At 46.1% G+C, this 66135-nt stretch overlaps 1 protein-coding gene across 1 annotated transcript; it reads left to right on the forward strand.

The window, feature by feature from the left end:
- Nucleotides 1-38559: 38559 nt before the first annotated feature.
- On the forward strand, nucleotides 38560-58178 carry CAV3 (caveolin 3). The gene is made up of 2 exons (XM_088454629.1): nucleotides 38560-38724; nucleotides 57405-58178. Exons 1-2 carry the CDS (start codon nucleotides 38614-38616, stop codon nucleotides 57744-57746), a joined length of 453 nt encoding a protein of 150 aa, XP_088310755.1. The 5' UTR covers nucleotides 38560-38613; the 3' UTR covers nucleotides 57747-58178.
- Nucleotides 58179-66135: the final 7957 nt, after the last annotated feature.

The raw sequence follows: 66135 nt of genomic DNA on the forward strand, positions 1-66135 counted from the left end.
CAGAAGGACATTTTCCCATCGGTCCCTGCAGTTTTTGAATATCCTCCCCAGTCTCCTTCCCGGCACTGGGGCCAGTGGTAAGTATACAGTACGTACAGCTGCAGCCTTCCATTAAAAAGTGTCTGAACAGATTAAAAAACGAAGAGGGACACATGTGTTAGTCTATTTATGTGGTTTATTCTATTTATGTGGTTTAATATAAATAAATATATAAACGTGTTTATAGATATATTTATATACATATTTAGGATGTTTGTGTGTATGTATAAATATATATATATATATATATATATACACACACACGTGTGTACATATATATATTTCTATACACGTGTACAATCCTCCTGTATATACAGCGCTCGTGTCTTCTCACGGCATCAGCAAAGTGTGTGAGGTTGTGACCCAGCATAAAAGCTATGAGACTGCACATGGCTGACTACATGGAGTATGCACAGAATAAAATACAGGAAGGTCTTGTTTTCGGATTTTCAAAAAGAACGCCACCGGGAACTTCGCAGGGACAGCGTGTTAACGTAACCGCTGCCCCTACGAAGTTTAATGCTGAATAGTCGGGGAAAAAAATTCTGAAAAAAAAATAGTCGATGTTCGAAAAATGTTGGGACATAATGGAAACTATTGCTGACTAGAGCCCTAAGTACAACACGTATTTCCGCTCCTTTGTGCGGATAAAAGGGGGACATTCTTAGGATCCTAGCTTTGGCTGTAAGGCACTGACGCTGGGTGGGATAACACAGGAAAGGAGCTTTCCCATCCCCCCCTCCATTTATACGTTGATGTTAGTTGCCTTCGGTACATCCTTACAAGCTGCAATATTAAAGATTAACCAGCAAGAGGTGACACCGCATATAAGGGGGTCTATTCATCATCTCTTCATTTCTACAAAAGCAAGTAATAATGAACATTTTCACCTGCAATTGTAGAAATTAAGTGTTCGGGCCATTCATCAATTAGGTAAAGCAGGAGATGTCACAGATATACACCCCATACACTAGTATCACAGATATTTCCTACTTACCTTCCTCTCCCGGAATGGCCCGCTGTCCCCATACACTAGTATCACAGATATCTCCTGCTTACCTTCCTCTCCCGGAATGTCCCGCTGTCCCCATACACTAGTATCACAGATATCTCCTGCTTACCTTCCTCTCCCGGAATGGCCCGCTGTCCCCATACACTAGTATCACAGATATCTCCTGCTTACCTTTCTCTCCCGGTATGGTCCACTGTCCCAATACACTACTATGGGGACAGAATTCATCAAGCTCCGAAAGTACAATATTTTTCGGAACTTGTCGGCGGGAGCATTCGCCATCTTCAGATGGCACTTGCGCCCGCTCGTTCCCTATGAGAAGGAGTCCCGGGGTGCAAAGAGGGATCCTATTCAGTGGCAAACGCAGGATTTCTAGAGGGGGGGGTTTCCAAATGCTTGATCTTAAAGTGAGTGTGGCCAGTCCATGAAGAGAGCAGAGTTAGCACTTAACCAGCTATAATATGCGTCATACATAGTGTATTGTGTGTCATAATTCCAGCATATACAGGACCAGTGATCACAGTAACCCATTATATGTGTCATACATAGTGTATTGTGTGTCATAATTCCAGCATATACAGGACCAGCGATCACAGTAACCCATTATATGTGTCTTACATAGTGTATTGTGTGTAATAATTCCAGCATATACAGGACCAGCGATCACAGTAACCCATTATATGTGTCATACATAGTGTATTGTGTGTAATAATTCCAGCATATACAGGACCAGTGATCACAGTAACCCATTATATGTGTCATACATAGTGTATTGTGTGTAATAATTCCAGCATATACAGGACCAGTGATCACAGTAACCCATTATATGTGTCATACATAGTGTATTGTGTGTCATAATTCCAGCATATACAGGACCAGTGATCACAGTAACCCATTATATGTGTCATACATAGTGTATTGTGTGTCATAATTCCAGCATATACAGGACCAGTGATCACAGTAAACCCATTATATGTGTCATACATAGTGTATTGTGTGTCATAATTCCAGCATATACAGGACCAGTGATCACAGTAACCCATTATATGTGTCATACATAGTGTATTGTGTGTCATAATTCCAGCATATACAGGACCAGTGATCACAGTAACCCATTATATGTGTCATACATAGTGTATTGTGTGTCATAATTCCAGCATATACAGGACCAGTGATCACAGTAACCCATTATATGTGTCATACATAGTGTATTGTGTGTCATAATTCCAGCATATACAGGACCAGCGATCACAGTAACCCATTATATGTGTCATACATAGTGTATTGTGTGTCATAATTCCAGCATATACAGGACCAGCGATCACAGTAACCCATTATATGTGTCATACATAGTGTATTGTGTGTCATAATTCCAGCATATACAGGACCAGCGATCACAGTAACCCATTATATGTGTCATACATAGTGTATTGTGTGTCATAATTCCAGCATATACAGGACCAGTGATCACAGTAACCCATTATATGTGTCATACATAGTGTATTGTGTGTCATAATTCCAGCATATACAGGACCAGCGATCACAGTAACCCATTAGATGTGTCATACATAGTGTATTGTGTGTCATATTCCAGCATATACAGGACCAGCGATCACAGTAACCCATTATATGTGTCATACATAGTGTATTGTGTGTCATAATTCCAGCATATACAGGACCAGCGATCACAGTAACCCATTATATGTGTCATACATAGTGTATTGTGTGTCATATTCCAGCATATACAGGACCAGCGATCACAGTAACCCCATTAGATGTGGTAGTAGGGCCATCCTGCCTGAGCTGATTTCTAGCACCATTTCAGAGCATTGGAGCATGTCCGGGAGTCTGGAGGAACAGCAGAAGAACCTATCGCTGCCCTGGACATATATATGTAGATATTGGACTCTATAGCAGCACATCCCTAACAGTGCATGTTTTCCAGATCTCCTAGTTGGTGCACAGGTTATTTATTACTGGCTGATACATGTTAAAAGATCCACAGGTGGTGCTAATTATTTAATTACTGAAGAGAACATGCAGCACTAGTAAAATTCTATTATATTACAATTTCTATTGTGGTCATGGTGTGGGCTGGGGAGGCAGGTTTCTAGGCAGCTGGAAACCCCCCTGCATTTGCCTATGCTATTAGATCCCTTTGCCCCTGTCCAGCTCCTTCCGCTGGACGTCGAGGCTCTTGTGCCTGTAAGCCACACAGGCACTTGTCTCACGGCTCTGAAAGGAGCAATGAAGCAGTTTGCAGTGACAGCTGATTTTCGGATCAGCTGTCTCTGCACCGGAGCAATGATGAATTGCTCCTGCGCTCGCGGCGAGTTAGCATGTTAATTATCAGGGTCCGATAATTAACATAATGAATCGCCCCCAGGGTGGGAGGTGTTGGTTTGCGCATTACTGTTTTATTCTATATGCAATGTGTCCCTGACCAAGAGAACTTTGGCTAATAACTGCCTTGTTTATCATTTATAAAAATAGGAAACCTCACCCTGTACCTTCCTGCTTGCCCCTTGGATTTCACAAGAAGACTGTCCAGTAAACAAGAACACTTATACAATCAGACACTAGGGGGCAGCAATGAGCTGTTTGAGAACTGTCATAATTTCCAGCTTTATCTTTTGTATCTTTGTTTTGTAATCAGCCGCATTAAAATGTTTCTATATTTCTGGCCATGTTTTTAGTTTCCTTATCTGCATCAACTACAAATGATACAGCTATAAACAGCAGTTGTAAGTTGTTCTAAATGCGCATTTGCGGTTTGGAGCCCTGCTCTCAGCTTCATCAGCTAGACCAGAGCCATCACAGTGATGCTGAACATATGTGTCTGACAAAACATGTCCCTGCTTAGGGATTTCAGGGGGCTTTATACACGCCTGGTACACATTGGACGATACAGGGATGGAAGATCTACAGTGTATAGATAGACAGTAAAAAGGTCAACACCAGATGGTCGACAGGGTCAAAAAGTTGACTGTTAAATGATCGTCATGGACTAAGGACAACGGATAAAATGTCGACACGTGGTTTTCCGTCATTTGTCATGATTTTTAGGGTTGGAATAAGGGGTTAGGCTGTGGAATGTAGAGTTAAAAAAAAGGGTGTCAACCATTTGTGTGTCGACCTTTTGACCATGTCGACCTTAGTTCATGTCGCCAATTTAACAGTCGACCTTTTGACCCTGTCTACCTATAGCCCCGTGGTTCCCAAACTGTGTGCCGGGGCACCCTGGGGTGCCTTGGGACACTTGCAGGGGTGCCTCAGGTTGTTGGTCCAGCACCAGATCAAATTATTTATGGTCAATGTAATGTAAATATGTGAATAAACAGAAGTGCAAACCTGTCCAGCACCACATAACTGCACTTAAGGATGAGAGGTCAGCACAATTTACACTTCGAACTTTACTAAGAAAAAAATCTGAATTTCTTAATAACAAACTTAAACTTACGTGTGTGCTGTGAAAACAGTGCTAATACTCTAGGGCAGGGGTGGGGAACCTTTTTTCTGCCGAGGGCCATTTTGATAAATATAACATTATTTGCGGGCGCGGTGCAGGCCACACCCCTCCGTGTGATGTCACACGGGGCGGGGCCACAGTCACCGGTGATTACAGCACTGTCCTGAGCATCCTGAGGATGCCCTGGGGAGCTGAAAGGGCAGCGGTGTGACCATATGAAGCATCCTGGCGGCACTGCTGCATAGATTCTGTCTGCAGGGTGTCATTCTAGGCACCCTGCTAGTCAGATGAGGCTAGCAGAAAAAAGCTCCAAGGGCCAGACCAAATTATTCCACGGGCCTTATAAGGCCCCTGGGCCTGAGGTTCGCCATCCTTGCTCTAGGGTGCCGTGATTTAAAATAGTTTGGGAACCTCTGCTATAGCCTACTGACCATCTGGTGGTGACCTATTTACTGTCTATCTAAATACTGCAGTTCTTTCAATCCACACCCTCATTTGTCACGGAGATAGTGCCCTATTGCAGTACCATATCAGGACAGTAGATGGCGACTCTTCCATTGTCTCTTCATTGGACACTGCCAGTGGGCTGCAGGAATAACAGATAAAGGCCCTCATTCAGAGCCACTCGTAAGCAGCAGCTCGTTCGCTCCGAGCAATGTTTGCCCAACTGCGCATGCGTACGGATCGTTATACGCATGCGCGAACCAGTCAGTGCGGCCGAAATTCATGTGCTCGCAAAATAGCGAATGCCTGATAATTTGAGTGACAGGATGAGGCGTATGTGGGTGGTAACAGGGGAAGGTGCTTGAAAACGGGGAGTGGAAATCAGAACGCAGGCGTGCTTAAAGGTCAAAACAGGCGTTTTATGGGTGTGCATAATTAAAACAGCAGCGTCATTGACCACGTCACTGGGTTTTTTTTAGCCAGAACTGCTCGCAAAATTGTGGTAGCAAAAACCAACCACAAGAATAGCGAGCAGTTCATACCCTGTTCGATGTACACGATTAATCTAATAAATAGCGGACATGACGTCGGATGCGAGCGGCCAGGGGGCGTAGTTTCCCAAAAAACGACCGCAAGTTTTGTTCGCTCGTTCAGACATAGAGGCGTGAACAGACCGCAAACAGCGAAGGGTTCATTTGAATAGCCAGCCCTTTTTTCTGAACGAACGACCGCAAATAGCGTCCGGCTCTGAATCAGGCCCAAAGTCTATTGTTTTCACAACATTGTAATTTTACTATTGCAGTGCCTAAACCTAACCACCCCCTCCCTGCACCCTAAACCGAACACCCCCTCCCCGATACCTAAACCTAACCTCACCCCCTAGTGCCTAAATCTAACCGCCCCTCCCCTATTCCTAACAGTCCCTATCAGGTGGTGCCTAACCCTCTCCCTAATGCCTAACCCCGCTACCTAACCCTAACCTCCCCCTAACACCCTGATACTTACCTTCAGGATGCCAGCGGTCGGGATACTGGTGCCGGGATCTCGACCGATCAGGATTTTGGCGCCGGTATTCAGACCGTTGGCATCCCGCATGCCGGGTTGTCGACTACATCCCGTGGTACATACATAGCTAGCAGCATTTTTCATGATCAAACATTGTATCAAAGTAGTTTGTACAAAGATCTGATTACCTTACAAGGACAGCAAAGCATAATATATTGGCAGCATTGCTGAGTGTGATCAAAACACATTTTCTGCCTATTTGCAGCTGGACAAATCTAGATGACTAACACAATAAATCAGACACTGCCGGGCTGCAGCGACAGTTTTTGCTGTCGTTGCTCCAGCAGACTCATCAGCTCCAACGTGCACCGCAATCACCGCGGTGTAAAGCCGCGTACCCACTACACGAGAAAAATTAGCGATTGAACGATTACAACAACGTTATCGTTCAATCGTTCATTAATCGTGCAGGAATTATGGCATTTGTCATCGCCTGAATACGCAGGCCAACCTGCCGATATCGATAGGTTGTGCATGTTCGGGGATGAGGGAGGGTGCCGAAACTGACATATCAGTCAGTGTGGGCGATGGCCAAGACCATCGGGGCTTGAGACGAGACCCTTGTGGTAGGGTCTCGTGGCCGCAAGCCCCAGAGAGCTTCCGGCTCTAATAGAGCAAGAAGCTCACTACTGAGGCCGCCCCCAAACGGCAGGTGTTCCTTCGGGAACGCCTCCGTTTGGCCAGCCACCCCCCCAGCCCGCCTCCAAACGGGGCAAGCTGTCAATCATAATCGACAGCCGCCCTATTTTGGTGCGAGACCCGTAGCGACACCAGTGATGTCAGTGGGGCCGCTCACAAACGGCAGGCGTTCGCTTGGAAACGCCCCCGTTTGTTAAGCCAACCCCTCTCAGCCACACCTACAAAACGGGCGAGCTATCGATCAACATCGACAGCCGCCCCTTTTGTAGTGAGCCACGGAGTGAGAGAATTTCTCTCTCGCTCCGGGGCTTGCGCAAGCGCAGTGCGGCCGCTGCGAGTGCACAGAGCACACCATCGACCCGCTTGCGAGCGCTCAAGCGCTTGCGAGCGGATCTGAATCAGGCCCTAAATTCTGGAAAGTGATAAATTGGAGAGTGATAAACTACCAGCCACTCAGCTCCTAACTGTCATGTTACAGGCTGTGTTTGAAAAATGACAGTTAGGAGCTGATTGATTGGTAGTTTGTAAAATACTAGTTTATTATATACAGTATGTAGATATATAAATCCCAGTCTGCTAATATTTGGAGAAGGGAAGTATGAATAAGCTCTCAGCTCAGACTTTGGGAGAATGCAGAGATCTAGGCAGGAATACGGGGAGAACCCCTCATCTGCTAGTTATAATTTCAATATACTGTATAAAATGCATTTTTGCAGCATTTCCCATTGAGTTAGTGGGTAACACAAGGCAGGAATTAGTGCAGTCTATCGTGTTATTCTTGTAGTTTATATTTGTCCAACGGATTTCCACGCCTCAGCCGCTGCTATTTATTCTCGGCCAGCCATATGTTATCTGTCATGTAACCCACAAGGGCTGATTTGTTATAAAATAAAATATGTTATCTGCATCTGCTCTTATAGGATTCCATCAGCCGCATTATATGTGAGAGGGATTAAAACTTACATTACGTTCCTGCTCTCATTTCTTATCAATAAAATAAACACTGTAATATTATGAATGAGGAGAAACGCTGGAATAAATACAAGCCGGGTATTTCCGCAAATCTGCACAGCTGGAGAGGACCATCTATCACTAAATATTTGTGGCTTATTCCCCGAAAATACCTGTTCTCGGGGGGTAACCGCAAATATTTAGGCCCATATTCAATTTGGAGCAAAAAGTCCGGATCCGCGATACTTTTTCACCTATGACGTCATTTTCACCTGTTTTGGTTTTACCCTGTATTCAATTAAATGCAATGTACCAGGCAAAAAGTTTCGCCTATGAATAGCAGGCGGAAAAAAGTGCAGAGTTGGGGTTTTGGGGTGCAACGTTGCGGAAACCCCCGTGCAGCCTTCAGACAGTCCCCCAAAAGTAAACTGTGTCAAAAAAAATTTTAAACAAAAAACACTTAAGGACACCCCAAAAAATTACTTTGAAAAAGGGGGCGGTAAAAAAAAGTTGGGGTACAAAGTTAAAAACTACTGAACTTGACTCTGGAGGGGTCCCCAAGTACGCCCCAGGTGTTTTTTTTTCATTGCAGGTGCTTGCGGCAGGTGGATTTTTCACAATTTTTTTTTCAACTCCACTTTAGCAACTTTAAAATATGCTGTCCCCCATTTTCAAGTACCCCAAATTTGCTGGGATAAGTTATTTTCTGCAAAAAATACTCCTGAATACTATTCTGCACCATGTATAGAAAAACGCTATTTAGCAGCTATTGAGCCTGTTTAAGAACACCAAATACCTTCAGCAAGCCAAATCGGGGGGTACCATAGTGAACCCCCATGTCAGAGCATCTTTTGGGGGGTCTCAGGCTGATTTCCCCATTTTTGACAGTACTTTTCGCCTGTTTAAGTTTCGCTGGGTCCCGTTTTTGCATACTTTCAAATTGAATATGTGTATAAGCGGGCACGCGTGCTATACTTTTCCGCCTGCAAAATAGGCGAAGTAGGCGGAAAGTCCGGGCCGCGAAAAAGTATCGCGGCTCGGCTCAAATTGAATACGGCTCTTAATATTACCCACATGTATGACAGAGGGATCTCCGATACCTGCTGTGATCCATCCATTCCCGCAGGCAGCCACTTCCCCCCATAGGTTTCTAAGGGGGATGCAATGCATTACAGAGATTGGCCCCCGCAGCTAGCACCATCTGAAATTAGCGTTAGCCTGTTGTAGCCTATGGGCTATACTTCACATAATTAGCCGGCAGAGGGTCCCCCGGGAATGGTGGCCACGCATGTGTAGTAGTCAGGACTTCGCATGCGCAGTAGCCCGACAGCGCTCTGGTTACATCGCAGGAATGGGTTCCTTTTCGGAGCCCCTGTCTCTGCGGGTGCCAGATAATACATTCCAGCTCTATGATTGTGTCTTGCAAAGCGATCATGGGCGGTAATATCATGCCTAGACCGCATTGCAAATGCCAACATTGATAAATGGGCCCGTAAGAACGCAAGGGGGCTGATTCATAGGTTCACAGAGTGTCGATGCTGCACGCGGGCAGCTGATGTGTTCAGTCTGATCCTTCAATAATCGCCCCTTTGGTCGTGCAGAATAACTGCCTGAACTAAGACAACGGAGTCATGTTTTGTGCATATGGGATCGCAGATGCAGGCAGCTTCATGCCCTGAAAATGGTCGCAACATACCTGTGTTTTTGGTGGCACACCCCGTTAAATCTCCCAAACAGCCCTTTACTTTCAATCACTTTGGGAGTAAAAATTCATTACATTTAGGCGCAAAGTAAACAAAAAGGAATAAAAAAATATAAAATTTGCACCTTGGTGTCACGATCACCCGGTCCTCAAATACCTTCATCTGAATCTGCCGCTCATGGTTAATGGCCACGTCAGTGCTTACGGTGAATAACACGATTCAACTGCCACCATCAAGGGATCATTAGAAGTAGCCCATAGATTCTACTTTTAAACAATGATTCATTTTCAAACAATAATGTCACACGTGTATGTAGCATAGACCTTATAGGCATATAGGTACCTGGAAAGAACTTCAGAAAGCACGCTAAGATTAAGAGTTTTAATCTGAGTACAAAATTATTCCAATACATGAAATACAACAAATGGTTACATAATAAAATAAACACAGATTAATACGCAAAATAATTTCAAGAAAAGAAAAGGAATAAAAACAGAACAACTCGCTTATAAGAAATATGACAGGACTGCCGTGTGAAGACCACTTTAGAAGGAATGGACCAATCTAGTCTGCAGAGACTTCTCCAAAAGATTGAAACAACCATGTCTGGCTGAGATCCCTCTTTATGCTATGGAGGGATTTTCATAGCCCCTACCTCAGTACCAAACGTTAATGAATTCTATGACTCACACACCTTAGGTCGGGAAGGCACAGGGCAGTTTTTCACATATTTTTATTCTATAGCTGTCTGTCCAAGAGGAATCGGTATGTAATATCGCTGGCCGCATGGCCGGCAGTTCGAATTCCGGCAGCGCCTGGCCGACAGAGGAAGAGATCCCAGCAGTGGCAGCCCGACAGCGCTGGAAATCTCTATTGTCCCCAGGTAAGTACTAACTAACCTACCCCCCTAACCCTAACCCTCCCTAAGGGGTGCCTAACCCTAACCTCACCCACAAGTGCCTAACCCTAATCCCCCCTCTAAGTGCCTAAACCTAACCCCCCCTTCCCCGCTGCCTAAACCTAAGTCCCCCGGAGGGGTGCCTAACCCTAACCTCCCCGCGGGGGTGCCTAACCCTAGCCTAACCCTCCCGGGGGGGTGCCTATCCCTAAGTCCCCCCCGGGAGCCCTAAACCTAACCCTCCCCCCCTGCGGCTGTCCGTTCGCGGCGCCCGGGTTCCCTTAGATCGGGATGCCGGTCTCCCGGCGTAGGGGTAATAACAGGCGTTATAGATTTTAGACGCCTGTCATTTAACCCTAGCCGGGATTGAGGAGTCGGGAAGCTGGTGGTCGGTATTGCGGCCACCGGCATCCTAAACGTGTACCGTCCAAGAGATAGGATGAAGTTTCATTGCAACACGTTTTGCTCCAGGAGCACATTGCTAATTTCTTCCTTTGCTCCTATCCCTGCATAAGCCCCAGTATACCCTACATCAGTTTTACACTGTCACTTAAAGGCACCTATTGCATTTAAAAATAAATGAAGACTTATTTACTAAGCAGCTATTTCTGTGCCCATATACTGCCCTCACACTTCAGGTAGTGGCATTTCTGGAGAAAGCCTGCTCTGGGGTCTGAGGGCTTTGCCTAATTTATCCCCGCTGGGTAATGCCATCTTGAGATAGTGTTAGCTACACCGGGCAATGGGGGACACCTAAGTCCAGAGAAGTTTTCTGCATTCCGCCAGGTTAGATGTATATGCACATTTTACCGAAGCCCGTGACCAGCAGCGTTAGGAGCTGGAGCGAGGGAAAAGACTTCAGCATACGAGCAAGGCTTTTTCCAGAGCTCCAAGAATAAAAATCCTGGATTAGTACATACCGGCATTACTGCATTATGTATAACTGCAATATGCGGTCATAAATACTGTTCCCCACTGCACCATTTATAAATAGACCCCTCAGTGTTTACTCAATACAATTGCATCAAAACAAACGTATTTCAAGGGAGTCCCAATAGCCTCTAACTGTTTCCGTGGATGGATTCTGAAAGGAGATTCCTAGCTACAGAATGTGATTTAGTTGCCTCTTATAGCTGATAACATGACGTCACCCATTTTTTCTGGCCAAAAAATGTCCCTCTCCTGCAAATTCTTCCCTAGCCTAACTCATTTATTTAGAATGTAAACTCACGAGCAGGGCCCTCTTCCCCATGCGCCTTTACTTCCCTCACTATCACCTTCGGCACCTAACCCTTGACCTCTGCCATCGTACTACTTATCTGAGTGTTATGACTGCTAGTGCAGCAATGTTTATATACCATGCAGTGGCGTAACTACTGCCCCCACAGTGGCTTGGACGCGCCGGGTAGCTTGGGGGCGCCGGGGGCAGTGGTTACGCCAGTGCAACTGTGAGCGCTGGCCTCTGAAGTGATTGGAGGCTAAGGAAGCCTCCGATCACTTCAGAGGCCAGCATTCCCAGTAATGCATTGCGCAGGTGATGTCATGATGTCACCCGCGCAGTGAGGATCCTGAGCGGCCGCGTCTGCTGGATCAATTGAGTCGGTGAGAGACAGCCCGGATGACAGCTGCAGCCTGCACGGAGTCAGGTAAGTAGGGGGGGGAACAACTACAGGGTGCACTAATTGAAGGGGCACAACTACAGAGGGCAGTGGGCACTACTTGAAGGGACACAACTACCGAGGCACTACTTGAAGGGGCACAACTACAAGGGGCAATACTTTAAGGGACACAGCTACAGGAGGCAATACTTGAGGGGCACAACTACAGGGACCCTACTTGAAGGTTCACAATTACAGGGGCCACTACTTGAAGGGGCACAATTACAGGGGCCACTACTTGAAGGGGCACAATTACAGGGGCAATACTTTAAGGGGCACAACTACAGGGGCCACTACTTGAAGGGGCACAATTACAGATGCCACTACTTGAAGGGCACAATTACAGGGGGCACTACTTGAAGGGGCACAACTACAGGGGCAATACTTTAAGGGGCACAACTACAGGGGCACAGCTACCGAGGGCACTGCCTATGGGCACAACTACATGGGGCCCTGGATAATGGGTACTACTACAGGGGGTATTGCATAAGGGGCACTATTACAGGGGGCATTGCATACGAGGCACGACTACAGGGGGCACAACTACAGGGGTACTACTTGAAGGCGCACAACTACATGGGCAATACTTTAAGGGGTACAGTTACAGAGGCACTGCATATGGGCACAGCTACAGGGGGCACTACTTTAAGGGGCACAACTACAGGGGGCCCTGGATGATGGGTACTATTACAGGGGGCATTGCATATGGGGCACAACTACAGGGGGCACTGATAAGGGGCACTAATCTGATAGGTTATAAACTATGTTCCCAATAATCTGGTTCTACATGGGCATAAAAACTGCAACCTGTCTTGAGCTGAGGTGACAGACTGGCAGGAGCGGAGAGGAGGGTTGATGAAGTAGATCTGTCAGGGTGGGATGTAATGGGCATTATTGTGTGGCATAAAGTGTAATGGGCATTACCGTGTGCACAATGTGCTATTAGTGGCATTTCTGTGTGGCATTATGTGTTATAAGGGGAATAATGTATAAGGGGCATTACTATGTGGCATAATGTGTTATGTGGCATAATGTGAAATAGAGGAATTACGGCATGGCATAATTTGTTATAAGGGCATTACTGTGTGGCATGTGTAAGGTGCATTGCTGTGTGGCATAATGTGTTCTAAGGGGTATTACGGTGTGGTATAATGTATTATAAGTGGCATTACTTGGTGTGTCATAACTGTATCATGAACATGACACCGCACACCTTAAACATCGTCTTTGGGTGTGTTTGGGCGGGGGTGGGGCGCCTGAAAACTTTTTTGGCATGGGGGAGCAAATTTTATAGTTACGCCACTGGTACCATATACTTGTCCTGCATTGTCTTGTACTGTAAGTCACTGTTCTCTTGTTACGGTCAATTGTTTATGGGCTTGATTCAGTACGGCTCGCAACTGCGATTACATACTCAGTATAACTGCGATGATATGCTAATCCATTGCGATCGCTATGCCGTCGCAGCACAACATACCTTACACACATCTTAGCAAGACTGCAAAACCATCGGTAACATCGAGTAATTTATGCACGCCCGTGTAATGGCGTTCAAAAGCACTGGCACGCCTGCGTTTTGCCGACCACCCCCCCGTCACCACCTCCAAACGGTACTTCCTGTCAATCACTCTGCGATGGGTCTGTGTAGTCACTGCGATCGCAGTCCCGATTGCAGTGACTGGTTTGCGCACGTGCACTGCGATGCATGCGCAGAACGCAACAATCGGCCGCCTGCGTGCGTAATCACACTTGCGATCCTTGCTGAATCAGGCCCTATGTACTTTGTAAGGCGCTGTGGAACCTCTGTGGCGCCATATAAATAAAGGATGATAACACAGGTCTGCGATGAAAAAGCTTTTTTAATGAATTTGTGATACTTATAGGTTTTTGGCTTCTGAACACGAAAGTGACTCCCAATTTTGCATATCACAGCACGTTTTTCTGCAAAACGTGTATTTATGAATAAGTAATTTTTTTCATATTCTTTAAAGTAATAAATGTATTCTGTCTACATTTATTATAAAACATTGTCTTAAATGAATTCAGTCGGTAGTATAGAATGTTGTAATTCAGTTCTCGTCATAACCCCGCCCAGTGCCAGATTAAGGTCCACATGGACCTGGATCTGAAATTTACAAAGGGCCTAAACCCCATACTGTCTAAAGCAGGGGTCAGGGAACTTTTTTACCTTTTACCCCAAAATATATTTAGATACGCCGACGTTACCCCCTTGATTTGAAAGGAAGTAAATCATATAGTAGTGCCCATATATAATGCCCCTGTAGTAGTGCCCCCATATAATGCCCCTGTAGTAGTGCCCCCATATAATGCCCCTGTAGTACTGCCCCCATATAATGCCCCTGTAGTGCCGCCGCTTGTACAAAAAAAACACTTACCTTAATCCCCGATCCTGCAACCGCCGCCGTCCTGTCCGCCCGGCTGCTCCTCCGAACTATGGGAGAGACGTCATGACATCTCTCCCATAGTGCGCATGGAGAGAGCCGGAAGCTGGAGTTCAGAAGAGAACTCCAGCCTCCGGCTAACGCGGCGCTGCAGGGAAGGAGCCGGGCGCCCGCTGGTAATAACATCTCAGCGCGCGTCCGGCTTAGAGCCTCCCTGCGGCACAGCCGGGCATGCATATGAATCATTCTATATTATAGAATGATTCATATGCATGCCCGGCTGTCCGTCCATTACCCCCAGGAATTTCATTTTTACCCCATGTGGGGTAATTTACCCCTGTTCCCTGACCACTGGTCTAAAGGAACATTGCACACACACACACACACACACAACAATTACAACTACAAGGTAAGCTGGAGAAGGTGGAACCAAATACAACAGATACAACACAGTTCTGCCCTGTGCTGACTCATTTTAAACCCTGCCTACCACCACATACACACACACAGTACACACTACACAGTACACAGTACATATACAGTATACACCACTCGTATAGTACAAGTGAATTTAAAATTTTTAGGCAATGTCAAGGATCCAAACTATAAAGAAATTGTCAGGGAAATGCTTAATAGATACAGAAACCTTGGCTGCAATATGACTGTAAAGGTAGATTTTTTTGAATTCCCATATTGAGCATTTCCCGAATAATCTCAGAGACTACAGTGAAGAACAGGGTGAACGGTTCCACCAAGACGTTAAAGATGTAGAAAGAATATACCAGGGTCATTGGAACGTCAGCATGATGGCTGACTTCTGCTGGATGATACACAGAGACTACACAGAAAAAGCTTATAAGCGAAAGCGACAAAATGAAGTTTGAAAACAAAAAAAACCCCAAGATATTAACGATTTTTTCAATAATTATGGTTTTGTTTCTATTGTTTGATTTTATTGTTATTTTATTATGTAACTAAGACAAAAACACAGTGATATCATCTACACTTCTTCATATGTCACAATAAATATGTTAAAAACAATTAAACTTTTTTTTTTCTTTAAAATGTATGTAACCCCCTTATAGGTAAATGTGATGTGGTCATTTTTTTTAATATACTATTTCTTGATGTACACAAGAGTATAATTAAGAATATAAAAGTATTATTAAAAAAGCTTTCAATACCTTAAATTGGCAGACCTGTGTTATAATCTCAGAATAAGGAACTGTGTCTGTGTATGTACCCTGTAAACCGCTGTGGAATCCTTGTGGCACCGTAGAAATAATGTATAATAATGCCAACTGCTGTCAAAAGCAGAGATTGGCTGTCAATGCCTTGGTGCCTCATGCCTCAGTCCTGCCACTAGTCCCTAGTGAATTAATAGACTACAGCCTCCTACATTTTGGTTCAGACCATGAGACAGCTGTTTCCACTGACTGTAATAGACAAGTACATTTTAATAAATGCAAATATAGAGGGGAAATAAGATTTTCATATTCTATTTATATTTACTAAAACAATAAAGTGTAAAGCAAACTGTACTTCACAATCACGTTTATTTAAAGCTCCAGCATTTACTGTCACCTGATTTATCTCTGTGCTCCTATAATGCTCCCAGCACACAATGCATGTTCATCCTGTTTACAAGAGCGGTAATATGAGTAGTATACGCAGTAACCAGCAGCGTTCTTATAGTAAGGGCTAATATTAGTCAGGCCAGTTATATTTAATCTCTGCAGATTATATTTCACAGTTCACTGTCACTCTGGACTATACAGTACATAACTAACCCTTAGGCATACATTTCACTTCCCGATCTACAACTTCTCTGCGACTGGGTTCTATCATAACACAGAAGATCACATTTCTCCACACTGTAGCTACCAAATTAGATATACGTATTTAAATAGTCTCCATTGGGATATTTAAATTTCCCGTGGAAGCAGATACACTGTACACAGTAGGAAATCCAATATTCCGTGCTGTAATCCATTGTGCAGGAATGTGCCGATTCCTAGAAATGCACGTTTGGTGGAACCTTCGATATCATCAGGGTCATACCCAGGAATGTGCAAATCGTTGTTTTCTCTTGAAGAAAATCTCATGGCCAGAAGTTCAATGTTTCCACGTAGTCCCCCTGTGACAGTTCTGAGCCAGTCTGGAAATTTGTCTACGAGATTTTGGTTCTTGATACTATTATCATTTTGCATACTTAAAAGTTCTGGAGAAAAATTCCAGACTCACGATATACATCTAAAATCCAACATTTCATACAGGATTCTTATTACATAAACATTTACTTGCCTCTAATCATGGGTAAAGCATAGAAACAAAATATAAAGAGCAAGACATAATTAATCAATTTACCATTAATCAAATCTAGGAGATAAGATGGTTCGGCCTGGTATACATGAGAATTATGGCAGGGCGTCTATCAGTTATGTTGCTTTAATAATATGTCTGGGTGCTTCTCATTTTTTACTGTTAAAAATTAATTTAAACAAAGAGCTTTGGAAGTGATTTATGGTATCATACAGCCGCTACTGTAGGCCATAATAATATTAGAACTTTATATAATTTTGAGAAAAGTCACCACGTCAAATGCATTATGTCACAGGGTGCAGGTCTTAGAGGTCTATGTACTAAGCAGTGATAAGTGACAGAGTGAAAACTGATAAGTCTGTGATAAGTGCCAGCCAATCAGCTTCCAACTGTCATCTCACAGGCTGTGTTTGAAAAATGACAGTTGGGAGCTGATTGGCTGGCACTTATCACAGACTTATCACTTTTTCACTCTGTCTCCTAACACTGCTTAGTACATAGACCCCTTAGTAACCAAACTAGTCTTAATGGGATTCCAATTGCTGGAAATAATTATGAGCCTAAGCGTGGAGATAGCGTGCTCAGAGGCGCCAAGCGTCATTACAGAGTGGACTGATAGATCTATGCAGACAAGGCTAATCCAGCGATCGCGGTCAGTAGATGGGAGCGGAGGACGATACACAGTATAACTACACGGGGGCAAAGTGGCAGACAATGAGAATCTAAGAGGCGTAATCGGAAGACAAGAGCAGTGGTCCAGTCGGTTCACTAGTGGCAACGTATAAGGAGACGTGGTCAAACAAGGTCGAAAGTTGAGGTGCGATAGAGAGCAGTCTGGGACACAGCTTGGAAATACAAGGAGCGCTTTCAATAATCAAGCACCAATGGCAGGACAAGTTGATATGATTGACATCACCATGAGAGATGACAAATGACCGAAGCTTTGCACATGCACCGTGGCATCAGCAGCTCAGTTTGTGGGCCAAGATTCAAAGCGCAGTGGCTGGCAATGGTGGTGAACTGCTGCGATTCATGCCGTAAACTGGCAGAACCAGGTCATCAACACCAGGACTGAGCAGTGCCACCATGTAGAGTAACCGCAGACACCACCAGGTCAGGTGGACCATGGTATTGCGTTGCATTGCCCTTGGTTAAGTGCCACTTGTGACCCATAAGCTGGTTCAGTGAACTAGTAGCCAGATGCTCTACTGGCAATGATGGTGAAGACCATGATCAATTTCAAAGTGGACGGGTCCTCCTCTTCATGCCTGAGCCGCCGGGTCCTCCTCTTCATGCCTGAGCTGCCAGGTCCTCCTCTTCATGCCTGAGCCGCCGGGTCCTCCTCTTCATGCCTGAGCCGCCGGGTCCTCCTCTTCATGCCTGAGCCGCCGGGTCCTCCTCTTCATCCTTGAGCCGCCGGGTCCTAGTCTTCATGTCTGCATCCAGTGCCTGTGCTTTGTGCAGGCACCGGACAGACTTGTATCTTCATGCCTGAGCCTCCGGGTTCTCCTCTTCATGCCTGAGCCGCCGGGTTCTCCTCTTCATGCCCGAGCCTCCGGGTCCTCCTCTTCATGCCTGTGCTCTGTCCAGTGTCTGTGCCTTGCGCAGGCACCGGACAGACTTGTATCCCCCTGTTGCCGGGCCTGCAGACAGGTGGTTCCCGAACGTCATACCTGATGACTGATGTAATTAATGCTACAGGAGCAAAAACAGGTCAAAGTTACATGATTTTAGCAGTTTTTATAAATTTTTAAAGAAATCCAAAACTGAAACCGAACCAAAATATTTGAAGGTGGTTTTGCCAAAACCAAAACAGAAGAGCCTGTGCACATCTCTACTACTCAACTGGCTGATAGGTAATTTGGGGAAAAGCCTCCCCTTGATCTGAAGCTTGAGTTGCCTCTGTTGACCAGTAACCAATGGCGATGATGATTGATGATGATCACGGTTGAAATCCCCAAGCAGTTTTTTTTTTAGTTCCCTTTTTAGTTCCCTTCTATCTACAGCAAGATACAGTTTACTAGATTTGTGGCCCAGGTTATATGATCTGCCCTGGAAACACTGGTCCGCAGTGGAAGGCATTAACTTACTGACTGATGGGGCAGTTTCCATAGTTTCGCTCATGGGTGGAATTTTTCTTTTTAGTTTTCAGTTCATAAAAATTTTAAAAAACGATTTAAAACATGTATGTGGTGCTCAAAGCCACTCTTTGATGGCGATTACAAATTTTTGTTCTAGCAGTCGATGCAGGCGATGTGCTGTCATGACGTTTGAATGGCGACAATGGCAAACATTGTGGCCTCTACTTCACCACAGGCAGAGATGCCAGCATCTAATTTTTTCAGCACAGAGCAGCTGACCGGGGATCACAGAGCAGGATCCCGGCAATCAGCTGACCGGAGTCACAGAGGAGATCACCGGATAACCGTGCCGGTAAGTGTTAGCTTAGCAGGGGAAAGTGGGTGAGGGATCGCGGTGGTTTGGGAGGGAGTAGCAAGCGGTGCATGCAAAAAATTCTGTCCCTACATGCGATATTTGATACTTCCTTGCAATGTATTCAAATATCACATTGCGATTTTGGGTGAATTTACTAACCTTGCGGAGTACATCCCGCCATGCATCGCATCCCTACTGATCGCATATGTACTAAAATATGCGATCATTACCGCAAAGGACAGCTCTTCCGATAAGAGCTGTCCTCTGCGATCTGCGCTGCGCCCTGGACTTCTGAGTTTATGACCCAGGAGTCCATCTGCGCATGCTATAAGTGACGTGGTGGCCACGGGGCATGCTGGGAGGGATCTGATCCCTCATACCAGCACGATGAAGTAGAAGCCCATAGGCTTCTATAGGGTAACGCCAGCATCGGAGCCCCTACGGCCAACCGATGGAACATATAATGCATTTTCCATTTAGTACATCCCGGTCCCCATGTGATAAATATGCCCCAAGGTGATGCGCAGGAAAGTGCACAATGTTGGGCTACCATATGTATGAATGATGTACAACGCCCAGACATCGCCATGCGACATTACATCACATTTAACTGAACTGCCCCCTTTATGTGCTGGGGATATATAGAGAAGAGATAAAAGTTTCTCTTGGACAAATAATTTATTATATAAGTTGTTATATATATTTATTGTTGTGCTTTGCATTGGAAGATGCTAATTCGCGAATGTAATGTGCTATATTGGTGTAAAACAAGAGGAACTACGGCTGCAGGATTCTCACTGACTGGCATCTGGTTCCTGTATCTCTCTATTTCCGTCCGGCTGCGCCTCTCTGTGTTTATTCTCCGACATCCACTCATGGAAGTTACAAAGTGTGACGGATATATTAGCATGGTAATTCTTGTGCGGCTTCGCCGGCTTTGTGCGGATTTAAACTGTGTGATTGTCAACAAAGTGAGCAGTGAGCGCGTGAAGGGAGGACAATTATCCTTTGTTAAAATGTTACGTCCCAAAAATATCTAACCACAACTTTTGCCCACCGTTCTGCATCGCCTACACACCTTTGTCACGTTGTCAGCTAGTGGTGGGGTAGCGTTCAATCTGTGCGTTACCCACTTCTACCTGCGTCATAACATTCCCAATTACTAGATTTTTTTAAATGTACAAGTCAGAAATAAATCATCATAAGTACTCTCAGTTTAGAGAAGCAACTTGTTGACGGCATCGTGCACCCTGTACAGTGCTATGAAGAAGTTGGCCACATAACAGCGCGTATTCATAATATTTTCCGGTATTTCTTGTTCCTTTTCTAAAATGGAGAAAGGGGCTTACACTGAACAGCATAACGCCTAGTAATGGCCGGCAGTTCTAACGGACACGGGGCCTGATTCAGTAAGGATCGCAACTGCGATTGCAATAGTGATTACGCACGCAGTCTCACTGCGATAGTATGCTAATCCATTGCGATCATTATGCCGTCGCAGCACTACATAAGGACGCCCACTTTACCTTACATACATCCGTAATGTTTAGCAAGACTGTGAAACCATCGGTACAATTAAGTACCATCGCAGCCTCACGCACCCCTGCACAGGCTCTGACCTTACTCAGGAATTGCTAACTCCAGCTCAAGCTATGAGGCCTCAGGCTGCGTATGGCATCGCAGTGGATAATTTATGCACGCCCCTGCAACGGCGTTCAAACGCACTGACACGCCCGTGTTTCGCCGACCACCCCCTTGTCACCACCCACAAACGGCTCTTCCTGTCAATCACTCTGCGATGGGTCTGCGTAGTCACTGCATACACATGCGCAGAAAGCAACAATTGGCCGATTGCATGCGTAATCGCAGTTGCGATCGGTTGTGAATCAGGCCCATAGATGGCTGCAGAATCATGGATCTTGAACTTGCACGGCGGGCATGAATCAATTCAGGGCATACTTTCTCCCCCCTCCGGGATAGGGCAGCCGAATTGGCACAGCGGGCAGGGGGTGGGGGGAATGAGGGTGCATGGTGTGGCAGAGGTGGGAGGTGCGAGGTGCGTGCCGGCATAATTGTGTCATCGTAGCCTCACCCCACTATACAATGCTTATAATAACGACATTGTAAAGTGAGGGCATGGCTCCGATGATGCGATTCAGTGCAGAACACATCAGGGGAATGCCCACTTGTGATCAGTAAGTGGGCGGCGGCGGGGGGGGGGAAGGTGCCAGCTGCTGCTGGGTGGGGGATTGCGGGCATGTAGCGCCCGAATCCTGGAGACTTACCCCCTCTTCCGGGCAGCTGGGAGCACTTCCTGAGAGTAGGCAAGTATGAATCAGGGGGGATCAAATGTGTCCCACTTTCCCATTTCAGCAATTGGATAGGTATGGTCGGGACGTCCAGCTTTGAGAGGCCGCCTCTCATTCCTGCTGAGGCAGCCAATGGCGGTCCTGGATGAGGTTTTGGGGGCCAGCACTCCCTTCCTAGTGCTAGAGGGATGATTGCCCCAAATCCTTTTAACCACTTAACTGACTAATATTAAAAAAAAAAAAAAAAGGAAACGCTCAGAAGTTGCCGGGAGATTATTTTTATGATTGAATTAGGTCAAGAACATCTATTTATAACTTATCCGACACGATTTTATTAAAACAATTACATTTTATTTTGAAGCACATATCGCTAATATGGATTTTCAATATTGACCAGAAATATATCGGACAACATAGGCGTCTTTATAATGGGTGCAAGGTGTGCGGTACCCACGGGCCCCTGGGGACAGGAGGGACAACACCGCACACCCTGCACCCATAGTTAAAATTATACTTACCTCTCCGCAGATTCCGAAGTGGACCGGCGCTGCAGAGCAGCAAAAACTCATTGGGAAAATGGCGGCAGCAGTGATCGCCTGCACAGCCGACACTGAGGGAGGGTGCAAGGACGCAGAAGTCCCTCTGTGATTTGCAGCTGCTGCAAGATCATCTTCTGGCAGCCTGTTGTGTAATATGTATTTTATAAGGTATAAATGAGCACATTAATTAGTGCTGTAGTCACAAACTTATGTGGTTGCTATGGGTAATCGGTTGCAGCACACTGCACAATGCTGTATAAACCTTGTGCAGTAGGTGATATAATAGTTATATGCAGAGTCTCTGGCCATGATACACAGGGGGTCTAGGTTCTAAGCCTTGGAGAGATATAAAGTGTATGGAGATAAAGTACCAACCAATCAGCACCTAACTGCCATGTTACAGGCCGTTGGAAAAATTAGTGAGGAGCTGATTGGTTGGTACTTTATCTCTCATACATAGACCCCACAGGATCCTCTAATTGTGATGATCATGTAACCAACTGAACACATGAAAGGTCGCCAATCATTTGGTGACTCCATACAGTGCGTCTGGTTCTCTGACATTACGTGATCCATCTCTCACTGTACTGGGCAAATTATCATGAACATTTCTGGTCTTAAATGTATTATCTTCTTATAATCATGTCCCTTCAAAAAGTGTGTCCAAAAAATAATAGGGGTATTGTTTGGAGCAGGGGTCCTCAAGTGCCACCAGCAGATCATGTTTTGTGGGTCTCTTTAATCATGCACAGGTGAGTTAATCTTTTAGGCTGGGTCAGTGACTATCCCACCTGCTTCCACAGACAGAAATCCTCCTGTTGGGGATACTTAAGGGCTGAGGTTGAGAACCGCTGGTTTGGAGAATATTTGAAACCTCTCTCATCACTAGAATGGGATTCTACATAAAATGCCTATTTTCCTTTAGAATACACCAGGTACACAGGACCTCATTCAGAGTCGGTCGTTGCGGCCGCACGGTCGTAGGGGAAAGGGGCCGGATATACAAATTATGTGATCACAAGTTGCGGTCCTAAGATGAGATCGTTAGCTGAACGACCGAGGGTAAGAAGCGGTCGTAAGACTACATCACGCCCCCTTCTCGTTCACCACACACGTCATTTCCTGGGATTTAAGGATTAATCGCGACCATCGGGAACCATCGGAACTGGTCGTAGAGCTTAAGGTTGACCATACCCTCTCTTAAGCTCTACGATCATGTCAGTGTTCAAACCTCCCATGTCACATGTGCCATGACACTACTTTGTTAATTATGCACTCCCATTAAACGCCGTTCCCATAGTCAGGCACGCCTGCGTTCGGATCTCCACTCCCCCGTTCACAAGCACCTTCCCCTGTTACCACCCACAAACGCCTCATTCTGTCACTCAATCTACCGACCTGGCTGTGTTCAAGGAGAGAGAAATTTCTGATCGTAGCAGCTAGTTTGCGCACGCGCATTGTGAACTTTACGCATGCGCAGTTTAGCGAACATCGACTGTGTACGACCGTGCGGCCGCAACGACCGACTCTGAATGAGGTCCACAGTCTTGTAAGATGAGGTTGCCTAACTCTCCACACACCTGTACATGGCATGAGAAAACTGATGCCTAAAGATGCATACACACGTAACAATTTTTTGAACGATTTGTCGTTAACGATGTCGTTGTCGTTCAATTGTTCTAAAAGCCGTTCAGTTTCTGAGTTATAACGATGAACGATAATCGTTCAAACGCGCTCCAGTTTGTAGCTTGTAGTTCATCGTCAATCAAAATCTGACAGATAATCTGACAGAGAATCGTTGGTTACAAAATCGTTACGTGTGTATGCACCTTCACACCAGTTTTCCTGGGAGTCTTCCTCCCATATAGATGGTGTCTTTCAGATTTTTCGATAGCCGCAGTGAACTCAAGATTAAACCAGACGGAAGCTCCCAGTTCTAGAGATCGTGTTGCCAGGAACTGGAAATCCCAGACAAGTAAACATAAATCTGGAGATCAAAAGGAAGGAAGTGCATCCGTATCAGGAGACCCCCAAATTCTGCATACAGGGGAGAATGTACTAAATGGTGGTGTATGGGGGAAGGTTCAGGGGTGCCGGAGGGTCCAGGCTGAGGAGAGAATGTGAGCCTTTATGGTGGAAGTTAGCATCTGATTTGGTTACAAGATAGAGCCGCCCCAATGACAATTAGAATTATTTCTTTCCGGCTGCTGCGGTTATTTAAAGGTTATCGTTTTTTATTACCGCAATTTTTTTTTCCCCTTAGGATCACCAATATTGTAATGTGAGTGTGTTATTACTTAACCTGTTTCATTCTTGTACGACCATGGAAAATTCATCTGGAAAGGGAACTAAGTAGACCATTCAGCAAGAAATGTGAGTTTTGGCTTTCCTGCCAGGGCATCAGAGGAACCAACGCTCATTTCAGGAAGCAGCGTCAGCACCGTGTGATTATTACCGCCAGGTGGTATTCAGTGTTCAGACAAGGGAACCTTTTCATTCATGCTTCAGGTGGGGATTAAAGATCCCTTTGTCCAAGGTGGGTGGAAGAATGTTTTAATCACCATTGGAGTAAGCCGGTCTCAGGTGTCTGACCTTGTAGGGAAAAAAGGTAAACAGAAGGAAAATGGGCTGATTGATGTAGAAGCTTTAAGCTGGCCACACATCTAAAGATTATATGTCCAATCAGCCAACTAGTTGATTTGTTGGAATGAAAATCTGGTAAGGTATGAAGCAAATGACAATCAGCGATTTACTCCCAAACGCAGAAAAATGGCCAAAAACTGTTGTTTGAACAAATTGTTTAGATCAAACATTTAACAAACTTGTCTGACGCCCATTTTCATCTGTTTTCTGGCATTTAGGAGCAAATTGCTGATCATCAGTTACTCCCATACGTTACCAGATTTTCATTCCAACCAATCAACTAGTTGGATGGTTGGACAGATAATCTTTATGTGTGTGGCCAGCTTCAGGCTCAGGGTGCAGAGAAATGGGATAAGAGGGGTTGACACAGCCTTAATGGCCAGACTAGATATACTAAGCCTTAGGAGTCTATTCATTATGTTAATTATCAGTGTCCAAACGGACCCCGATAATTAACATTCTAACTCGACTCGAGAGCCGGAGCAATTCTTAATTTCCCCAAAGCGCTTCACTGCTCCTTAGTTCACACATACGCACAAGAGCTCCGACGTCCGGCAGAAGGAGTCGGACAGAGGCAAACAAATCCGAAAGGATCCCTCTTCGCAACCCGAGATGCCCTCCCATAGGGAAGGAGCGGGTTGTGATCCACAAGCAGGAGCAAACGCCATGTACTAGTGTACGGGGACAGTGGCCATTCCGGGAGAGAAAGGTAAGCAGGAGATATCTGTGATACTAGTGTATGGGACAGCGGGCCATTCCGCAAGAGAAAGGTAAGCAGGAGATATCTGTGATACCAGTGTATGGGGTCAGCGGGCCATTCCGGGAGAGGAAGGTAAGCAGGAGATATCTGTGATACTAGTGTATGGGGACAGCGGGCCATTCTGGGAGAGAAAGGTAAGCAGGAGATATCTGTGATACTAGTGTATGAGGACAGTGGGCCATTCCGGGAGAGAAAGGTAAGCAGGAGATATCTGTGATACTAATGTACGGGGACAGTGGGCCATTCCGCAAGAGGAAGGTAAGTAGGAGATATCTGTGATACTAGTGTATGGGGACAGCGGCCATTCCGGGAGAGGAAGGTAAGTAGGAGATATCTGTGATACTAGTGTATGGGGACAGCGGGCCATTCTTGGAGAGAAAGGTAAGCAGGAGATATCTGTGATACTAGTGTATGGGGACAGCGGCCATTCCGGGAGACGAAGGTAAGCAGGAGATATCTGTGATACTAGTGTATGGGGACAGTGGGCCATTCCGCAAGAGGAAGGTAAGTAGGAAATATCTGTGATACTAGTGTATGGGGACAGCGGGCCATTTCGGGAAAGAAAGGTAAGCAGGAAATATCTGTGATACTAGTGTATGGGGACAGTGGGCCATTTTGAGAGAGGAAGGTAAGCAGGAAATATCTGTGATACTAGTGTATGGGGACAGCGGGCCATTCCGGGAGAGGAAGGTAAGCAAGAGATATCTGTGATACTAGTGTATGGGGACAGCGGCCATTCCGCAAGAGGAAGGTAAGCAAGAGATTTCTGTGATACTAGTGTATGGGGATAGCGGGCCATTCCTTGAAAGAAAGGTAAGCAGGAGATATCTGTGATACTAGTGTATGGGGACAGTGGGCCATTCCGCAAGAGGAAGGTAAGCAGGAGATATCTGTAATACTAGTGTATGGGGACAGCGGGCCATTCCGCAAGAGGAAGGTAAGCAGGAGATATCTGTGATACTAGTGTATGGGGACAGCGGCCATTCCGGGAGAGGAAGGTAAGTAGGAGATATCTGTGATACTAGTGTATGGGGACAGCGGGCCATTCTGGGAGAGAAAGGTAAGCAGGAGATATCTGTGATACTAGTGTATGGGGACAGCGGCCATTCCAGGAGACGAAGGTAAGCAGGAGATATCTGTGATACTAGTGTATGGGGACAGTGGGCCATTCCGCAAGAGGAAGGTAAGTAGGAAATATCTGTGATACTAGTGTATGGGGACAGTGGGCCATTTCGGGAAAGAAAGGTAAGCAGGAAATATCTGTGATACTAGTGTATGGGGACAGTGGGCCATTTTGAGAGAGGAAGGTAAGCAGGAGATATCTGTGATACTAGTGTATGGGGACAGCAGGCCATTCCTTGAAAGAAAGGTAAGCAGGGGATATCTGTGATACTAGTGTATGGGGACAGCGGGCCATTCCGGGAGAGGAAGGTAAGCAAGAGATATCTGTGATACTAGTGTATGGGGACAGCGGCCATTCCGCAAGAGGAAGGTAAGCAAGAGATTTCTGTGATAGTAGTGTATGGGGATAGCGGGCCATTCCGGGAGAGGAAGGTAAGCAGGAGATATCTGTGATACTAGTGTATGGGGACAGTGGGCCATTCCGCAAGAGGAAGGTAAGCAGGAGATATCTGTTATACTAGTGTTTGGGGACAGCAGGCCATTCCGCAAGAGGAAGGTAAGCAGGAGATATCTGTGATACTAGTGTATGGGGACAGAGGGCCATTCCGGGAGAGGAAGGTAAGCAGGAGATATCTGTGATACTAGTGTATGGGGACAGCAGGCCATTCCAGGAGAGAAAGGTAAGTAGGAAATATCTGTGATACTAGTGTATGGGGACAGCGGCCATTCCGGGAGAGAAAGGTAAGCAGGAAATATCTGTGATACTAGTGTATGGGGACAGCGGGCCATTCTGGGAGAGGAAGGTAAGCAGGAGATATCTGTGATACTAGTGTATGGGGACAGCAGGCCATTCCGGGAGAGGAAGGTAAGCAGGGGATATCTGTGATATCTCCTGCTTTACCTTCTTGACGAATGGCCCGGACACTTAGGTGTGAAAAGTGATAAGAAAGTGATAAGGTGCCAGCCAATCAGCTCCCAACTGTCATCTCACAGGCTGTGTTTGAAAAATGACAGTTGGGAGCTGATTGGCTGGAACCTTATCACTTTCTTATCACTTTTCACTCTGTCTCCTAACACTGGTTAGTAAATAGACCCCTTAATTTCTACAAGTGCAGGTGAAAATGTTAATTCTTACCTGCTTTTGCAGAAATTAATTGATGATGAATAGGCCCCTAACATCATAATTAAAAAAATTGATGGAGGTAATTAGGTTTAGAACTGGCATGGAGTTCTACCTAATTACCGGAGGAATTCATCATTCCACCTCTTCATCAGTATCTATTCCGAAAAGCTGTAATTTTTTGCGATGACAGCTTGTCAGAAAATAGATACTTTTCCCTGCCTATATCTACCGTACCGCAGCTGTAATCAGTGCTGCGCATGCGCCGTTACCTTCAGAAAAGCGGCGCATGGGCAGCACTGATTACAACTGCAGTAATTGTGTACCCCAACCCTCCATCCCCCCTTCCGCTTCCCTCCCCCACCTACCTGGCCGCCTGTCACAGGCTGCAGCCGCTGTCCCCGACCTCCCGCAGAAGAATTATTATTTTGTCTACTACACTGTGTTTTTTTTTTTTCGTTTTTTTTTTTACTTTATTGTTTTTTTATTTTTGTTTTTTTTAAACTTTACTGTGTTCTGCAGGGAGAACACACGGAGCAGCAGCCGGAGCCGGAGGAGGGACCAGGGAGTGACGGAGGGAGCCGAGGAGGACCTGCTCACGCTGAAAGCAGGAAAGTATAATCCACTATACGTCACCTGAGAGTGGCATATAGTAACACCATCAAATTCCGAAAATACATAATTTTCGGAATTTGATGAATAGCCTAATTTCTACATCCCCGTACTAATGTACTAATGTACCCATACTAATGTACTAATGTACCCATACTAATGTATCCATACTAATGTACTAATGTACTAATGTACCCATACTAATGTACTAATGTACCCATACTAATGTACCCATACTAATGTACTAATGTACCCATACTAATGTATCCATACTAATGTACTAATGTACCCATACTAATGTACTAATGTACCCATACTAATGTACCCATACTAATGTACTAATGTACCCATACTAATGTATCCATACTAATGTACTAATGTACTAATGTACCCATACTAATGTACTAATGTACCCATACTAATGTATCCATACTAATGTACTAATGTACTAATGTACCCATACTAATGTACTAATGTACCCATATTAATGTATCCATACTAATGTACTAATGTACCCATACTAATGTACCCATACTAATGTACTAATGTACTAATGTACCCATACTAATGTACTAATGTACCCATACTAATGTATCCATACTAATGTACTAATGTACTAATGTACCCATACTAATGTACTAATGTACCCATACTAATGTACTAATGTACCCATACTAATGTATCCATACTAATGTACTAATGTACTAATGTACCCATACTAATGTACTAATGTACCCATACTAATGTACTAATGTATGGGGAGTGTGGAAATGACTGCAGACGGACTTAACCAGGAGATATCACTGATATCTCCTGCGTTAAGTGTGTTAATGAATACTACAAAAACAGTAATTAAGGAAAATGTCCTTAAAACCGTTATTTTAGTGTTGATGGATTGGCCCCTTAGAGAGAGAGTGAAGAGAGATAAAGCACCAACCAATCAGCTCCTTGTGTGCTGTCTTCTCCAGATAAAATAACTTAAACTGCTGGCAAACAGTTGTGGGACTCTTGGCGGTGGGGCGAGATATCTCTGGGCTACACAGGTAAACAATTCTCCTGATAATACGTACACATGGCTGAACAAATTAGAAGGAAGTCAGAATGACAGAACCTCAGAGTCTTTGGTGGGACGTGTAGGAAAAGGTGAAAGTCATCTTGCATTATAGGCGTAACGTCTGGGACTGTTCTGTACAGTACGGTCTGGGTCACGGTCTATAGAGTTGTCAAGTTTATTAAATATTTCTCCAAATGTGAAATAGACTGCGCTCCCCAAGATGTCATCACTCTTGAACACGAACATAAACCTCTCTCATAATGGTTCCAAAGTTGACAAAAACATATATACATCTAGGTGGGTGCAGAAGTCATAGGCTCAGATAAATAAACCCAAGAAGGCAGCACATAATTTCATAGAACATTTTAAAGCAATGTAATAGATTCTGACAATTAACCATGTATAATACGGCATTACATCAGGAGTAGGTATTACCACCATACCCAACCCCACACTGCTACATTACCACCATACCCAACCCCACACTGCTACATTACCACCATACCCAGCCCCACACTGCTACATTACAACCATACCCAACCCCATACTGCTGCATTACCACCATACCCAACCCCACACTGCTACATTACCACCATACCCAACCCCACACTGCTACATTACCACCATACCCAGCCCCACACTGCTACATTATCACCATACCCAACCCCACACTGCTACATTACCACCATTCCCAACCCCACACTGCTACATTACCACCATACCCAACCCCACACTGCTGCATTACCACCATACCCAACCCCACACTGCTGCATTACCACCATACCCAACCCCACACTGCTACATTACCACCATTCCCAATCCCACACTGCTACATTACCACCATTCCCAACCCCACACTGCTGCATTACCACCATTCCCAGCCCCACACTGCTGCATTACCACCATACCCAACCCCACACTGCTACATTACCACCATTCCTAACCCCACACTGCTGCATTATCACCATAGCTAACCCCATACTACTACATTACCACCATACCCAACCCCACACTGCTACATTACCACCATTCCCAACCCCACACTGCTACATTACCACCATTCCCAGCCCCACACTGCTACATTACCACCATACCCAACCCCACACTGCTACATTACCACCATAACCAGCCCCACACTGCTACATTACCACCATTCCCAGTCCCACACTGCTACATTACCACCATACCCAGCCCCACACTGCTGCATTACCACCATCCCCAGCCCCACACTGCTGCATTACCACCATAGCCAGCCCCACACTATTGCATTAGCACCATACCCAACCCCACACTGCTACATTACCACCATACCCAACCCCACACTGCTGCATTACCACCATACCCAACCCCACACTGCTACATTACCACCATACCCAACCCCACACTGCTACATTACCACCATTCCCAATCCCACACTGCTACATTACCACCATTCCCAAACCCACACTGCTGCATTACCACCATTCCCAGCCCCACACTGCTGCATTACCACCATACCCAACCCCACACTGCTACATTACCACCATCCCAACCCCACACTGCTGCATTACCACCATAGCCAACCCCACACTGCTACATTACCACCATACCCAACCCCACACTGCTACATTACCACCATTCCCAACCCCACACTGCTACATTACCACCATTCCCAGCCCACACTGCTACATTACCACCATACCCAACCCCACACTGCTACATTACCACCATACCCAACCCCACACTGCTACATTACCACCATACCCAACCCCACACTGCTGCATTACCCCCATTCCCAGCCCCACACTGCTACATTACCACCATACCCAGCCCCACACTGCTACATTACCACCATACCCAACCCCACACTGCTGCATTACCCCTCCAACCCCACACTGCTGCATTACCACCATACCCAGCCCCACACTGCTACATTACCATCATACCCAACCCCACACTGCTACATTACCACCATACCCAACCCCACACTGCTACATTACCACCATACCCAACCCCACACTGCTGCATTACCCCTCCAACCCCACACTGCTGCATTACCACCATACCCAGCCCCCCACTGCTACATTACCACCATACCCAACCCCACACTGCTACATTACCACCATACCCAACCCCACACTGCTACATTACCACCATTCCCAACCCCACACTGCTGTATTACCACCATATCCAGCCCCACACTGCTACATTACCACCATACCCAACCCCACACTGCTGCATTACCCCTCCAACCCCACACTGCTGCATTACCACCATACCCAGCCCCACACTGCTACATTACCATCATACCCAACCCCACACTGCTACATTACCACCATACCCAACCCCACACTGCTACATTACCACCATACCCAACCCCACACTGCTGCATTACCCCTCCAACCCCACACTGCTGCATTACCACCATACCCAGCCCCCCACTGCTACATTACCACCATACCCAACCCCACACTGCTACATTACCACCATACCCAACCCCACACTGCTACATTACCACCATTCCCAACCCCACACTGCTGCATTACCACCATACCCAGCCCCCCACTGCTACATTACCACCATACCCAACCCCACACTGCTACATTACCACCATACCCAACCCCACACTGCTACATTACCACCATACCCAACCCCACACTGCTGCATTACCCCTCCAACCCCACACTGCTACATTACCACCATACCCAACCCCACACTACTGCATTACCACCATACCCAACCCCACACTGCTATATTACCACCATTCCCAACCCCACACTGCTGTATTACCACCATACCCAACCCCACACTGCTGCATTACCCCTCCAACCCCACACTGCTACATTACCACCATATCCAACCCCACACTACTGCATTACCACCATACCCAACCCCACACTGCTACATTAACACCATACCCAACCCCACACTGCTGCATTACCACCATACCCAACCCCACACTGCTACATTACCACCATACCCAACCCCACACTGCTACATTACCACCATACCCAGCTCCACACTGCTACATTACCACCATTCCCAGCCCCACACTGCTACATTACCACCATTCCCAGCCCCACACTGCTGCATTACCACCATACCCAACCCCACACTGCTACATTACCACCATACCCAACCCCACACTGCTGCATTACCACCATTCCCAACCCCACACTGCTACATTACCACCATACCCAACCCCACACTGCTGCATTACCAACATACCCAATTGTTACAATTTATTTATTTTGACACATTTTATCATTTTTATTAGCACTTGGGGTTCTATTCTTGTGTGTTTACCTATAATGCTAAACCTGTCTTATAACATTCAGAGCTGCTTTGCAAACATGAGTGTTTCACACATGTACAGTTTCTTATGTGCACCTCCATAAATGTAAGTCCCCTTTCATTTCACATTACAGTAAATATGCAGTTCTTATTGTAACACTGTATACATGTATATTTGCTTCGCTCAGGTATTGCCCCAATGCCACATTACCAGTCGCATTTTGCGGCAGAACCACATTCTGAAGCTGCCCGGATTTTTTTTTTTACCAAACTCTGCATCTTATTACCATGTTCAACATCTCTTTGGCTGCTCCCGAGGTAAATGCCAGCTGCCTTTAGAGAAACTCAGGCCTGAAATAGAACCACTCCTGCCCCCATACACGTGCCAGCTGTGTGAGTTCAGCCTTTTGACCTTGCTCAATTCAGGGGGCAGAAATGTCTCTATTAGAATCAGATACAGGAATTGTGGAGTCTGAGTGAATTCCCACCTCTGCCGGCCCCCGTCCACCCAGTCCCACCACATCATTTATCGGGAGCAGAAAGAATGAATAATATGGGATTGAAAGGCAATATTTATCCTGGGGCCGTTCCCAGCTCAGGAACTGTGAAAGATCGCATGCGAGGGGCAACAATTTCCCTCAGCTCGCAGGCCGTGTATTCAGCCAAAGCAGCTTGAAAATGGAGTTTAGGGACGTGACGCAGAGGCGCACGAAATTCCTATATTCACTTATCTGAGTGAATTTTTTGCAACTGCGCATATCAAAAGAAATTCTAAAGTGTACACACACAGACGCGGTTTTGTTAGAGACGAACGGTATCACAAATGCTTTGGTGAAGTGATGGGCGGTGACTGGTCGGTGAATAGTAGCTCACGAAAAACGGTCCATTCAGTGGGCGTGTTATGGGAGTTTTGCGGCCGTGTCAATACCAGCGTAAGCTGTGTTAAACTTTTGTCCGATCTGGTTTTGTAGCAAACACATTCAGCTCTATTAGGGGCCTATTCATTATGTTAATTTTCGGAGGCCGGGCAGCCCCCCGCTAATTAACATTCTCACTCGCAGCGAACGCCGGAGCAATTCAACATTGCTCCACACGGAGGTGGCTCATTTGAAGATCGGCAGTGCTGCTCCGCATGCGTTAACTTGGATTCACGTATGAGCGACTTCAGCGGAAGGAGCCCACCAGTGGCGGAGGGATCTGAATGGATCCTGCTCTGCGACCAGTATTCCTACCCATAGGCAGGCAGCGCGGGTGAGGGAACAAATGCCATCTGAAGATGGTGAATGTTCCTGCAGTCAAGCTCAAAAATGTTGTATTTTTGTAACTTGAGGAATTTAAATGTTAAAATGTTAAAGTTCACCTGCTTTAGTGTAAATGAAGTGATGATGAATAGACCCCACAATGATGATATTGGCACCATTAGGGCTCAATATGATAAAAAGATGAAATTCAGTACAGATACAGTGTATGGGCGCTTTGTACTCTCGCTATTGCCGCATTTATATCATTATGCATGCCAGGACAGGCCATACAGTACTGGAATGCCCCTAAGTGACGTCTTTCCCTGCAAACGCGACTATCGGTGCACGCACAGGACAGGTATGAGGGTCCCCTGAAAGCGCTGCAGTCTGGGAGACAGCAGGAAGAGAACGGTCTCTTCCGCACTTTTCTCCAGTGCGAGCAGATATAGGACCTGGTTCAGAGCCTCTCGCCAGATGCGATCGCTCGCTCCCAGCGTATGTAAATTTGGCTAAGTGACGGCATAGCAGACGCTCGCACGGAAAGGCATAAGCACACCCACTTTGTTTTGGCGAGTGATCACATTGAGTCTATAGGCGCCCTTTAGCTTATGTAGAGACGCCCACTAGCGCACATCATCTCCAGAAAGTGTATTAAAACATTGGTACATCGAGGACCATCAGAAGCTAAAGCAGCGCTTGTGGTTGCCTTACCCTACCGCAAGCACTGCGAGGACTTCAGTGTAAAAAACAGGCATGTGACATGTACTATTATGCTGGCTGTTAATTATGCACGCTTCTGAAACGGCGTTGAAACACTCAGACACCCCTGCGTTCGCACCTCCACTCCACAGTTACTAGAGTCCTGCCCCTGTTACCACCCACAAACGGCCTCTCCTGTCACTCATTACACTGGGCTGTCTTTGCTTGGCGAGCAAGGGGATTCTGATCGCTCCCAATAGTTTGTGCACTCGCAGAACGAAGCGTGCGCACGTGCGGTAGCATAACATCGGCCACGTACAAGCAAGCAGCCGCTTGCGAACAGGTCTGAATGAGCTCCATAGCCCCATCCAGTGATGGAAGTAAAGCTTATCTCATCTCTATCGATATCAATCCTGTAAAACCTGCTTTTCGGGCACTGTCCCGCACATGGGCCACAGTCTTCCACGGTGGGGAAATGTACCAATATTTTTGGAATAAATATGCCCCAAAAGATCTTGATCAAAAGATGTTAAATGAAAAGATTTCTGAAAATGTATTTCCATTTTTCATTTTCTGGTGCTTAATGATAATTGTATCGCTACGTGCGAGGGCAGATTCTCCAATCTCTTTGGCACATGCTCTATAAATTACATTGATGAGGTTTAGGGATAGATGTAAGGAGTCTTTTCATTGGACATTTTACATAGACTGGAAATACTCTAAGGGGGAAAGGTAGCGTCTGCGCAAAGCAGCCATCGGTGATTTTCCGCCAAAACCAGTTTGATTTTGCCTTCTAAATGATTGCCCCTTTAAAGCATCAGGCAGCCTCGCCAGGATCTTGCGGATCCCTGCTTCATACAAGCTGTTACATTTACCCTTTAGAGTCTATTGAGTGTCCAATGAAAAAATTGTGTAAAAAACAAAAATCATTGGTTACTCTGGGTTACAGCACATTTTGGGGTAGATGCAGGGCCGGTGCAAGGTTTCTTGGCACCCAAGGCATTTATTCAACCTTGCGCCCTCCCCCCCCCTCGGATAGCTACACAAGCCCTTTTTCAGTGCCCCCACTAGTGGTCCCCCTATGCAGTACCCCAGGTAGTGGTCCCCCTATGCAGTACCCCTTATATGGTGCCCCAGGTAGTGGTCCCCCTACGCAGTACCCCTTACATAGTGCCCCAGGTAGTGGTCCCCTATGCAGTGCCCCTTATAAAATGCCCCCAGTACTAACCTCCCAGTGCAGTGCCCCCAGTAGTTGTCCCCCCGATGCAGTGCTCCAAGTAATAGTCCCCCCCCAGCAGTGCCCCAAGTAGTAGTCCTCCCAGCAGTGCCCCCAGTAGTAGTCCTCCCCCAGCAATGCCCCCAGCAGCAATCCCCACCTATGCAGTGCCCCCAGCAGCAATCCCCACCTATGCAGTGCCCCCAGCAGCAATCCCCACCTATGCAGTGCCCCCAGCAGTAATCCCCACCTTTGCAGTGCCCTCAGTAGTGGTCCCACCAGTGCAGTGCCTCCAGTAATAGTCCTCCCAGCAGTGCCCCCAGTGGTAGTCCCCGCCCAGCAGTGCCCCCAGTAGTAGTCCCCCCCAGTAGTCCCCCCAGTAATAGCCCCCCCCAGCAGTGATCCCTGGGCCAGACACACACGTAGAAAAAACCTCAAAAACTCCACTTACCTTAATCCCTGCTTTGGCGTCCGCTCCTCTGTCCCCCCGGGCCGGCTTGCTCTGCATGATGGGAGAGACGTAATTACGTGTCTCCCATCACCCACTGCGGAAAATGGAGCTCATGAGTGAACTCCAGCCCGGCTCCGGCAGTGGGCGCAACAGCCGATGAGAGTCTAACTGACTCTCTTCGGCTGCTAAACAAACACACAGCTGTCGGCGGCTGTGTTTGTTACTAGTAGTGTAGTGCGGACTGTACTTATGTACGGTACGCACTACACATTATTCCAGAGGCGCACTGCAGTGGCCGGTGCTCTTAGGCAGCTGCCTAAATTTTCCTAGTGGTAGTGCCGGCCCTGGGTAGATGTACTAAGCCTTGGAGAGAGATAAAGTACCAAGTAATCAGCTCCTAACTGTCATTTTTCAAACACAGCCTGTAAAGTGACAGTTAGGAGCTGATTGGTTGGTACTTTATCTCAGTCGACTTTATCTCTCTCAAAACTTAATACATAGATCCCTGTGTTTGAAATATGACAGTTAGTAGCTGATTGGTTGGTACTTTGGGGTCTATTTATCAAGCAGTGAAAAGTGTGGAGAAGTGGGAGAGTGGAGAGTTGCCCATAGCAACCAATCAGCTCCTACCTATTATTTTATAGACTGTACTTGGTAAATGCTACTTCAAAGCTGATTGGTTGCTATGGGTAACTTCTCCACTGGTTCCCTTCTCCATGCTTTTCACTGCTTGATAAATAGACAATTTTATCTCTCTCCAAGGGGCCTATTCATCCACACTATAATAACAGTTATAAGGACATTTTTCTTTAATTACCGTTATTTTAGTATTCATTAACACACTTAACACAGGAGATATCATTGATATCTCCTGGTCAAGTGCGTCTGCGTTAATTTCCACACTCCCCATACATTAGTACATTAGTATGGGTACATTAGTACATTAGTATGGGGATGTAGAAATTAGGCTATTCATCAAGTCCGAAAAATTATGTATTTTCGGAATTTGATGGTGTTACTCCATGGTGCGGGGACATAGAATTTTATATTCAATTACCGCAGCTGTAATCAGTGCTGTGCATATGCTGTTTCTGTGAAAGGAATGGCGCATGCGCAGCGCTGATTACAGCTGTGGTAAGGTAGGTATAGGCAGGGAAAAGTATCTGCTTTCAGAAAAGCTGTCAGCGCTAAAATTACAGCTTTTCGGAATAGATACATATGGAGAGGAGGAATGACGAATTCCTCCAGTACTTAATTAGGCTTAGAAATCGCATGAAGGATATCTCCAACTATCTCCAAGGATAGTTAAGTATTAATGAATAGACCCCCCCAAGGACGGAATTCAATTTTGGAGTGAAAAGCCGAATGGGCGAATAAGTTTAATTTCGCCAGGCGGAAAAGTATCGGCGTATTCAATTTGGAAGACTTTCCGCCTAGGCAGAAAGCCAATGCAATGTAATAGGCGAAAAAGTTTTGCCTATGAATAGCAGGCGGAAAAAAGTGCAGAATTGGGGTTTTCGGGTGCAACGTTGCGGGAACCCCCGTGCAGTCTTCAGACAGTCCCCCAAAGGTAATCTATGTCAACATTTAAAAAAAAAAAACACTTTAGAACACCCCCAAAAATCACTTTCATTTTGGGGGTGAAAAAAAAAAGTTGGGGGACAAAGTTAAAAACTAGCGAATTAGACTCCAGGGGGGTCCCCAAGTACGCCCCAGGTGTTTTTTTTATTGCAGGGGCTTGCCCCATGTGTTTTTTTTATTGCAGGGGCTTGCGGCAGGTGGATTTTTCATGATTTTTTTAACTTAACTTTAGCAACTTTAAAATATGCTGACCCCCATTTTCAAGTACCCCAAATTTGCTGGGAGAAAATATTTTTTTGCAAAAAAGCCTCCTGAATACTATTCTGCACCACTTGTACAAAAACGCTATTTAGCAGCTATTGTGCCCGTTTAGAAACACCAAATACCTTCAGCAAGCCAAATCGGGGGGTACCATAGGGAACCCCCATTTCAGAGCATCTTTTGGGGGGGTGAGGCTGATTTCCCCAAATCTGACAGCACTTTCCGCTTGTTTCAGTTTCGCCGGGTCCCGTTTTCGCGTCCTTTTAAATTGAATAAGGGGATACACGGGCACACGCACGATACTTTTCCGCCTGCACAACAGGCGAAGTAGGCGGAAAGTCCGGGAGTCGAAAAAGTATCGCGGGTGTGAATCAAATTGAATACGGCTCCAAGTCTTAGTACATCTCCCCCTTTATGTGTAGTGCATCTTCATAAATGTCCCCCACCGCCTATTATTTGCTTGTCCTAAAGTGATCCAGGGGCTTGGTTTCAGCTGGGAAATGCTATGTGGTCAGATATGCCACCGGGCCGGCCTCAGCTCAGTAATGCAGCTGTCCCCCAGCTCCCAGAGAGGGCTCAGATGTCAGAAACATTCCACAAAGACACAGCCAGCACCAGCCAGCAGACATCATACACGAGGGGCAGTAACTGGCTGCAGGGTGCCCGTGGGGTGAGTCGGAGACAGGGGTAAGTCATGGCTGAGGAACAGTCATACTATGAAGACCGGATCTCCAAGGACATCCTCTCCAAAGAAATCGACCTGGTGGACAGAGACCCCAAGCGGATTAATGAAGATGTCATCAAGGTCTGGCGTATTTGCTTGTATTAGGGGTCAGCGTATGGATGATTAGGATTCATTAGGTATATTTATATCTCCCCACCTTTGTCCATGCGCCGTGCCAGGCTGTGCTCATTAATCACAAGTTTAAAACATGTAATTTACTAAGTGTAATTTTCTCCAGTAACCCATTTATTTCATCATTACTGACCTACAGGTAACTTCCTAAAGGTGCAGAGCGCTATACAGGTCAGACCCACATTCATCTGTTTGTTTAATTCTACTTGCAATGGTGCAAACCCGCAGCATTAATGCTACTTTGCAGCATCACACAGCTACTTGCTTTACAATTGCCATAGGTCACCGACTTATAAGAGACACACTGTGTCACTGGCCAAGATGGCAGCATCCGCGTGGGTGCAAAATGCTTGTATTAGACAACTGGAGTTGGGCAAAGGTATATGTGTGGTCACAGGGAAGACTCTAGGGGTGTTCAACCAGTGCGGTCGAACAGGGGCGCCACCCATAGAGGGCGCACCCCTCCCCAACATCCTGATTTCAGTGGGACAGTGCTGTCCCGCTGTTCCACCCGTGGGCCGAAGTGGCCCGCGGGTGGTCAAATCGGGAGGTTGGGGACCTCTCGATTTGGTGCCGGACTCCCGGAGTGTGAATGGATGCCGCGCGCGATTACAGGGCGCTATGTTCCGGGACGGCACAGGGTGCTCAGACCCCTGGAGCCGGCCCTGGGCTGGTGGCCCTAGGGATCAGCCCCAAGACAGTGTCTCCCAGAGCTGAGCTGGAGCTGATGAGATCAGAATGGGGCAGAGGGCTGGAGCTTGGGGACAGGGTTCTGCTTCTCTTCCTCCTCCTTGTTCAAAAGGAAATATAAATGAGCCTAAGGGGCCAATTTATTAATTTAGTTAGAATTTCTTGTTGCTGCTATTAGCGGCAATGAGAAATTCTGTAGCGCAGGGATGTATTATGTACAGGTACAGGGGCTTCGATAGGACCCTGTCCCTGCGATGACGTAAAGTGATCACATCAGCATGTTCGAGTGTCTATTATTGGGGAGGGGGCTGCTATTGTCATCAGAAACAGGGGAGCCACAGTAGATATAGCCAATATCTGCTGCAGAACCCCTGTAATACCTCCAGCAGATGCTTAAATTTTGCGGGTATCCCCCGAAAATGTCCTTTTTTGGGGGTATTTCCTGCAAACATTCTTTAATAAATATTCCTCTAAGAAATATATTTGTTACATTTAAGTGTATAAAAACAACTGTTTTTAAGGGATCCCCGCAAAATGTAAACATCCTTGAGATGTAACATGGTGGGGCCGCGGCAGGTAACGCCAATATCTGCCTAAATCTGACGAGGTACCTCCATTTCCAATTGGTTTCTATAAGGGCTGTTAAATTGCCGAATTTACAAACCTCCGCAATACGAGGTGGGTAAGTAAATAAGCTGCATTTTATGTGAAAAATATGTATAAATAAAGAGGCTGGATGTAAAGTGGAGACTGAGGGCCTGATTCAGAGCCGGACGCTATTTGCGGACGCTCGTTCAGAAAAAGGGGCCGGATATTTAAATTGAGCGCTCGCTCTTTGCGGTCTGTTGACGCCTCTATGTCTGAGCGAGCGTCCGAAACATGCACTCGCTATTTTGTAAAGACGCCCTTTGCCGCTCGCATCATGCGTCATCTCCGCTATTTATTAGATTAATCGAGTACATCAAAAGGCGTCTGAACTGCTCGCAATTCTTGTGGTAGGATTTACTTCCCGCTATCACTGCAAGCAGTTCAGGCTAAAAGACAACCAAGCGACGTGGTCTATGACGCTGTTTTGTTAATTATGCACACCCATTAAACGCCCATTTTGACCGTTTGGCACGCCTGCGTTTGGATCTCCAAGCACCTTCCCCTGTTACCATCCACAAACGCCTCATTCTGTCACTCAAATTAGCAGGCCCTCGCTGTTTTACGAGCGCACGATTTCCGACCGCAATGACTGGTTGGTGCATGCGCATTACGACCCATACACATCGCTCGGAGCGAACGAGCGGCCGCTTACGAGCGGCTCTGAATCAGGCCCTGATTGTACAGGAGCGTTTCCAGGGAAACTGGGGGTGACTGTATAATACCCAAGCGAACAAAGGCCCTCATTCAGAGCCACTCGCTATCGGCAGTACGCTCGTTCCGAGCGATGTTCGCACATCTGCGCATGCGTACGGTTTTTAGTACGCATGCGCGAACCAGTCAGTGCGGCCGAAAATCATTTGTACGCAATATAGCGAGTGCCTGCTATTTTGAGTGAGGCGTATGTGGGTGGAAACAGGGGAAGATGCTTGAAAACGGGGAGTGGAGATCCGATCGCAGGCGTGCTTAAAGGTCAAAACGGGCGTTTTATGGGTGTGCATAATTAATATAGCAGCGTCAATGACCACGTCACTTGGTTTTTTTTAACTCAGAACTGCTCACAAAATAGCGGTTGAAAAAACCAACCACAAGAATAGCGAGCAGTTCATATCCTGTTCGATGTACTCGATTAATCTAATAAATAGCGGACATGACGTATGGTGCGTGCGGCCAGGGGGCGTTTTTAAGAAATAAATGAGCGTATGTTTTGCTCGCTCGTTCAGACTTAGAGGTGTGAACAGACTGCAATGTGCAAACGGATCATTTGCATAGCCACCCCTTGATTTTGAACGAACGACCGCAAATAGCGAACGGCTCTGAATGAGGGCCAAAGACCGCACTCTTTGTATTTGTTAATTATCCTTTTGTAAGCTCTTCAGGTTATTATTATCATTTTTTTTAACATGTACAGATAAAAAGGGTGTGGTATAAATGATCGACAATAAAAAAAGGTCGACTCCAATTGGTTGACATGCAATAGGTCGACAGGGACAAAAGATCAACAAGTACATTAGGTCGACTAACAAAAGGTTGACAGTACAAAAGGTTGACTGGGTTAAAAGTTCAACAGGTTCAAATGATTGGCACATCTAAACCTAACCTTCCCCCTGGTGCCTAACCCTAACCACCCCCTGGTGCCTAACCCTAACCATCCTCCTTGTTCCTAACCATAACCACCCCCTGGTGCCTAACCCTAACCCTCCTCCTTGTTCCTAACCCTAACCGCCCCCTGGTGCCTAACCCTAACCATCCTCCTTGTTCCTAACCCTAACCACCCCCTGGTGCCTAACCCTAACCATCCTCCTTGTTCCTAACCCTAACCGCCCCCTGGTGCCTAACCCTAACCATCCTCCTTGTTCCTAACCCTAACTGCCCCCTGGTGCCTAACCCTAACCCTCCCCCTGGTGCCTAACCCTAACCCTCCCCCTAGTGCCTAACCCTAACCCTCCCCCTGGTGCCTAACCCTAACCCTCCCCCTGGTGCCTAACCCTAACCCTCTCCCTAGTGCCTAACCCTCCCCCTGGTGCCTAACCTGAACCCTCCCCCTGGTGCCCAACCCTAACCCTCCCCCTGGTGCCTAACCCTAACCCTCCCCCTAGTGCCTAACCCTAACCCTCCCCCTGTTGCCTAACCCTCCCCTACTGCCTAACCCTAACCGCACTCTGGTGCCTAACCCTAACCCTCCCCCTAGTGCCTAACCCTAACCGCCCCATGGTGCCTAACCCTAACCGTCCCCATGGTGCCTAACCCTAACCCTCCCCTTGGTGCCTAACCCTCCCCCTAGTGCCTAACCCTAACCTTCCCCCTGGTGCCTAACCCTAACCGCCCCCTGGTGCCTAACCCTAACCGCCCTCTGGTGCCTAACTCTAACCCTCCCCCTAGTGCCTAACGCTAACCGGCCCCCTGGTGCCTAACCCTCCCCTACTGCCTAACCTCCCCCTGGTGCCTAACTCTCCCCCTAGTGTCTAACCTTTCCCCTAGTGCCTAATCCTAACCTCCCCTCCGGCAGCCTAAACCTCCCCTAAGTGCCTAACCCTAAAAATGTTGAAAAAAACCACAAAAAAAAAACCATGAGGCAACCATTTGTGTGTTGACCGTTTGTGTGTCGACCATTTGAACCTGTCAATCTTTTGCACTGGTGATCTTTTGCCCCTGTCGACCTATTGCATGTCGACCATCTGGTGTCAACCTACTTACTGTCGATCTTCTATCCGGATGCTGATAAAACCTGGAAATCCTTCAGCCAATCGTGATAATAACAGGAGCATGAAAAAATAATCCTACATTTCTGTGTTCATTTATTGTGCTGAGATCCACATCTGACTTGTTCTAAATGTTTATTTAAACAGATTTAGTGTCTTTGTATGGAGCCGTTGCATGCAGGATATTAATGACCTTTTATTTTTAACCAGTGTTTATATAGATCACACGTATCACATAACACATTACAGAGGATGTTTGATCCCTCACATCAATCCCTGCCCCAATGGAGCTTACAGTCTAATTCCCTACCACCCACACCAGCATTAGCCTACCCGTATATTTTTGGACTGTGGGAGGAAACCACCCGGAGGAAACTCGTGTAAATGGGAAGGAGCTGGGAAAGAATCCATAGAATTAATATTTGTAAGATTGGGAAAAAAAAAAAAGTTACGACTAAATAATTTGTGCAATTTACATTTAATTTTAGGTTCAGCCTCTCTGTGTTATTAAACCTTTGCTGTTACCCCCATCCAGCCCCTGATTGTCACACATGCGGTGCCCGGACACACCAGGTGCTATTTTAGTGTATTTGGAAGTTGTTGTGTTGGTGAAGGGCCGCGTTACTCCGGGTTATATCTTTATCCTCTCTGTCCCTGTAACCCCCTCCCACATCCCCACATATACGCTGCATCACCTGTCTATGATACTAATAATTCTACAAGTAGTGACCAATAATCACGGCCTGTCCGTGCAGTCATACAGTATGTCCCAACATTCCCATCCTGCCCATCACAGTACAGGGTCATGCCAGGCCACACACCGATCCGGACAATAGATAGATCAGACTACTTAGACATACAGATATGAAATAGATAGATATATAGGTAGATATGAGATAGATAGATAGATAGATAGATATAGATAGATATGAGATAGATAGATAGATAGATAGATAGATAGATAGATAGATAGATAGATAGATAGATAGATAAATAGATGATTGATATGAGATAGATAGATAGATAGATAGATAGATAGATAGATAGATAGATAGATAGATAGATAAATAGATGATTGATATGAGATAGATAGATAGATAGATAGATAGATAGATAGATAGATAGATAGATATGAGATAGATAGGAGCCAAACAGGGACAGAGGCATCCAAAAAGATAATTATTCTCAACCCGGACCTCCTTCCTATGGGAGAGAGTGGGGGATGGGGAACCATCGTGATCTGAAGATGGGGTAGGTTCCTGCTGTCAAGTTCCAAAAATGTATTATTTTCAGAGCTTCATGAATTTTGATCCTCATATTATTATGGGGACAGCAGGGCCAGAACAGGACTGACAGGTAAGCAGGAGATTTCCATGATATGTCCTGCGTTACTTTTATAATAAATGGCCCCATTGCTTCATTATTACAAAAATAGGTGAAAATGTTAGAGGTCAGTGCAACCGATGTTCGTCCAATGCTGCGACTTCGTATGTGGCGGACTTGAGACGCCGCTAGTGGGGCAGTACGGTATGTCGCCGTGTAATGCAGCTGAGGGTAAGCTAGTGTCCACATCTAGCCCCCGTTTCAGGCTGTAAATGGCTAAAAGAAGCGTCCTCCAATAGACTTACAGGCTGAATGCCAAAAACGCTTCTCCCATAAATCACTGACTCACTGTGGTCATTGTGTTTCCTGATAACTTCCCGAAGCTTATGCATAAACATACTGTAAATTAGATTTTATTTGGTTAAGTGGTCTTTTAAATGACTTTAACTCTATATTTTCAGCCTATTCGTAGCTGTAGCTATAACGCAGCTCCTGAGCCAATGAGATAAGGGAAATGGAATGAGATCAAATCTTGAGAATTAATAAGAGCAGCGACCTTGTCTGACTAATGCTCTGCAGGTTCTCTGCATGCGGAATCGCCTTCGTGAATATTATAATAATGATTCTAACTGATGTATTACCAGCCGTGGATGAGAATACAGAGACAGAATTAGCGCTTTCATTAAACGGAACATTATTGGAGAAAATCCTTTCTTGCTTTTATAACTAACAGCTAAGAACAGCTAAACCTCACGTCCATTCTCAGGGGCCTATTCTGATTCATCATACGATAAATGACCCGGTAACCATGCAGAATCGGTAGTTTATGCATATTTAGGTTACTGGGCTATTCATCATCAGGGGGCTTGCTCTGGGATCCCCTCTCCTTCCTATGGGAAGAAGTTCCGGGGATGCGAAGAGGGATCTGAGTGAATCCCTCCACCGCCTTCTCACTCCCTCCTCGGCGGCTTTGAGCATGCGTAGCCGGGATAACAGGGAGCAGGTAAGTAACTCAGCTACAGAAGTAGCTGCGATACTAACCAAGGGTACAACTGCATTTCGGAGCAGCTGTCCCCGCACCGGAGCAATGATTGATTGCTCCGGTATCACGTTCCCCCCGCTGCGAGTTCAATACTTCATTATCGGAGACCATACGGCCTTTGATGAGGAATGGGCCACTAAATGTTATAGGTATTGTTTATAGATAAATCTTTACAATTTTACTGATCTACCAGCCCCTACATTCACTATCTTATTAACTGCTTAGTTACATTATAACAGATGTTGTTCTTAGGGGCTTATTTATCAAAGAATAGTTGCAGGTTCCCCGAAAACACTCCTGTAACCACAAATATCCGCAAATATTAAGGGGTAAATTTACTAAGATGGGAGTTCTATTTAAAAGTGATGTTGCCCATAGCAACCAATCAGATTCCAGGTATGATCTTCAAGAAGGTGCTAGATACATGAGAAGTAGAATCTGATTGGTTGCTATGGGCAACATCACTTTTAAATAGAACTCCCATCTTAGTAAATTTACCGCCTAAGTATCTACAGTTGACCACAGCAAATATCGGATATAGAGCCATATCCTTGCACACCAGGGAGGGGGAGTGTAGTATATATTTACTAAAGGTCGATTGTGGGGGTATAGTTACTAAAAGTCGATTGTGATTGATTTTTTTTATCAATTTCAATCAATTTTAATTTGATTTTGGGTTTCAGGGTCTAAATCATCCATTTACTGATGTATAAAGATTATGAAAAAAAACTGTCCGCACAGGTATTGTTCTTATAATTAATCTATAACCAAATTATTTAGAAATGGATATTGAAACCCCTAATATGTATTAGTATGTATATAGGGCTTGATTCAGACCTGCTCGCGAGTGCATAGCGCTCGCAAGCGGGTCGATGGTTGAGCAGTGCTCACGTGCGGCGTGTGCACTGCACGTGCGCGAGCCCCGGAGCGAGTGAGAACTTCACTCGCACGGGGCTCGCAACAAAATAGGGCGACTGTCGATGTTGATCGACAGCTCGCCCCATTTTGTAGGCGGGTCGGGGGGGTGGCTGCTCAAACGGAGACGTTCCTGCTGTTTGTGGGCGGCCCTACTGACATCACACATGACGTCAGTAGTGAACTTCCTGCTCTATTAGAGCAGGAAGTTCACTGGGGCTTGCGGTGGGCGAGACCCTACCACAAGGGTCTCGTCGCAAGCCCGATGGTCGCAATAATAGTGACCATCGCCAGGCCGCCCGCACAAGCTGTGGGTGGTCACCCACAGCTATGCGAGCGGCCTGGAGGTGGATTTTTAATTTTTTTTAAATCCAGCCTGATTCAGAGCGAGCGCTCGCAAATAGCGAGCGCCTCTGAATCAGGACCTTAATACGGATCAAACCCCCGGGGCTGCTATCAATGACAAATAAAAAACTACACAGATTTCCTATATTATGATGCACTAATATTAAAATATAAATATGATATACCTAATGGAAACATTACTGCAAATAGAAACATCACAGATTCCCTGTGCAGAGATACATTGTTTCCAGCATACAGCAGGCGTGTGAGAAAGCCTAATAGTAATTGTATGATTTTCTCACCTATCTCGACCCGGATAGGAAAGAACTGAGCAGGACCTAATTCTGGGAATTCATTATAGCCCATTAGAAAGAAACAATATATACAGCACCTCAATCTGCAATAATTTGCCAGCACAGTCGGGGTACAAGCTCCGAGCGGCTCGGATTATTTTATTCACTCATTTTCTTTCTTTATTACACATATCTATATTTATATTTCACTGTCTTATTGATTTGATGTTTTAATTTTAGATAGCATTAATAAAAGTTATATTTTAATATTAGTGCATCATAATATGACAAATCTTCTTTTCTGTCTGATCATTTACTGTACAGACGGATGACAAAACTATGTAAAAAATTATCTGTTAGTAAATGTGTGATTTATAGACCCTGAAACACAAAATCAAATTAAAATCATTTAAAATTGAGCAAAAATCGATCAAAATCAACGTTTAGTAAATGTAACCCCAAACAGTCGCAAAGCATCTGCGTTTCTTTCCGACACTCCTCGTAACCTCCCCCAAACGCTCCCTGGCTGTTAATCACGCTGCAAATAAATACTCCCTGTGCGAGAACTATGGTAATGTACCTTGACGCATTAACAGTGCAACTCAGACGCGTGGCAAGATGGACGATAATCGCTCAACTGCGAAAACATCGGGATATCTTACATCTCTGAATCACGCCCAATGTACATTCATGTTTAATCATTTCAATAGCCGTTGTCTCACACGTCCCCAACCGTCACTATGTACTTAGGGCCTGATTCAGCAAAGATCGCTATTCTGCTAGAACGCACGCACCGCAGTTGCTAATATCAGCGGTGAAATGCTAATGTTTGCATTTGCATTGCGATCACAGCCTGACATAAGGATGCCCACTTCCCCTTACACACATCCGTATACTTGGGCACTATAGCAAAATAATCGGTAACGTCGTGTAACATCGGACCCATATGCACAGTTAAGGTAGGTCAGACCGCACTCAGGAATTACTAACTTTAGCGCACGCTATGAGGCCTCAGGCTGTGTATGGTATCGCAGTGGATCATTTATGCACGCCTCAGCAACGGCATCGCAACACACTGGCACGTCTGCGTTCACCTGACCGTCCCCCGTCACCACCCACAAACGGCACTTCCTGTCAATCAATGTGCCCTGGGTTTGCGCAGCCTCTGCAAACGTATTTCCCATCGCAATTGCTAGTTCACGCACGCACACTGCGATGCATACACATGCGCAATGCGAATTAATAAATCGGATGCCTGCGTCTTTGATACTGCGATCCTTGCTGAATCAGGCCCTTAGTTCACTTTCACATTTTCCAGCCTATAATAAGTTTCTGCCCTATATTCTGTAGATTGTTGGTCTATTTTGTCAGAACGTTTTTCCAGTGACACCCACGGGCGAGACACCCTCATAAGTTGCACAGTTTTCTTCTCTAAGGTTTACACAGTATATATTGTGGTAACAAAAACGCCTCAAATATTGAAAGTAGAACTTATCTTGTAGTTTCTATGTGAAGTTATAAATGCCAGTCTCTCAGTGATTGTGGCTTACGGGTATTGATACGTAATTCCTTAGACATTTAGGTGACCAATAGGAAGAGTAAATAAATAATATCCGCTAGTTGTTTTCAAATAACTTTTCTTATCTGTAGCACAAAATGAGGTGATTTTATAGACAATTACATTACCATAGTACCACGGTTGGTGTAGTGGTTAGCATTACTGCCTCACAGCTCTGAGGTCTTGGGTTTGATTCTCACAAAAGGCATCATCTGTGTGGATTTTGTATGTTTTCCCCATGTCTGCTTGGGTTTCCTCTGTGTACTCCGATTTCTTCTCACACTCCAAAAACAGACTGGTAGGTGTACTGGCTTCTGACACACAAAAATTAACCCTAGTGTGTATGTGTGTCCGGGATGTGTGTGCGGGATGCCGGCAGGCGAAATACCTGCACCGAAATCCCAACTGCATCGGGATCCCGGCACCAGAATCCCAATCGCCAGTATCCAGAAGGTAAGTATTGTGCGTTTAGGCTGCAGGGTTAGGATTAGGCATTAGGGGAAGGGTTAGGGTTAGGCACTTACTGGGGAGGGTTAGGTTTAAGGTGCGGGGAGGGGGAAGTTAGGTTTAGGCATTAGGGGGGGAGGTTAGGTTTAGGCACCGGGGAGGGAGTCTTAGGTTTAGGGTGCGGGGAGGGGGAGGACAAGTTTAGGCACTAGGGGGGAGGTTAGGGTTAGGCACCGGGGAGGGAGTGTTAGGATTAGGGTGCGGGGAGGGAGAGGATAGGTTTAGGCATTAGGGGGAGGTTAGGGTTAGGCACCGGGGAGGGAGTGTTAGGATTAGGGTGCGGGGAGGGAGAGGATAGGTTTAGGCACTAGGGGGGAGGTTAGGGTTAGACACCTCTTACCTTGTTTCCTTATGGGTGTCGGGATTTTGACTGACGCGATGTCACTTTCTGTATTCTGACCAGTGGCATCCTGACCGCCGGAATCTCATACCCAACCCGGGTGCCAATGTGGTAGGGAATATAGATTGTAAGCTCCATTGGAACAGGGACTGATGTAAGTGACTAAATAGTCTATGTGTGCGCTATAAGAGCAGTTATTGTTGGGATTACCTGGGGGCTAAAACCTAAAATAAAAACAAAGAAAAAAAAATCTCCACACCCTGAACAGTCCAGTTACTTAACCAGTGGTGTTGGTTTACTGAAGTATAGCAGGTACAGACGTACTCACTGTTATATGTGCACTGGTGATAAAGCGGGGCTTGAGCGAAGCAGGGTTCTATGCTGTTCACCAGCCGGTGAGTGTATGCTGCTTGTGAGTAGTGGTGCAGGATTCAACTTTATATGCAGGTATTAACCAGGTTCTCTGTCTCCCACTATGTCACTCTCACAGTACACAGTAAAAACAAGATGGCTCCTATAGATGCTCAGTACTAGTGATCTCAGTGGCCATCTTGGAATAGGACATGAAGTCTCCCTGGAGTAATAGGAAGACTGTAGTTTGTGCAGTAGTGCACTCCTCTTTCAACAATACTAACCAGTCCTCAGCCCCTCCCTATACGAGATATATAGCTTTGATGTAGAGAAGGGATGATGGTGTGATTGGTGGTGATTAGCTTGTTAGCTGGATTTATCAGCATGCTGGGCCCACAGGAACCTCTTTCAGCTGTACAGGGATTGGAGGAAGGTTACTCATCTGCAAACAGCTTGAAGTTGGGTGACTATAGATGACTTATCACGTAGATTACAGACAGGATATCTGCCGTGCACAGGGGAAAAAAAGCTTTTCAATATAGACAAGTGGCGGGATGTACTAAAGGCAAAAATGTGGTAAAATCCCCGAAAATGGATCTTCAGGTGGCGTTACCCAATAGAAGTCTATGGGCTTCTTATCGGGTCACGTCCCCTTGGGAGGGATCCGATCGGATCCCTCCCATTACCCCCTGCAGCCCGTGTCCTTCTGCGCATGTGCAGAAGAACGCTGGAAGGTTAAATCCGGAAGTTCCTTTGTCTGGAGCCATCGCAAAAGACAGCTCTTATCGGGAGAGTTGTCCTTTGCGATATTCTTGGTACATACCGCGGTAATGAACCGTGGTATGTACCTGAAGACAGGGGGGATGTACCGCACCGCGGAAGTGATGCTTAGTACATCCCGCCCAAGCTGGGCAGCATCTAAATGAAGTCCGGCTGAGAGACATGTAATCATATCCAGAGATACAGTAATATAAGATGTTTGTGTGTGTGTGCTGACAATATTGTAGTGAGTGTTACACAAGAAATTGTTAAATAACAATACGTAAGTCTCCCCACCTGCCACTCGCCCGCCTGCCACTCGCCCACCTGCCACATGTCTTTGGTGAAACGTTTATTATTTTCTTGACGGTTGTGGTCAGATCCTATTCCCCAGTATTGTTCCCGCCCACAGAACACATTGAGAAGAAGTAGCTGAGCGAGGGACGGGCTGGCAGAATCCTGCAACATGACCTTCCATCCTTAATGCCAATCTGCTAATCTCAACCCTAATTAGCTGCCATACGTGGAGAAATGCAAGGGTGCCACTGCGGGAAGGAAGGAGTTAAAAAAAAGTCCCCATGACAGATGCTTCAAAGAGCATATTGGGAAGTTCTTAAACTTGTGCTGGAGAGGAAAAGCCCTCTCATGTCGCTCAGAGTAACTAACAATGCTCTTTGAAACAGATTTTACAGGGCGGCTGAATATATCATCCGCCAGTCTATTTTATATAATATATATACAGTCAGGTGCACAAATATTGGGACATTGACAGAATTTTCATATTTTGGCCTCTATTCACCACCACAATGGCTTTGAAATGAAACAAACAAGATGTGCTTTACCTGCAGACTTTCAGATTTAATTTGAGGGTAATTACATCCAAATCAGGCGAACGGTGTAGGAATTACAACGGTTTCTATATGTGCCTCCCACTTTTTAAGGGGCCAAAAGTAATGGGACTATCAACTCAAAAGCTATTTCATGGACAGGTGTGGGCTATTCCCTTGTTATTGCATTATCAATTAAGCAGGTAAAAGGTCTGGAGTTGATTTTAGGTATGACATTTGCATTTGGAATCAGTTGCTGTCGAATCTCAATATGAGATCCAAAGAGCTGTCACTATCAGTGAAGCAAGCCATCATTAGGCTGAAAAATCAAAACAAACCCATCAGAGAAATAGCAAAAACATTAGGTGTGGCCAAATCAATTCTTTGGAACATTCTTAAAAAGAAAGAACGCACCGGAGAGCTCAGCAACACCAAAAGACCCGGAAGACCACGGAAAACAACTGTGGTGGATGACAGAAGAATTATTTCCCTGGTGAAGAAAAACCCCTTCACAACAGTTGGCCAAATCAAGAACACTCTCCAGGAGGTAGGTGTATATGTGTCAAAGTCAACAATCAAGAGAAGACTTCACAAGAGTGAATATAGAGGGTTCACCACAAGATGTAAACCATTGGTGAGCCACAAAAACAGGAAGACCAGATTAGAGTTTGCCAAACAACATCTAAAAAAGCCATTACAGTTCTGGAACAACATCCTATGGACAGATGAGACAAAGATCAACTTGTACCAGAGTGATGGGAAGAGAAGAGTATGGATAAGGAAAGGAACTGCTCATGATCCAAAACATACCACCTCATCAGTGAAGCATGGTGGTGGTAGTGTCATGGCGTAGGCATGTATGGCTGCCAATGGAACTGGTTCCCTTGTATTTATTGATGATGTGACTGCTGACAAAAGCAGTAAAATGAATTCTGAAGTGTTTCGGGCAATATTATATGCTCATATTCAGTCAAATGCTTCAGAACTCATTGGACGGCGCTTCACAGTGCAGATGGACAATGACCCGAAGCATACTGCAAAAGCAACCAAAGAGTTTTTTAAGGCTAAAAAGTGGAATGTTATGCAATGGCCAAGTCAATCCCCTTACCTGAATCCGACTGAGCATGCATTTCACTTGATGAAGACAAAACTGAAGGGAAAATGCCCCAAGAACAAGCAGGAACTGAAGACATTTGCAGTAGAGGCCTGGCAGAGCATCACCAGGGATGAAACCAAGCGTCTGGTGATGTCTATGCGTTCCAGACTTCAGGCTGTAATTGCCTGCAAAGGATTTGCAACAAAGTATTAAAAAGTAAAAGCTAGATTTAGGATTGTTTAGTTTGTCCCATTACTTTTGGCCCCTTAAAAAGTGGGAGGCACATATAGAACCCGTTGTAATTCCTACACCGTTCCCCTGATTTGGATGTAATTACCCTCAAATTAAATCTGAAAGTCTGCAGGTAAAGCACATCTTGTTTGTTTCATTTCAAAGCCATTGTGGTGGTGAATAGAAGCCAAAATATGAAAATTCTGTCAATGTCCCAATATTTATGCACCTGACTGTATATAATACATTCCTGCTGGCCTATAGAGGTGAGGTAGGATTACAGTGTTTCTTTCTGAAGTGATCTTTTTAGAAGGATCAAATGGAGGACTGTGAGTTGTACATGATCTATATCAGTGGTTCTCAAACTCGGTCCTCAGGACCCCATACAGGTCATGTTTTCCAGGTCACCCAGCAGGAGCACAGGTGTAGTTAGTACTCACTGACACATTTAAAAGATCCACAGGTGGAGCTAATTATTTAACTTGTGAATCTGCGAGGAGCTAGATATGGGTTATTTGAACTGCGCTTACCTTGTTAGCAATTTGCGAGGAGACCTGGAAAACATGCACTGTTTGGGGTCCTGAGGACCGAGTTTGAGAACCTGTGACCAGGGCCGGCTCCAGGGGTCGGAGCACCCTGTGCCGGCCCTCTCCAGTGCGCCCTATCTTTGCTAATTACCATAGGCCACGGCCCCCTATGTGACGTTATTAGGAGGCGTGTCCGCCTCCAAATAATGCCAGGCTGGGGGGAAGCCTCACTAGCTGGGCTTCCCCCAGCCCCTCTCCCGTCACTGAATGGATGTCGCAATCATACGCGCAGCATCCATTCACAGTCTCCGGGGTCCAGCACTGCCGCGGTGGTGGGGGTCCCCAACCTCAGGATTTGACCACCCGCAGGCCACTTCGGCCTATGGGTGGAACAGCGGGACAGTACTGTCTCACTGAAATCAGGATGTTGGGGAGGGGTGCGCCCTCTATGGGTGGCGCCCCTGTGTGACCGCACAGGTCGAACACCCCTAGAGCCGGCCTTGCCTGTGACCTATATGATCCTAATTATCCAGCGCCCAAGTGGTTCAGCTCCATCAGGCCATGTAACCACAGGGGCAAACTTAGGATTTCTAGAGGGGTAATATGCAAATGCTTAAATCTAGAAGGAGGGTGGTCGGCTCATGAAGGGGGCATAATTAGCACATAACATTGTTATGATAACAAACTGTAGTCTGCCTCACATAGCCGGGGTAATGCAGGGTGTGCGTCCGCACACCCCGTAGGCAGCCCACAGCAGCTCCTCTCTGCATCTCAGCTGGCTCCCAGGAAAGAGGCAGCCTCTTTTTAAATCCAATATGGCCAATGTGAAATTGCTGTCTGAATATAGTGGTTTCACATCGGTAATCGTGGATTCAAAACGAGGCTGCCCCTTCTCTGGGAGCCATCTGAGATGCAAGGTGGAGACAATACATACCTCCCAACATGACCCATTCCAGGAGGCACAACATGCTCTGTTCCTGGACTTCTCTTTTAATTTATGATTGCCGCCACCTGTGTTAAACTAGTTATTTGAGAAGAAAGCGTTTCGATGAAAGGTGCCTGAGCGGAATGTTTTATTTTCCGGATCTGGTCACCATTCCACAATTTAAATCCACTCTGCAGAGTATTGGAGCAAGTCCGAGAGTCTGGGGGAGAAGGACCTAGCACCGGCGGCACTGGCAGGGGCGGATTGGGAATTTAAAGTGGCTCTATGTCTAAAAAAGTGGGCCTGTCCTGTTGTTAAGTGGTGTGGCCTAATGTGAAATGCCATGTCCACAAGCCACTCCCCCTGTTTTGGGCATGCCCACCACTCCAGGAGCTAGCTGATGGGCATGCCCACAGTCCCTCTCTCCAGTGAATAAGCACAGCAAGCATGCGAATGACAATATTTTCTTACCTATATGATTTCTCTGCAACAGGGAACCTCTGAAGAAATTGATCCTCCCTGGACAGGCAGGGTCTTGAGTCGGTATTCATTATTCACATGGTCTGGAAGCCACCTGTTTGCGTAGCAATAAAGCCAATATCATCCTTATGCAACATAGGTTCAACCAGATAATACATAGTAACAGAAATTTTGGGCCAGGACAAAATGTGGGTTTTCCTTATTAATACATTTGCCCTTTGGTACCATTTGCATCAGTAATATGGTTTCATTAGAATTGTTGTCTAACTGAAGATTACTGTCCCCCAGTCTTTCTTCTAATAATACCAGTGGTCCTACCGTCCTATTTGTGTGTCTCCAGCACCATCGCCTTGGTGTGTTTCCAACCAATCCCCCCGTGTGTCTCCCCAGCGCTATCCCCCTGCTTCTCTCCAGCACTAGCCTTCTGTGTCTCCCCAATGCAATCATCCTGCGTCTCCTCAGTGCCATCATCCTGCATCTCCCCAGTGCCATCATCCTGCGTCTCCCAGTGCCATCATCCTGCGTCTCCCCAGTGCCATCATCCTGCTTCTCCCCAGTGCCATTATCCTGCGTCTCCCAGTGCCATCATCCTGCGTCTCCCCAGTGCCATCATCCTGCGTTTCCCCAGTGCCATCATCCTGCATCTCCCCAGTGCCATCATCCTGCGTCTCCCCTGTGCCATCATCCTGCGGCTCCCAGTGCCATCATCCTGCGTCTCCCCAGTGCCATCATCCTGCGTCTCCCAGTGCCATCATCCTGCATCTCCCCAGTGCCATCATCCTGCGTCTCCCAGTGCCATCATCCTGCTTCTCCCCAGTGCCATTATCCTGCATCTCCCCAGCGCCATCCTCCTGCCATAGCATAGAATAGCCCCCCTCCCCACAGACAGATCATCTCCCCTTAGCACAGTCGCCCCACTCCCCTACACACAGACCATCTTCCCTTAGCACAGAATAGCACCCTCCCCCACACACAGATCATAATCACCCCTTAGCACAGAATAGCCCCTCTCCCCACAAACAGATCATCTCCCCCTAGTACAACAGATACCCCCTCCCACTCACACAGACCATCATCCCCCCCACACACACAAACTAGAACAGAATAGCCCCCCCCACCCCCCCGAGACAGATCTCTATCTCCCTATAAGCCAGTCTTGCACTACAATCAGACTCACTCAGTCTCAGTTGTCTGTCTGAGTCTCCCAGGCAGTGAGCCAGCCTCGATTGTCTCCACTCCGTCCCTTGTGAAGATCCTCCCTGCCTTCCCTCCATCCCCTGTCTCCCCTCTGTCCTCTGTGAACCAGGCTGGCAGGCAAGCAGCTGATAGCGGCCCTGTGACCTCCCTGCCGGCCACAGATTCACTCTTCCTCCATGGTTCTGGTGCAGCTCCCTTCCTGCTAGGTGGGGAATACAGCCTCTTCTCCCGATAGAGGCGGGCCGCGGGCAGCTCTACTGGTTGTGACAGGCAGCCGGTGCCAGGTTGCCTGTCATGCAAAAAAACTGACAGCCGGGTGACGCGATTCGGGGGCGGGGCCATAGATGTCAAGTGGCCCACCGGGAATCTTCCTGCTTAAAGTAACGGCCAATCTGCCCCTGGCCACTGGCCATATATGTAACATTGGTCTCCTTATACACAGAACAGGAGAGTGGATGAAAGTGTTATGTAACAATTTTCTGAAAAAATAATGTTTTTAATGGATGAATGTGTTATGAACTAGGGATCTTAGTAACAATGTTATTTTAAATGGTGGTGGCCTATTTACTGATATATTTTGTGGATAAAAGTGTTATGTCCAATTCTTAAGTCAGTTTTTAGTGGGTAATTTAATATCTCCGATTCTTCTAAAAATAACATAGTTTCCAAAACTCAGGCTTTAGGGACCCCTAAAGGGGGGAATCCACTAGACGATAAAGTTGAACGATTGAACGATAATGATAAAATCGTTCGATAATCGTTCGATAATCGTTTGAACATCGTTTGAACATCGTTTGCAAATCGTGCAGTAATTGTTTCTAACGCTGTACGATGCGCGCTCCCGCTGGTCGTTTGATCGTCTCCTCCATCGACTGAACATGCAGGTCAATTTCACTTGATTGCTTACAAATCGTTTACACATCGTTTACACATCGTTTACACATCGTTCACGCTGAACGATCAAACGATGAACCACTATCTGCCCACTATAGCTGAAAGCTCTCAATCACAGATTAAAAGCAACATAGTTTATTGTTAGATCTTTTGCAAATTGTTCAGAGTGGAAGATCATATTTCAAGGGAAACTTCAAGGGAAAATCGTTAAAAGGTTGGACAGGGATAAAATCGTCTAGTGGATGCCCCCCATAAACAGTGCATGTTTTCCAGTTCTTGTAGTTGGTGCACGGGTATATTCATTACTGGCTGATACATTTTAAAAGATGCACAGGTGGTGCTAATTAGTTTATTTGTGATAATGAGCAGATCTGTGACACATGCACTGTCAGGGGTCCCTGAAGACCAAGCTTGGGAAACATTGGTCTGTAATATAGGCTGTAGGGGAGAGAGTCTAAAACATAAACTTTTTGTGTCAAACAAAATTATCTCATAAATAACATGTGGTCAGGAAAAGGTAACACTTCCCATAATAAATATACAAAATAAACATATAGTATAACCAGTAAGAAACAGAACTGCACTCTCTAAGTTCACATTTTCCCACCTCACGGTAAGATGCCAGTCTCTTCTTGCTGGCAGCTGCTCTCTGGTCCGGTGTGCCGATTAGCTTGGAAATGTCTTTAATTATTTTGGGCACTACTAGTTACTTGGGGTCACTGTTGGCATAAGATTAGGTGGCACTGCTGGTGTGATATAGGTGGGCACTGCTGGCACAATATGAAGGCAATGCTGGTATAATCAGCGTGTGTGGGCACTGCTGGCATAACACTTGCTGGTGACTGTGGAGATTAGAAGAGGGAACCCCAGAACTGTTACCCTGCCCCAGGCAGTTTGCAGTCTTTATCCCAGTTCTGTTGATGAAATGTAACTATGTGCTGCGACATTGGCTACAGGTAACCTGTTTACGTCCCTTTTGCAGGTGGATTTCGAAGACGTGATTGCAGAACCGCACGGCACCCACAGCTTTGACGGCGTCTGGAAAGCCAGTTACACCACCTTCACCGTAACCAAATACTGGTGCTACCGGCTGCTCTCTTCCCTCATCGGCATACCCCTCTCCATCATCTGGGGGGTCCTCTTTGCTCTCATTTCCTTTTGCCACATCTGGGCGGTGGTCCCATGCATCAAGAGCTACCTGATAGAGATCCAGTGCGTTGGCCGGACGTGCTCGCTGTGCATCCATACCTTCTGCGACCCGCTGTTTGAAGCGCTGGGCAAAGTGTTCAGTGCCATCAAAGTTACTCTGCAAAAGCAGGTGTGACCCTCTCACAACTCTACCTCTCAGGCCAGCCACCCGGGCCAGCTTTACCAAACGCAAAACACCTGCCAAGTTTACTGGGACGTTTTCATTTTATATTTGTCTTTTTCTACTATTGTACAACACATTAACCTTCTTCTCCCAACTTCTTCCATTAATGTTGCTGTTTCCTGGTGTCCGCACTGAGCGACGTTCTAGACTCACAGTTACAGATCTGCTATTTGCTTGTGTTCAGTAAAATTTGTTTTTGTTTAAATTGAACCCATTTTGCGCTCATCCAATATATATAATTGTATATACAGCCGATCAGTTCACTAGAAGCCAGTGATGACTTGGATGCTGGTGAAATGACAATTTTCGTGACTGATGGATCTCAATGGCTGAGTCTACATGTCCGCTTTAGGTTAATAATATAAAACGTTCTCCTTCTCTCAGTCTGTGGCATAGGCCGTAATTTCGGCAGCTCGCTGTACAGGCTACTCTGATGATATATCATTAAACCATTATGTCTGGAGCAGTAATGGGATTTTTCCACCCCTCGTGAGCATCAGGTGTTCAGTGGTCTAACCCTAAATTGAATGTTGTTCTTGCCCCGGGAACACTAATATGCAAATTACAGTCAGACGCCATAAAGCGACTTTATCAAGTGAGAGCGCAATGCGCAGACTGACACCGCATCAGTCAGGTCCATATTCCGTCACTGATAAAAAAAAATATGATTTTAAAATTTCTCATTAACTGTTCCGCTGGCTTCTTCTGAAAACAAAAGTATATTCTACATTTGTCCTCACTGACTGTATCTACTGACGAGCCTGAGATTTCAGTTGACCACAAGTACCAGCATGGCCTGGTATCCAGGAACCTGCATTACACTTGTAAAAAAGTAACATAAACACACTACACCCGCTAATAATTTAGTAATTAATTGAAAATATACTTCCAGAAACGTCTCCTTTTTACCCAATCGTTACTTACATAAATCCCTTGGGAACTTAGGTCCTCTTCAGGCCAAGAAGCATCCAAGTCCTGGCTTGACACAAAAGCAGACCATTAATACAATGGCTATCCTGTCAGGACCCCAACGCCTGTCATTCATATCTAAATGAATAGGCGAGCTCTGATTGGTCAGAGCATGAGAACAGCCAATCAGAGTGTACCCATTCATTTCAGTGGGAATCCTTTTTTGCACCTCACTTGTTTGGATACTTTTTCAGGAGCATTTCCAGCAAGGTACAAACTTATTGGCTATTACATGTGGCAACTTGTATGTCAGGTGTGTTTTATGGTTTTGGGTGCGTTTAAGGTCATTTGTCTTTCATTACATCTGGCGACTTGCTACGTGCTGGAATCTCGCCTGTTTTCACAATTCAGAGGCTATTACATTCTCACCTAAGACGGGTTTTTCCAAAGCTAAAGTCTTCAGTTCGCCCACACTTATCTCTAAAGCTGCATACACACACAACGATTTTTGAAACGATTATTGTCAAACGATATCGTTTAACGATAATCGTATGAAAAAATCATTCACTTTCTGAGTCAAACGATGAACGATTATCATTCATGCGCATTCACGTTTGTAGTTTGTAGTGTGTAGTTCAGTCAGACTTGTCAACTCAACGATTTTCAGTAAGGGAATATGCAAAAATCCTTTGTAGTTCAAAAAAATCGTTCATTACACTTTAAAAAATCTGACAGAAAATCGTTCATAAAATCGTTGGTAACAAAATCGTTGTGTGTGTATGCAGCTATACTTGTGTTTACCTAACAATATAATTGGCTTTAAAATGTGGCAGCACAAAATAACCAAACCTTACTTATTGCATGGATAAAAAAGAAAAACAAAACTATTATTTTTTTTTACTGGTGTATAACATGACATAACGTAGTCACACTGCTTCAGATAAAAATAAATAAAATAATAGACATAGTAATTGAATATAAAAGTTTGCACTAAAATAAATTGTTATAAAAAACAGATTATAATCTTACAGCTGCGCTATATAAACTGATGCTGGGAATGGCAAGAAAAGAGGACATTACTGCATCCTGAATTGGGACCTTAGAGTCTGATCACCTGCATTTAGGATAACTGGGGTTTAAAAAACTTTTTGCTGTTTATTCCTTCTAAAGTGCTGTGGGTACTCTCAGCTGAGTTAACCCTTATTGGTGCAGTATATCTGATAACATTACCCACTGGAATCAGGGTACAAATAAACGGAACCACTGAAATCATGTCTAGTGTGGCCCAAAGTTCTGGTGTCCAGACAGCGTGAAAACATTGGGACGTGCAACGGATAGGGACCTGCAAATTTGTAAATGTGTATGTGTGTATATATGTGTGTATATATGTGTGTATATATATATATATATATATATATAAGAGTACAGGAATGAGCGGCACTCAACAGACTAAGTTATGTGATGAAATAAAAGTCCTTTATTCCTACGGCGTTACGGGGCTATGCCCCCGTCTTCAGGGACAGACAGTATAAACTACATACACAGACAAGAACATATATATACCATGAAACACTTAACCATGATAAACAATCATGGTACTCACCTGGAAGGCACCGTCCGATCCCGCCAACGCCGCACACGCCAAACAAGCTCTGTACTGTCGCGGTGACGTCACCGGGCGGCGCCAACCCAGGAAGTAAGGTAAAAACTGTGGATGCGTTGTCATGGCAACACCAATGCTGGAAAAGACAAATAAACAAACAAACGGGCATGAGCAAAACTAATAAACATTAAGGAATACCTATGGTACACACAAATGAATAATACTTAGTCAGGTAAGTTCAAAAAACTTTTTCCTAAACATGACTGGCCAAAAGCCTTAGACTGTTCATAAATAGAGGTACAACACTATGAACTAGTATAGCAGAATTTACCTTATATCTATATAACAAAAAATGAATAATTCTAGTTGGATATACATAACTGGCAGTTATGTATATCCAACTAGAATTATTCATTTTTTGTTATATAGATATAAGGTAAATTCTGCTATACTAGTTCATAGTGTTGTACGTCTATTTATGAACAGTCTAAGGCTTTTGGCCAGTCATGTTTAGGAAAAAGTTTTTTGAACTTACCTGACTAAGTATTATTCATTTGTGTGTACCATAGGTATTCCTTAATGTTTATTAGTTTTGCTCATGCCCGTTTGTTTGTTTATTTGTCTTTTCCAGCATTGGTGTTGCCATGACAACGCATCCACAGTTTTTACCTTACTTCCTGGGTTGGCGCCGCCCGGTGACGTCACCGCGACAGTACAGAGCTTGTTTGGCGTGTGCGGCGTTGGCGGGATCGGACGGTGCCTTCCAGGTGAGTACCATGATTGTTTATCATGGTTAAGTGTTTCATGGTATATATATGTTCTTGTCTGTGTATGTAGTTTATACTGTCTGTCCCTGAAGACGGGGGCATAGCCCCGTAACGCCGTAGGAATAAAGGACTTTTATTTCATCACATAACTTAGTCTGCTGAGTGCCGCTCATTCCTGTACTCTTATGCATTGGATGTGATCATCCTGAGAGGGCACCGCAGCACTACTGGAGCTACCACAGAGTGCCGGGCATCATCAGCTTTTCATATATATATATATATATATATATATATATATACACACACAATCCTCTTTAGGAACTGCACTCAGGGCCTGATTCAGAGCGCTCGCTCTGAATCAGGGCCCTCCTCCCTGAAAATGGAGCGTCCTCTTGGACGCTCGCATAGCTGTGGGTGACCACCCACAGCATATGCGAGCGTCCATGATGATGGTCGCGATGGTCTTGACCATCGCGACCATCGGGCTTGCGACGGAGACCCTGCGGTAGGGTCTTGCTGCCGCAAGCCCTGGAGTGCTTTTGGCTCTATCAGAGCCAAAATCACTCCCACTGACATCACTTGTGATGTCAGTGGGGCCGGCCCCAGACGAAAGGCGTTCCCATGGGAACGCCTCTGTCTGGCAGGCACGCCCCCGGCACGCCCACCAAAGGGGGCGTGCTGTCAATCAACATCGACAGCACGCCCCCTTTGGTGCGAGACCCGGAGCGACAGCTTGGCTGTCACAGTCCGGGTCTCGCGCATGCGCATGACGGAGCTCCCTCCGTCGTGCGCATGCGCAGTGGGGGAACATCGACCCGTTTGCGAGCGTCCTTTGCTCGTGAACGGGTCTGAATGACCCCCTCAGGTCATACAATCATAATAATGACAGCAGGCTACATGGATTCCGACGTTTCAGTGCCTTTACTGCATTTTCCGCAGGGATACAAACAAGTAATAAAATATAACTGACTTCATCTCCCCAAACATCTCATGTATCTTTCATAGCTACCGGTGTCCCGCAGCTGAGGGCGCATGGGAATGACATCATCCTGTGTGCCCACCACCCAGGTCTGTCAATCACACTCACTACAAGTTACAAATATCACGGATTGAAAATACATCTAAAAACATTAAAGGACAAATAGTTTCACACATGTTGCAGTTGTAGTAATACATGGATATACCAATATGGTAATAGTATGTCACTTACAAATAAAGCACGTCCCGGAATCAGTTTGTTATACCACCGGACGTCAGCCGGGTGGATGAAATACTGACGCCGGAAGGCCGGCATATGGAGATCCCGACAGGGTAAGTATAAAGGCTATCCCTAACCCTCTCCCCCCCCTAACCCTCCCTTAGGGGTGCCTAACCCTAATCTCCCCTCCTAGTGCCTAACCCTAACCTCCCCCCAGGAGTGCCTAAACCTAATCCCCCCTCCCCGTACCCTAAGTCTAACCCTCCTGAGGGGGTGCCTAGCCATAACCTCCCCCCAGGGGTGCCTGACCCTAACCCTCCTGCCCCTAGCCTAACCCTCCCGGGGGGGGTGCCTAACTCTAAGTCCCCCCGTGAGACCCTAAATCCTAACCCTCCCCCCATGGCTATCCGGTCCCGATGCCCAGCTTACCTACGATTGGTATGCCTGGCGTCGGGATTTCGGTATGGGGCTAATGATAGGCGTCTGTATTTAGACGCCTATCATTAGTCCCATGCCGGAATTTCACTGCCGGGAAGTCGGCGATCGGCATTTCGACTGCCGGCCTCCTGACTACATGTCAACCACCTCAGTGCTAATGTACCCAATCGGTGGATCCACCGCACCTTACGTTGCAAAAACATTTTAGATCGGCCACCTCCTCTAACAGGGAAAGGGGGTATGTGATCTATAATACGATACTGGAGTACAGATAGATTGTGGCCAGCTGTCAGTAAATGTCTCACTGCACCCGTTAGTCAAAGCAGAACGTTTGGCTGAATGATACATCGCCGTACGCTCTTTGATTTGGCGTTCAGTCTTACCTACATGGGCAAGTATGAGGTATATCATGAACTTGGTGATATGAGTAAGAAAATGGTGAATAATATACCTTTTACCACACAGTGGGTGGTTAAAGTGGGTACATGGGATTAAGTAACGGCAAGTTATACAGTTTGGGCACCTGTAACAGCCTTTTTTCGTAGTCATGGGTCTATACTGTGTAATATCTGCCCTAATATATCCCTCAAATTACGTTGCTGGGAATAACTAGGTATAATAGTCGTCTGTTGCAGGTTCAAATCTATATCTCCCTGCAGAATGGGTCACTGGACCTCATTCAGACCCGCTCGCAAGCGCCTATGCGCATGCGCGCAGCATCCATTCATACTCTGGGGGTCCGGCACCGCCACACAGCTGTGGCGGCAGGGGTCCCCAACCTCCCGATTTGACCACCCGCGTGCCACTTCGGCCCACGGGTGGAACAGCGGTACAGTACTGTCGCACTTAAATCGGAATGTTGGGGAGGGGTGCGCCCTCTATGGGTGGCACCCTGTTCGACCGCACTGGTCGGACACCCCTAGAGCCGGCCCTGACAGTAGGGATTTGGGAAGACAAATTGTGTGGATGGGTGGGAAGACAGAGTGGTGCGGGTGAGAGGGGAAAGACAGAGTGTCACAGTTGGGGAAGACAGAGTGATGCTGGTGGGAGGGGAAAGACAGAGTGGAACAGTTGGGGAAGACAGAGTGATGCTGGTGGGAGGGGAAAGACAGAGTGGCACAGTTGGGGAAGACAGAGTGGTGCGGGTGGGAGGGGAAAGACAGAGTGGCACAGTTGGGGAAGACAGAGTGGCACAGTTGGGGAAGACAGAGTGGCACAGTTGGGGAAGACAGAGTGGCACAGTTGGGGGGGACAGAGTGGTGCAGATGGAGGAAGAAACAGCGGCAGAGATGAGCGGAAGACAGAGTGACGTGGCTGGGGCAAGGCGGTGGTGCAGATGAAAGGAAACACAGTGACACGGTTGCATGACGGTGTACATAGACATATTGGTGTGGATGAGGGCATACAGACTAGCACAGTTGAGAGAACACACAGGGCCGGATTAAGGTTTGTGGGGGCCCCTGGGCAACAAACTTGTGGGGGGCCCTATCAGTGATCCAAGTATATATATTATATATATATATATATATATATACAGATATACAGATATGCTGTGTGTACATGTACAGTATATATATATATATATTTCATTTAATAGTGTGCCCCCTCCAACCCCACAACAAGCCCACCAGCAGCATCACACTTAAAAAAATAAAAATAAAAATAAACAGTAATTGACTCCAGGCCAGCTTCAGCTCCTGTCTTCTTTTCACCTCCGCAGGCTTCAGAAGCGGCTGTTGAGGGGGTGGGATGGCGTGGGACTGCGTAGCGTGACCTCCAACGTCACACCTGTATTGCCGTACAGCCCACCGCACAGCCTGCCCACCGGCCGGAGCAGCACCGCGCTCTGAGCCCAAGTGCTCAGCGAGCGCTGCCTGGCTGCAGTCACCAACTATAGTGACTGCCGAGGAGGACCACAGCGGAGACAGCTAAGTGCTGTTCTCCGCCGATCTTATTAATAGTGGCAGGGGACAGGATGTTTGGGCCCCCTATGTGTGGGGGCCCCGGGACGACCGCCCCTGTCGCCCTGCCTATAATCCGGCCAGTGGCGGACTGGACATTAAGGGCCCACCGGGGAATGTAGTGGTAGGGGCCCATGCTTAAAGGGTGTGGTCATCCAACAGAGGAGGTGTGGTCAGGCACCACAGATGCTTGGCTAACCAATGGGCAAATCTTGGTGGAGTTTCTATAGAAGGGAACCAAGCCCCCATGCTGATCAATATTCCTGGTAACTGACCATCTAATGAGTAACTATCTATAATTTGAGGTCTGGAACCTGACACCTAGAGGAAGGGGGTGGGCTCACAGGCATTGGGGTCCACCGGGGATTTCCCCTGTACCCCTGTGGGCCAGTCCAACCCTGAATCCGGCTCTGGCTGTAGAGGGATTGGGGAAGTTATAGCAGCATGGAGGTGAAGATAGTGTACATGCATAGACAGAGTATGATAGTTTTAGCAATTAGGGAGCTGAATGTGTATAAAGAATGAGATGGATGTATTGAGTGAGAAGGATGTTGGAACCCAGTGGGATTATTGTGGTGACTGAATGAGAATATTGTGGGCACTGAATGAGATGTGTGTGCCACATAACTGCTCAGACCTCAGTTGCATAAACTGCATGTGTGTATTCCAATGAGCACACAATTCTGTGAATTAGCAGCTCCACCATTTTGTGAGTGACAGCAATCTCACTCTGTGAGAGTTCTGAATCTGCCGTTAACCACATGGTATCATGGCATACCATATCTGTATTACGCAAGGAACACGTCCATTCAGGGCCGTAACTAGGGTAGTGCAGCCGGTGCCATGGCACAGAGCACCACAGGGCAGGGGGCGCTGTTCGGGCCTGTTAATTTTCTGTTTATTATCATTCTCACTTGTAGCTTCCTCTTCTTTTATCCCCAGCATCTCCTGGCCTCCCCTATCTCTTCCCTGGCCCTTCCCTGTGATGCCATGGCCCATTTTTGGGTGTGTTATCTCCCTATTTAAAAAATTGGGGGGGCACCAAAGCTCTTTGTGGCACAGGGCACCAAAAAGTCTAGTTACTGCTCTGCGTCCATTAAGGCATCTGCCTTAATGATCGTAATGTCATTGCTTTTTGAAGTTTGAGTGGCAGAAATTCAATAGGACATGTGAAACCGTAAGTTTTTTTGTCTATGGAATATGTATATATATATATATATATATATATATATATATGTATTCGTACCCTGTGCTAAGGGATAAAGAAAGTTTACTTGAAAACCGTGAGTGCATACACCACTTTGTATTTTATATATATACATATATATATATATAATTATATATACATCCAATTGTATTTCCCGGGTGTGGAAAATAACAGAGGGCACTCACCAGAGGTAAAAGTTCACGCTATTTTAATCATCACTGCCAGATATATTGTCATATATATATCTGTATATATAAA

Source organism: Taudactylus pleione, unplaced genomic scaffold, assembly GCF_031769625.1.
Source record: "Taudactylus pleione unplaced genomic scaffold, aTauple2 ptg000624l, whole genome shotgun sequence".
Taxonomy (NCBI): domain Eukaryota; kingdom Metazoa; phylum Chordata; class Amphibia; order Anura; family Myobatrachidae; genus Taudactylus; species Taudactylus pleione.

What these genes read in the sequence shown, in the direction of transcription:
- CAV3 (XM_088454629.1), top strand. Translation starts at nt 38,614, where the DNA reads ATGGCTGAGGAACAGTCATACTATGAAGACCGGATCTCCAAGGACATC. An exon ending in TTAATGAAGATGTCATCAAG is followed by an intron (nt 38,725 to 57,404) that starts GTCTGGCGTATT and finishes TCCCTTTTGCAG; the next exon opens with GTGGATTTCGAAGACGTGAT.